Source organism: Furipterus horrens, unplaced genomic scaffold (assembly GCF_987537825.1).
Source record: "Furipterus horrens unplaced genomic scaffold, mFurHor1.1.pri manual_scaffold_17, whole genome shotgun sequence".
Lineage (NCBI taxonomy): Eukaryota > Metazoa > Chordata > Mammalia > Chiroptera > Furipteridae > Furipterus > Furipterus horrens.
The window spans coordinates 23,210,434-23,282,522 of record NW_028327187.1 but is presented as its reverse complement, the minus strand read 5'-3'; the positions used below and the strand labels follow the sequence as shown (position 1 = coordinate 23,282,522).

Genomic DNA, 72,089 nt, shown 5'->3' with positions numbered 1-72,089 from the left:
AGGCAAGAATCATTAATGGATGCTAAAATTAGTGGTCGAAGGTGTGATGAAGAACAGAATATTTACATAGTCTCAAAGAGTCATTACTCATAATCTTCATTAATTACAAAGGGGAAGATCATATCTTTATAGTGAGGAAACCTGGCAGACACTGCCTTTACTAATCCAAATTAACATCGATAATGAGACAAATCCATAGCATGTATCTCCTAATATTAACCCTTTTGAGTGCCATGCATAATTCAAAATTTGGATCAACATGAGAAAAAATATCAATATATAACCTGAGGTACAAAAAAAGAACAAGACATAAAATACAAATTGTTCCATTGTTATTTACATTTATAGCCATTGAAAAAAGAGCCACTGGGAGTGATGCTGGCCCTTTTGGGAAAATTTGTCAGCATCGCTCACAGCGACATTGGCACTTAAAGCGTTAAGTACTATGAAGGACACAACATCACTACTGTTGTATTTCTGGGCCAAAAATGGAATGCCTGAAATTTAATGACTACAGGCAAACCAAAATTCAGGGTAATTCTACAGAATAACTGGCCAGTGCCCTCTAAGAATGTTAAGATCACGACAGAGGGAGACTGAGGAACTTCCAGAATGAAGGAGATTTAAGGGAATTTAACATGTACCCCTGGATCGGGTCCTGGTCCAGGAAAAGAACATTAATGAGAAAGGTGGTGAAACTTAACACAGGAGTGCTATATTATTTAATGCTGTTACATCAGTGTTAATTTCCTCATTTCCATCATTATGCTGGGTGGAGTTATATTGAATTTTAACACTGGGGAAGGGTATACTGAAAACTTTGAGAGATAAAGCAAGAAGAAATAGGGAAGTAGGAGAATCAAGAGGCTGGTGTCCCAAAAGCCAAAGAAATTCATTTGAGAACAAAGTGATAAATATTATCAAATGTAATACAAAGGACAGTTACATAAGGGCAAAAATAGTATCCATTGGATTTGGCAATATAGCAGTGAATTGTGTTGTTTGTCAAAGCTGTTTTGATTCAATGGTGGGTACAGAAGACAAACTTCAGTGAGTTTGTTGAGAAAATTGGAGTGATAAAATAGATACAGCAAGTATTGATGGACTCCTTACCTCTGGGCCTGGAGAGGAAGAAGCATTGTAGATATAGGTAGAAGGACATTAAGGTGGTTCATGCCTGATTCGTTCCACCTCTTCATAAGTTAATGAGTTGAGTCTATTTTTCTAGAGTGAGGATGATGGGGTTGAATGGAGACAAATGTTCAGGACACTACTGAGGGGAATAAGAGGGGAAATGTACCGAGGACTTGTAAAGAATTATAGAAGGGTATTTAGGGCACAGTTAAGTTTCGGGAATCTGAGTCTACAGAGGAACCAATCTCCATGGCTGTGGGAATTTTCTCCAGCAGCATTCTGGAGCCTAGTAGGGATAGACAAAACAGGCTGTGGGGTGTGAGCCAGGGTGTGGTTTTGCGATCTTAGCAGAGCAGAATTAGAAGGATACAAAGGACTTCTGGCAGTTGGTGAGAGTAGTTCAGGTGGCATCCAAACAGAACTGGGAAGTAAAGGAAGCCAAGAGCAGGATGGTAGACTGGAGAGTTGGAGGTTTCCCATGACTCTGAAGCACAATTATGCTTGGCAGGGTGTCCAAAGAGAACTGGAGAGGAAGAAAATTGTGGTAAGAGATTGGGATATTGCAGTTTAAGAGCTGCCATCAGCAGCATCAGAAAGCATCTCCCACCCCACCCCTATACCATTGTAGAGGGGTGGCGCTATGCATTCCATTTTCCTTGGCCCAGGTCAGTTCCAATTTATGTCTGTTATCCTGGCATCTTATCCAATTTAGCATTTGTCCCAGATTTTTCATTTCCCATGAAGTGTTAAGTATTAATAGTTGCATAGAAACAAGCCAGGATGGGTCTGTTGAACCATCACTTTTTAATTCCTGCTTCTACCTTGGTCTCCTGTACTAGCTTGTGAGTTGCACATACAGAGAATCAAGTTCTCACTTGAACACAGAGTTAAACCTAACAAACAACCAGTGATAAGGCTTCTCCCTCTTCCTAATCTTTTCCATTACAATATAACTTAACACCTCCCTCTCAAGGACAGCACACTGGGCGTTCACTGATAAAGCAAGTATATACTCAGACACTTACCCTGGCTGGTTTGGCTCAGTGGATTGAGCGTCGGCCTGCGAGCTAAGTGTCGCTGGTTCGATCTTCCAGTCAGGGCACATCAGAGAAGGAAAACTCTGACTCCAAAAAACCTCCGCTGCCTTGCGGCATACCTCTTCAGGGGAAAGGCTAAGGGAGTAAACCCCGACAGAAAATCCGGAGCCGGAGTCCCTAAGGCGGTTTGACGTTGTAGTCAACACCGGCAACTCCTGCGGCGCACCTGAAGCCAAGCTGTATTGACTCCGTCTTTCCCTTGGATCCTTCAGCTGCGAAGAGAGGGGGGGTCTGCTGCATGGGCAACAGCAGACCCTCCATATCACCCTGCCCAGGCTCTGTAGCTTCAGCTTCACTGGAGAGGACACTCCAGATGTCGATTCAACACGGGAGGAGACAGATACCATGTCACTCCCGAGTCGGACTGCACAGCCATTCTCGGCGGTGCAGATAGACTCTTAAGAAGCTACACCATCGTCTCTCGAGACGGACGGCTGCCGAACCGAATTCAGACACTAGGAATTAGAGACAACAGACTGATTCTAGTCCAGGGTGGGTGGAGGGGAGGAGTATTCACCATTGTGTCCCTTGATGGACACTGGGTCTGCCAGCTGGGTTTGCCCCTGCCAAAGCTTGCAAGATACATGAGGGTGCCAGGCCATCAGTTGCTAGGCAAGTAGATGTAGGAAAATACATAAATTGATGTGTATGTAAAATGTATTCAGGAAATAGAGGCTGAGGAGTCCTGCCATAGAACTTACAGCAAGTAGTCTGAATGTTCTTGGTACAGTGGTTATGTCATTAATTATATGGTGCAAATCTGCAATCCTTTATTTTTTTAATTGCAACCCATCATTTCAACATGTGAGTTCAAAAACTGAAGTGCATAATTAATGAAAAATTAAACAACAAATTTGCCACTCAAAGAAATTGATCATGAATCTGTAACAAAAACAAAACATTTGTTGACATATATTATCTACATGCATGAGGATATTGGTATCACTGACCATACAAAAACCTGAAGACATAAATCTGTGGAGACTGAATCAGCATCCACCTCAAAGGTTTGTATTTGTTTTAAGAAGACTGTACACAGTGATGATGATTTAACAAAGTGCAGCTGAAAGAATATATATGCACATTGCTCTGTAAGTGACTTTTGTTTATGTCAAATGACTTTTTTTCAAAATTTATTTACTTATTTTTTAAGTATATTTTATTGATTGTGTTGTTTACTTACTCATTTTTTACTTCAAGTTTCCTTGTACACAACCAAGAGTGAAGCAATAGCTTTTAATACGTAGCTCTATTAGCAGAACTTCACAAACACAGTTAAATGATACTACTTTTATATTAACATTAGATGCTTGAAATAGAAAATCAGTTGTATTAGGGTTCTCCAGAGAAAACAGATGTATGTGTGTGTGTAGAGGGAGGGAGAGGGGCAAAAAGAGAGACAGAGAGAGAGAGAGAGAGAGAGAGAGAGAGAAATTGACTTATTTTAAGGAATTGGCTCACTCAATTGTGGAGGCTTGGCAAGTCCAAAATCTGATGGGGTAGGCTGGCAGGCTGGAGAATCAGGGAGTTGCAGTTGGAGTCCCAAGGCAGTGTTCCGGCAGAATTCCTTCTTCTTCAGGGGAGGTCAGCCTTTGTTCTACTCAGCCCTTCAAATGATTGGATGGGGCCCACCCATGTTATGGCAGATAATCTGCTTTACTCAAAGTCCACTGATTTAAATATTAATCTCATAAAAAAAAAAAAAAAAAAAAAACCCTTCACAGAAACATCCAGAATAATGTTTGATCAAATATCTGGGGACCATGGCCCAGCCAAGTTGACAAAATTAACCATCACATTAGTAGTTAATTCTAATCATGGTTCAATTTTTTAAAATCCAATTCAAGGAATAAAAGAAAAGCTTATGGAAATATATTCTGATGGAGGTGAAACATCTGTATTATTGAGAAAGCTACTGTAAATTCAGTTTTCAAATTTAACACTTAGGATAAGTATTTTTGTAATGATAATTTTTTAGAGAAATATAAATTTTGGTGGTGTACAGCACCAGGGTAAAAACAAGGTTCTTATTAAGTGCAGAAACATGCGGAGGAGAAATATACTCAGAATTGTTTCTGGTGCACAGGTAATTCCTCTTGAGTCCAAACAAGTAAACTATGAAATTGTTTCTAGAAAGTCAAGAGTGAGGAAGGGGAATTTTGGATTATACTCAATGCTTTCCTTATTTCTCCTTGCATGCAGATATTCTAGTACAGAACGATGATGTACCTACCATATCTGACAACCAAAGTAGATAATTTTAAAACAAAAAAAATGACAAAGTGGGGGCAGGGGCTGGGTGGAGAGGGCAAAGGGGGGAGGAAATGGGGGACATCTGTAATAGTGTCAACAATAAAAAATAAAATTTATTTTGTCTATATGATGATTTTTCTCTAATAATTAGTAACCGCCATTATTTTCTTGATTTTTGTCTTTAGTTTTAAAACAAAATTTTTAAAGAATGCATTACAATTTTAAATATATTTAGTAAAATATTTGATATATGAACCAGATTTTCACTTACTGAATGAAAGTATTATGTCTTGCAGGTTGCACTCTTTGCTGTTTTAAATTTTAACACAAAGGCCCCAAGTTGTCACACAGGATGACAGAATTGAAAAAATTGTATTCTTCTTTGTCTGTGTAATCACAGGGCTACATCACTGTTTATTTCAAATCTCTTTGAAAATAAAGAAGTACATGGTACCACAGGGGTTGGAGAAAAAAACTGCAAGCCAGAAGCAAGCTGGAAAGGTTCTGAAGTGCCGTGTACCTAATTTAGTAACAAATGTGGGTAGCTGAGACCGCATGTGTCACATGCCGAATGTATAACCGGAAGTCCTCTGAATTAACTTCTCAGTGGAACACATGTTTCATAGAAAGATAATAAAAATGTGCTGATATGAACTTCAAAGTCTATACCCCATAAAAATGCATTTTCTATGTTCACCAAAAGATATGTAAAGCATTTTTATAGTAGCAGTATTTGTAATAATCCAAACCTGGAAACTGCTCATATAGCCATCAACAGGGGAATGGATAAGAAGTCTTAGAGGCCAGGAGGATAAACAAGGTGAATAATTGTTTAAGGCAAAAATATGGAACACATAACATTGATATTATCATTTATTAAAGCAAGCACTGTGCTAGGCACTTTTGCATTCTTTTATTTAAGTCTCACCTGTGATGGGGATATTATCCTTATTTGACATATGAGGAAACTGAAGCACACAGAGGTGGATCCTGCCCAAGGTCATAACTCTAGTAAGTGATGTACTCAAAATTTGAACTCAGATCTCAGTTCAAAGCCCACATGTACCTTTTCCATCATAGTCAGTTGCTTCCCTGTGATACATAGGGAAGGCAGATAAACTAAGGAAGTATGGAGTTCACACACTCATGCATGGTAAAATTAATAACTGCTATATTTCTAGAGCATCTACTATAGTGTGTACTATGCTAGGTGCTTTACATAAATGATGTTTCATAATTCTCATAATAACCCTTGACAGCAAGAATTATTATTCTGACTTTTTAGATGAAGAGGCTGAGGCTCAGAGAAGTTCAATGACTTTCTCACTTTCACAAGTCTCTGCCACCCCATATCCCTCGGTGGCCTTAATGGAGGCCACTAACTATGTGCTGGGCACTGTGGTGGGTGTTGGAGCTATATAAGCAGTACAGTAGGAATGGAACAACTGTTATCTGCTTACCTGACATATTTGAGTGTAGGGAAAGATTTTTTTCCAGTTCCATATAGGGAATTGTGGAGTCAAAAATAAAGATCAGTAATATTGACAGTTCCCATTTATTGACTGTGCATTGTCCTAAGTACTGTACCATATATAAAAATTGTTTTAAAAAGGTGCTGTACAATATAAATTGTAAACAACAGGCCAAAATGGAGTCACTTTTGCTAAGCCACACCACATAATGAAAACTTAATAACTAACATGATTTCAGTTTCGGCCTCTCAGAAATGAAAATTTAAACCAGTCTGGAAATTCCTGGTCACTAGGGAAGTAAACTGCCCGATGAGACCCCCTACCTTCTCCTAAGTGATGGTAACTTTGCCTGAAATAATCCATTCCTAATTTCTTAGTCCAACTCTCTTTCTGCCTGTAAAAGCCTTCCATTTTATGTAACTCACTGGAGTGCTCCTCTAGTTGCTAGTGGAATGCTGCCTGTTTTATGAATCACTTAGAAAGCCAATTAGATCTTCCAATTTACTCAGTTGAATTTTGTTCTTCAACTATATACACATATACATATATATGAGGTCTGTTCAGAAGGTATCCAGCCATGTAATATGAAAAATAGACATTTATTGAAGAAGGTACAAAATATAAGAAACATTGTACATAGGACAACAATGTCTCACTCCGCTTCAAAGTAGGCACGTTGGGACCTCACACAGTTCTAGTCGCCATCAGCTGCCCTATCCTATTTTCCTGAATCTCATCAATGGTCTGAAATCTCTTCCCTTTCAGAGGTGATTTTAGTTTTGGGAAAAGCCAGAAGTTGCAGGGTGCTAAATCTGGGTTGTATGGGGGGCTGAGTCACCTGGGTGATTTGATGTCTCGGCAAAAAACTGCAGGAAACATGATGCATGAACAGGCATATTGTTGTGATGAAGCTACCAATCACCAGATGCACATATCTGAGGCCTCCTGAATCATCCCAATAGCTTCTGTGGAGGAATGTTCAAGCTTAATGCAAGATTTGATGCAGGTTCATTGCTCTACTCACTCAGTCATTTTGAATGTGACAGCCACACAGTACACACGCTCACTCACTGGTGTCTACTGCCCCCAGTGACTAGTACAGTGAAGTCTTCATTATTCATGCATGCTCATTCCAGTCCACTCTCCTTGACTGCCACGTTACACGGTTGTGGTGCAAACTGTTCTTGTTATATTAACAATGGCTGGACTTTTAGGGGACAGACCTCATATACGCATATACAGTACACATATATGCACACACCTGTGTATCACGTCCTTTAATCCTCACAGGAATCCTATTAACAGTCTCATTTTACTGGGAGAAAATACAGGCTTGGAGTCTGATTTGCACAAGGCCACAGAGCAGTTAAGCGTTTCCCTTATATTTGTGCCCTGATCTGGGGCTCTAGGTCTTGACTGTGATAACCAGGTAAAAGATTTTTGTGAAAACTGGGCCACAAGTGAGGAAAATGGAGTCTGCACTGCAGTTCAAGGTGTTGGAAAGGGGACGCCGGGCAAGTGGGGCCACGTGGTGACTGAACCCTGAAGAGGTGGAGCCATTAGAACCGTTAGGAAGAAACGCGGGCGGTGTGGTAGGTTTGGGAATTTGGGAGCCATCTAAATGTAAGACTGAAGGAAAGAGGGCTACAGGCTGCACGGGAGCCGTCTTCACTTCTTTCCCAAGAAAATTCCCACGGCCACCTCATGAATGTGGAAACCCGCAGGCGGAGGCTCGCAAGGAGCCCGGGGCGGGCGTGTGGGCGGAGCCTCAGGGGCGAAGGGGCGGGACTAAGGGGCGGGGCTTGCTCCTCTGCTCTAAGCTGTGGCGATTTACGTTGACAAGAGTGCTTCGCAAACCGCTCCATTTTCCCGCGCGGCGCCTCCTCCTGCTGCGCCTCCGCCCACTTCTCGCCTGGTGCCGGCTTCTTCTTCCTCAGACTGCCTTCAGTCGGCGTGCCTGCCGGCTCTGTTATGGCGACTCGCAGCCCCAGTGTTGTGGTGAGCAGCTTGGCCCTCCCAGACCCGGGGGAAGCCGCAGGGCCCGCAGTGCGGGCTTGGGTAGCTGTGGCCCGTGGAAGCCCGGGGACGGGGACGGCGGGCAGCCTCAGCTCCCCAGGTTCAGCTTTACGTCACACCAGGGCGGCTGGGGACGGAATGGTGTAGGCAGGAGTGGGTGCCGCCTCTGGGGAGTCCTGGGAAAACGTGTGGGAAGAGCGGTGGGGGGGGGAATGGCGTGTTGGCTGACTTGTGCCGCCTGCTAGAGCGCTGGTGGGGGGGGAGGGGCTGTGGGGCCAATTTAGGAATGAACTGGCGGGGGTGAGGGAGAGGCCCTTGTCTGTACATTTGCGGAATAGACGTGAGGGCCTCCAGGTACCTGTGTAGAGGGCCCAGACACAGAAACGGCCACATGGGAGGACACGTGGGGACCAGTGTTTTCATCTAGTTCTACAAATATAATGAATATTTGTGCCTCACTGGTTCCACACCGCAGCCTTAGTAGCGGTAACCATGCCTACATTTTTACACACGCAGGAAATAATGAAACGGTATTAGGTGATTTACTGGAGTAGAGGTGGCAGACCTCGAATTCAGATATGCTTGAAACAGTTACCCAATGCTCTTTGACGCTGCAGGGGACACAAAATGCTAGTCTGGTCCTTATCTTCAAGGACATTCATACCACAACCAGCCTTTCATGTTGTTTCCAACCTGACTGGTTCTTTTTCTTGTTTCTAGAATAAGCCAAGCTGCTCCCTCCCCTATCGCCTTTCTGATCATGCTTGCTGAAATAGCCAATCTGTCCCAACACTTAAATGCCTTATCCAACATAATCATCATTTTTATTATTTAAGGAGTTTCCTGATTACCTGTTGATTGTTTCCCACTAAAACATAAACTTTATAAGGGCAGGAATCACCACTGTAACCCCAGCTCATAGTACAGCATCTGGCATGTAAGAAGTTCTCAGTAATGATTTGTTGAATGAATAAATTAAATAATTAATCACTTGAGCCCTAAAAGAGAAAGGATTCTATTTCTTTTTAGGCATTGTGGCTTAAGGTAAAAGAGCACTGTTCCTAAAATGGAATCTGGCCTGGAATTCTGTTGTGTGGCCTCGGGCTTCACCTTTTTGGGTTTAAGTGTTATAGGGGAGGAAAAATATTTTTTTTCTTCCTCTCTTTTAAGTTCTCCTGGCTGGACTAATTAAATTAATGTGAGACAGTAACAGAAGAAAGTGACCAAGTTTATTACGTATGAACGTACAGGGGTCCCATAATAGTTGAGGCTTTTATGTGATCTTGATCTAAGGAGAAGGGGATAGTTGTAGTTTGGGACTTCGGAGTAGGAAGGCAGTTTGCAGGGAGATGGAAAAGTAAATGTTTGGTGAATAAATGTCCAGCCATCTTTAACAATGGGACACGCACTGATCAAAGGGGCCTTGTTAGGTTTCTGTGTTACACTTAGTTCATATTAAACTAGTTATCTATGATGATAGTTTCTCTCTATCTAAATTCTTTTAGGCAGTTTGGGGAAAGGTCAAAGTTTTTTCCTGAGGCTTTTGTTCCTTGAAAATAACCACTTTAATACCCCAAAAGGCATACTTTGGGGTGATAAACTCAGCTTCCCTTTGGTGTTCTTAGGTATAGTTGAAGAGTTAGCTACCTCATGGTGTTATTGAAAGGATTTTAAGATGGTTTATGTGACTCAACAACCTTTGTGTGTGAATCATAATAATAGCTACCATTGTATTTTACCTACATAAGCCTATTTAGGCCTTAAAACAACCCTGTAACAGTAGTATGATTATTACCATTTTACAGAAGAGGAATCTTTGAAGCCTCAGAAAGGTTAAGTAATTTAACATCAACATAGCATACGCACATCACACACTTAAGAGGAGCTCAGGTTCAAACCTAGGTCTTTTAAGAGCCCATGCACTTAAATGTTATGCTAGTTGTAGGTACTCAAAAAATGGTGGCAGCTGTTTTTATTCAGTTGCTGAGGAAGTTAGATGCTTTTAGCATGGGGTATGATGCCTGCCCCAGCATAGGGTAAATTATTATTGCTAGAACTAGCTATTGTTAATTTTTTGTTTTTGGTTTGCAAATTCCTGTTCCTTTTTAAATTTATTTCCCAGAAATTGTCTGCATGTTAGCAAAAACAAACACTTAAATAGTGCTTACTGTGTGCGGGTTACTGTTCTAAGCCCTTTATGTATAGTAACTGGTTTGATATTTAGAAAATAATTTATGGGGCTCAGAGAGGTTGAGTAACTTTCACAAGACTACCCAGCAATGTAAGGATTTGAATCTAAGTTATCTGACCTCAGAGTCTGCTCTTAACATCTCCACTTTTAAGTTAGTGACAATTGTGGGTAATTATTTAGTACTTACTATGTCTTAGGCATTGAGGCAAATATTTCGCAGACATTATTGAATGTAATTGTCTGAGAGTTACATAACAGGTACCTCATGAGGTAGATAAACACTTAATATGACTTTGGAGGCACAAATTGGTAAGGTAACTTGCCCAACATCACTTATATGAAATTGCCCTCCAGATATGCCTGATATAACCCATGCTGCTTGTAACTATCATTGAACTGCCAGGGTAAATTTGGACATACTTGAACTAAGAAGAAGCTTCTAGATTTTTGCAGATTAATGTGAAACATCAAATATACATTATTTGGATATTATATCTTCTAAATTTCAGGATTATAGTGCTAGAAATGTAATCCTCTACTAACTAGATTTAAATCTTACCCTTCTAATAATTTTCACAGAATTGACAAAATAGTGCTTTTTATTGGTCCACAACCCTATCATTTTAAACAACAGGGTTTAGACTGACAGTAGTCAGTGTAGACCAAAATTATTCTTTTTGACCAAGAAATGGAACAGATTACTTTTGAGGGTTTTCATTCTGCAAACTGAGCAATGCAGCACACACTCTAGATTCTTCTTAACTGTTTTACCTTTTTTGTATCTGGGTATTGCAGAAAGTCCATAGTAAGGAGGTGAGGAAAAAGACAAGGACCAACCACATCAGCAGAGAAGAGGGACCTTGAAATTTTCTGTGGTTCATTAGACAGTAACTGGGCCATGTCATTTTCCCCCATGTGAAGAGATGCTAAAGATGAGCTAGCATACCCTTCTTCCTTTCTGTAATTTTATATTGTGTGCATTCAATAAATTTTATATGCTCTAAAAATATTGACTACCATCATTAATATCAATATTTTTCTGCCAGTGGTGATAAAACTACTAACATTTAGAATAATTTGCTACTAATAAGGATTCAAACAGAAACATCAAATTATAATGAAACTACTATCTTCATCACTGTGCTTCTCATAATTGATAGGTATATATATTTTTGTCCAGAGTGAACATACTTATTATTCCATTGTGCACACTAATAAAAGGAAAGATCATAGTGTGGAATAAATTCATGTCCTTGCACATACAGTAATGAGCCCACTTACCTAGGAGCAGCTAATAATTTATCCCTGGGTTGAATAGGCAAGAGTGCTGATTTTAATTCTTATAATCCTTACATTGCTGTGAACGTTTTAATTCTTTAACCCTTAGATGGGAGGGCAAGCAGGTTATATATGTAATTTATTTGTAAGACTGATATAAACTTGGAAGATGTCACCTAAGAGTATTCACTGGAAGAAAACTTGAAATGCCCAAAACTCTCAGAGATCATCTGTGAATGGAGTTGATTGATGTTTTTCTAAATTTGACAAGAATCCTAAAAGTGTTTATGGCATCACTAATAATGGTTTGTGAAATGGTAAAAGAAAGCTATAATGAATAAATGAATGAATAAGAAAAATAACCATGAATGTTATTTTTTTTAGTGTAGACAATAGCAAAAAAAAGGTCACAAGAAGAGGTGATTTTTCAAGGCAAAAAATGTAAGGGGAAAGGTAACAGCACTGTCAGGCTACTAATGAATAAAAATATATTACTCTAAAAAATAAATAAAATTGGAAGATGAATATACTATTAGCTTAAATTATTTTCACATTTAGGAACATGTATACCACTAATTCATAATTTTGGTTTTATGTTACCCTGCATTATCACAGATTATCTGAAGGGGATGGCATATCATCTACTTTGGTGCTTTTTGAAAATTTTAAAATATCTGACTATAAAAGGTAAAACCATAAAAATATGCCACCTAGCAATTTCTGCCCATTCTAGTAGCTTGGAATTGTTGGTTACTAGGAATAAAATGAAATCTGTTTTATCTATTATTGTATATATTTTAATTCACATAGCTCATTTTAAGACTCATTTCCTGAATCTGTTTAGTTTTGTTTGGACCCAAACGCATTGTCATTTTTTGACCACAGAGAGTTTTTAAGAAATTCTAGTCACAGATGATAAATTGATGTTGCAAGTGTTGTCTTAGTTCAAGTTAAATTCCTTGCTTACTGTAATTTTAGATAATATATCTTTGTAATTAGAAATTTTATGTATAAACTACAAACATTTTCATGTACAAAAGCCATTATAAATGTGGCACACATAATAATTTAAGAATGTGGGATGTCAGTTTCACTGGAAAGTGAAATTATTTTGGTAATTTATGATAGCAAAAGTATTGACTTTGATTCTAGACAAAAGGTAGATATCAATGTTATATTTTTTAGTCTTTCATATTAATAAAAGTACCTGTCCGGATTTTATCATTAACAAGTATATTAAAATTTGAGAGCTGTGTTCTAAAGTTCTGAAGAAACGCATTCAGATTTCTGAAATGTCCGGGTAATGGTAAGTAAAGTCAGAGATATTAATAACCTATCCTTTGATTTCCAGTCAGCCAGAAATGGTGATAATGGGAAAGGTGGATCTGGAGAGAAACCGTATTTTCATTTGTTACCACTTGCGGCACCTCCAGAGCGCTCTCCACAAATATTTTGGGGTTGGGTCCTCCCACAAAGCAATCCAGGACCCTCTTTGTGATCTCTAGTCATTTTATGTTAAGCCGTTGTTATGGACTGAGTATTTGTCTCCCCCCCCCCCAATATCTTGAAGCCCTAACATCCTCAAGGTGATAGTATTTGGAGATGGGGCCTTTGGTAGTTAATTAGGGTTAGATATGTTCATGAAGTTGGGGCCCTTGTCTTTTAAGAAAAGAAAGAGCTTCCTTCCCTGTCCTCACCCTGCACTCCACTAGGAGAAGGTAGCTTCCAAGGTGGAAGGTAGCCACTTACAACCAAGAAAAGAGGCTTTAAAGTGAAACCTACTTTACTGGCACCTTGATCTTGGAATTCCCAGCCTCCAAAACTGTGAGAAATGAATTACTGTTGTTTAAGCCATCCAGTCTGCGATTAGCCCAAGCAGACTAATATAAGTTCTTTTAGAAGATGTCAGTGATAACCACATGGTTAGACATGTAATACCAAGTCACAAATAATAAAACAGATATGACTTACATTCATATAGAAAGTGAATACTGCTATTGCCTAGGTAACTTAGAAGGATGTACTAATTTAATGTCAGAGATATGCCAGTCTACTCAGTTTACAACCTAGGCAACAGAATGTAATGACTACTTTGAGTTAGGTATTGCTGTGGGAGGGAGTCACTGGTGCTGGGTGACCTTGGGTTCCCGGTTTATCTTTAGCATATATATAACTGCTTTTGATAATCAAAGGTTTGTGGGTTTGTCAAATTAGTTTCAAGTACAACTTACAAGCTTTATTGTGCCATATAGTTAGTCCTATATAGGTATGTATATATATGTATGTATGTGTACATGCATGCATGCCTTTTCCATTATCTTGCAAGCTCTTTGAGTACTGTAAATTCATAATCTTTGTATTATTCTTAAAATATTGCACAGTGCCTTAAGGTGGATAGTGAATGCATTTTGATATAATTGATTATATTGAAGTCCATTCCTATCAAAGCAGCCACTGGATTGTTAACTAATCCATATTAGGTGGTGTTAATATCAGGTATTAACCAATATCAGATGGGGCAAATAAAGGCCACCAAGTTTATTTCTCTCTAACTTGTAGAGATTGAGGTTGTTGGGCCTGTTTAATATGAAACTTTGGTGTTTGGGATGATTAAAACATGTCCTGTTTATTGGATTGTATGTTATGTTAGTTTTCTTTGGTCCAGGTGTAAGTAAGGCTTCTGAGTGAGTTTTAAGTTCCCACTTAAATTCCCATAGCACTTTAGCTGTATCTTTTCCTTAGCAGTTTAATACTCTATTTTATGGTTATTCATGAAATATACGTCATGTTTTTTACAATGCTGTAAGTTCTTTGATGGCAACTGTGTGTACAACATAGTAGGTACCCAAATATTTGAGTACTAGTAATAATACAGGTTCTGAATAAGACCCTCACCATTTAAAAATTAGTATTCTAATATTTGATCATTAACTGTGAAAGTAAAAGACTTGGATTTTTCATTAAATGTAAAATTGGTACCTTGTCATCATTGAAATAAGTTGCTCCTTTTATAACTTTGTATTTAAAACATCCACAAATAAACAATATTATAATGAACCCTCATGTACCCCATTGCCCAGTTCAGACAACTATATATCCATGGATAATCACATGTTTCTTAAATTAGAACCCCCATAAACATATCCCATTTATTTATAGTGAATTATAATGAAGTTGTGAATTCATGCCTAAAGTACTTCAAGTAATGCAAGTTTTATAAATTCTTATTTTTGCCTTTTGGGAAAGAGTTATAACAACATCTTTTTTTATGCTTGATCTCATAAGTCATCAATCATTTGACATTAAATGTGATATATAAGTCTAATAGTACTGATTGAAAATTTAAAAAAAATTGAATAGGAAATTAATTTGACATGTTCACAGAGATAAAATTCCTATTTGGGGGTATGTTCTTGCTGGTCTGTCTATATTAGACTCATGTCTGGGATGAACTCTGGGCAGAATACACATTGGCTTTGATGGAGACAAACAAGACTCTGGAAGTTCTTAGTCTGTTTACAAAACCTGTAGCTAGGCATGGAGCCATTTTCACAGAAGCAGTAGTCTTCACAAGTATGACATATTTCAGAGTCCTGGGTGGGTTCTGGTTTATGCTTGTGACAGAAGCAGTAAGTAACTGGAAACAAGAGGTGAGTAAGCTTCAGGAAAGCCATTTTGGCGCTCTGGATGTTACTGATTTTAAAGCACTATGAAATGGTGCATTTTCATTCATGTCACGTAGTAGCAGACATATTCTGATGAGCCTGAAATGAATGCTTATCCTTTCATCTGTAGGATCTAGCAATGTCTTTCTTCTTTTTCCAAAATCTGAACTAAATTTGAGTTTATAAAATTTATGAAAGTAGTAGTTGCTTGTTATAAAGTACTCTTGAAATGTTCCTGTAGGTGACAGAAATGTCCTGTATCCATTTTTGTAGTGAATGTTTTTTTGGGAGGGTCGTTATTTTGTTTTTGTTTTGTTTTTTTTTTTACATTTTTATTGCATTTTTTCCATTACCATTTATCCCCCTTATACCCCACTCCCCCCATGAATGTTTTTGAAATAAGCATGATATATTAGCACTTTGTCTTAGAGGTTCTGGCATGATTCCCACCCCCCCAATTTTTTCTGCTTAGGAAACTAATACATGTTTGTTTTAAAACAAATCAATACTGACTTTCAACTGCCCTCAGACCAGTTGCCAAGAGAGCACCTGTGCACTACATGCTGCTACCAGACCATGCCGATAGGCGCGTCCTGGTCTACCTGAATCCACAGCCAGCCTCCCGGCCATGTGTACAGACTGAAGTGGTGTGCAGGCACTACCAGCCTGACATCACTGTACCTACAGTTCCGCCAAAGTCTCAAGAACTCAAAACAGCTTTTTAGACTGAAAGTGAGAAAATATGAACCTCAGATGTCTCAATATAATTATGAATTCTATGAATAATATTATAAATCTTAAATATGTATATTTTAATTTACTGAAAGCCAAGCTGCTTGTCCTTAAGCAGCTAGTACAATGCTGACTGAAAGAGGAGGCGCTCAATAGATATTAACAGATACATTGAAATTTAATGATTGTTTCGCCAATATTTCTTGAAAACTGCCAGAACTCATAACATCAGCTTCTTGAATGTGATTTGGAAGATATTTAGTCTTGAATATCATGTGAGATAGAGTATTATAATTCTGGTTTATTTCTTTGAGTAAGCTTTAAATACAATGGTAAAAATGATAAATCCACTGTTATTTAAAAAGTGAATTTGACAGTGAAGAAAAAACCTATATTAAAGTGTAGGAAGTGGCAAGTTCCCACTTCTTATATTTGACCATTCTTTGGTATATTCCTCTATACCCACCCACCCTTCCTTCCTTCCCTCTCTCCCTCTGTCCCTCCTCCTCTTCCTTTTATACTTCGGATTACAGTTTTTTGTTTGCAGGTTTTGTTTTAATATATTTTAAAATTTTCCCACACTTTTTATATGTATGTGTAAAAACATAGTACCAAAAAAATGAATTATAAGAAAGACTACTGAATTTTTTAAATAGCAATATATACTCACTGAAGAAATGAAGAAAAATTGGAATATATGATGTAAGGGACTAAGTAAAATCTCTGTAACTCCCTTCCCCGAGATAATAGTTTTCAATATTTTGTTATATAATTTCTGTGTGTTTAGATGCATATGTAATATTTATAAAACTGTAATCATTGTACATTTTACCACGGCAAGTACTGCATCATTAATGTTATTAGTTTATATGCCAGCAACTGGGCATATCAGGACAACTAATATGTTTCTACTCAAACCATCTTGGAGTTTCTACAGTGAAGGCACCTCATGAGTGGATTATAAGAATCTTAGACTTCTAGGAGTTTGGGTTTTTAAGAAGTCACTTAGCTTTAATTTTTTTCCCATTGTGTGACGAGAGGGTATTTGGATTTGGGGTGGGGACCAGCAGTTTTTTTTGTTCAGAGTAATATTTTAATTTGATAGACTACGGTATAAAGATTTTTTTAAACTAAATTTTTTTTGTTTGTGCAATACAGTATCTTCGTTTTATTTTCATTTTTTTGTCTAGTAATTTGGCAATTTTGAAATAATTTTCAATATGAAATTTGTGCCCTTTTCGGGCAGCTCAGTTGGTTAGAGCATCATCTTGATATGCCAAGGCTGCAAGTTCAGTCCCCGTTCACTAAATTTTCAAACATACTCAAAGTGGAGAGAATATTATGACTTCCCATAGATTCATCACCCATGTTTAAAATATCAAGATTTGCCACGTTTTTCTTAGCTCTTTAAAGTTTTTTCTCTTTGTTCAAATAAAGGAAATTTCATATCATGTTACTTTACTTCTACAATCTTAACTCTTCATCTTTAATACATGGTTGATTTCTTTTTTCTTTTTATTATATTGATTATGCTATTACAGTTGTCCTGATTTTCCCCCTTGGCCCTCCTTCTACCCCCCCCCACGCTTTCAGGCAGTCTCCCCATCATTGTTTATGTCCATGGGTGCTGCATATAAGTTATTTGGCTACACCATATCCTATACTGTACTTTACATCCCCATGGCTATACTGTAACTACCTGTTTGTACTTCTTAATCCCCTCACTTCTTCACCCATTCCCCTACACCCCCCTCCCATCTGGTAACCATAAAAACTCTCCATATCTATGATTCTGTTTCTGTTCTTGTTTGTTTATTTGTTTTTTAGATTCAATTGTTCATAGGTTTGTACTTTTTTCCATTTTATTGATCATAGTTTTGATTTTATTTTTCCTAAATAAGTCCCTTGTAACATATCATATAATAATGGTTTAGTGATGACGAACTCCTTTAGTTTTTTTCTTCTCTAGGTAGCTCTTTACCTGCTCTTTGATTCTAAATGGCATCTTTGCCTGGTAGAACAATCTTGGCTGGTGGTCCCTGCTTTTCATGATTTTGAATATTTCTTTCCAGTCCCTTTTAGCCTACAAAGTTTCTTTTGAGAAATCAGCTGACAGTCTTACTCCTTTGTTGGTAACTCTGCTTTTCTCTTGATGCTTTTAAGATTCTTTCTTTGACCTTTGACATTTTAATTATGATGTGCCTTGGGGTGGGCCTCTTTGCATCCATCTTGTTTGGAACTCTCTGTGCTTCCTGGACTTGCATGTCTATTTCCTTCACCAAATTAGGGCAGTTCTCTTTCACTATTTTTTTCAAATAGATTTCCAATTCCTTGCACTTTCTCTTCTTCTGAAACCCCTATGATGCGAATGTTGGGCCTCTTCTTGAAGTTGTCCCAGAGGCTGCTTGTACTGTCCTCTTTTTTTAAAATTCTTTTCTCTTCTTGCTCTTCTGATTGATTGTTTTATGTTTCCTTATGTTCCATATCATTGATTTGATTCTTAACTTCACCCACTCTACTGTTGTTTCCATGTAAATTGTTCTTTATTTCCATTGTGTATTCTTTATTTCTGACTCCCATCTTTTTTACACTGCTGGGGTCCTCACTAATTTCCTGAGCATTCTTATAACCAGTGTTTTGAACTCTGCATCTGATAGATTGCTTATCACCATTTTATTTAGCTCTTTTTCTGGAGTTTTGATCTGTTCTTTAATTTGGGCCAGGTTCCTTTGTCTCCTCGTTTTGTCAGCCTCCCTGTGTTTGGTTTCTGTGTATTAGGTAGAGCTGCTTTGACTCCATACCTTGGTAGCATGGCCTAATGTAGTAGGTGTCCTGTAGGGTTCAGTGGCACAGCCTCCCCTGTCACCCAAGCTGCGTACTCTAGGTGTACCCTTCCTGTGGGCTGAGTATACCCTCCTCTTGTACTTTGAGCCTTGGTTGCTGTTGGCAGATCAATGGGAGGCATTTATCCAGATGTCATCTGCAAGGATAGGCTGTGACCACTTACCAGCAACCTCTGCCCTCTGTGGAGGATCTGCTGTGCATGGGCAGGGTAGTGGTGCTCTGACATGGTCTGTAGCTGTCCACTGGGTGCGCTGGCCCTGTGGTTTTCTAGATGGTGCAGGGCAAGGTCAGCCCCCACTTGTGCTTGCCTGGGGCACCCTGCCTGAGCTGTAAAGCAACCTGAGATGGCTGCTAGCTGTGCTGGACTTGGAGATTCCCAGGCGAAGCCAAGCTATGAATCTAGGCTGGCTGCTGCTAGTGCTGGGTCTGGGGCTCACTGTGGCCAGCTGTTGCTTGTTTAATAGGATTTAGGAAGTTGTGAAGCATGAGCCAAGACCAGCCATTCATATGGCAAAGCAGTTTGGGTGGGCCCATGAATTGGATGGGGTGGAGTCTCTGGGGATCTCCAAGGTGGGTCACACAGTATTAGCCAGGTTGATGGGGTCTCAAATATGGCACCAACTTGCTGGCTCTTTGAGGGGAGGGTTTAGAAAAGAGACAGTGGCCTCTGCTTGCCTTGATGCCAGACACTTCAGTTTCTCCCTGTATACCCACTGGTGCCTTTCAAGCTGCTATCCCAGTGCTGGAGCTCAGGGGGAGTGAGTCTGAGTAGGTGAGTCTGTGTGTGGGTTCTTTGAGAGGAACTGCCTGGGCCTCCGGCAGTTTTTGCAGCCAGAAGTTGTGGGGACTTATCTTCTTGGCACTGGCACCCTGGGCTGGGGGCCCTGGTGTGGGGCTTGGACTCTTCACTTTCGAGATAGCCCTCCCAAATTTTTATCCATCACACATGGGCGTGGGACCAGCCCGTTCTGCATGTGCATCCCTCCTTCCAGTCTTGATGGATGTGATTTCTTTAATTTTGTAGTTGTCAGACTTCCATTTATTTGATTTCTGATGGTTCTGAGTGATGGTTGTTCTGTATTTTAGTTGTAATTTTGGTGTGGTTGTATGAAGAGTTGAGCCATGTCTGCCTATATTGCATCTTGGTGGGAAGACTCATTGATTTCTTATATAACTATAATTCATTGTATCTACAGAGTTACTAAAATTTCTTTATATCTGATACCTAAATTTATCTTGATAAGCTAAGGATTTTAACATCTAAATCCAATGAAATATTTGTATCCTGTAATCCTTTCATTGAAACAGCCATATTTCTTTTTCAGATTAGTGATGATGAACCAGGTTACGACCTAGATTTATTCTGTATACCTAATCATTATGCTGAGGATTTGGAAAAGGTGTTTATTCCTCATGGACTAATTATGGACAGGTTAGTAAGATCTTAAAGTTTTTGTCATATTGATTTCAGGTGTCAGCAGTAGTTTTAAGTAATTGATATTTGATCATAACTGGACTAGCTTGTCAAATAATAGATGTTTTCTATTTTAAAAGCCCTCTTTACAGTAAGGGGAGGGCTTACTAATTACCCAAAATAAACCATGGTGTACTGGGAATCTGGAGGGAGCAGAATAAAGTAAACATTGAAAGGAGATTGGAAGAATGAACTCTAGTCACAGTCTTTGATTTCTCAACCCTGAACAGAGTAATCAGCTGAGGCTGAACCACATGAAGGCAAGGTCAGATTTTGATTATTATGCACATTTAGCTTGAAATTTTCCCCTTAAATGAATCGCAGGTAATAACTTGGTATTTAAATATTTGCCATGTGTGTCAGGTTATTTTTGGTTTTGATTTTAAAATTATAATTTTAGTACATGCTTATTGCGAAATATTCTAATAGTAGAGGCTATAAATAAGAGTAGAGTACTCTCAGCCTGTTGTGCATATTTCCTCCCTACCTACTGGCTATGCACATATACTATATGCAGATATACACATATATTTTAAACACATGGGTATGTACTATCATATAGGACTAAAATTTATTAGACATTTTTTCATATTAATATATCCAGAGCTATCCAATATATTTTAAAGGTGGCATAGCATTCCATTGTCTGGCTGTACCATAACCAATTTAACTAGTCCCCTATTGACGGTCATGCAAGATCTCTTCATTAATTTGCTTTTATAAACCATACTAGAAGGGAACACCCTTTTATACACCTTTGGGCGCTTGCTCAGCTTTGTCCACATGAAAATTCTGGGTCAAGGCGGAGGTGTTTATTGAATGTTTTGATATTGCCAAATTATTCTCCAGGAAGTTATGTTAATTTATACCCCCACTGGTATATGAGAGTTCTGTTTTCCTCACAATCTCTGGTAATATTGTATATTATCAAGGAAATTTCATTTAATCAGAATTTCCCAGTCTGATAAGTGAAAATGGCATATTTTAGACTGCATTTTAAAAATGTATTATAGATGTTATAATTTACCTGGCTTTTGAAGGTTTTTGAAATTTTTGTCTTTGCTTTATGAAGCAAGGTTATACTTTATGGGGGCAAAGGATGTATATTGTAGAAGTTTAATGCTTAAGGGATGTTTGTTATAAAGGTTACGTATATTTTTATTATAAATAAGTTTCTATTAAATTCCTAATTTTATTTCTGTAGGACCGAACGACTTGCTCGTGATGTGATGAAGGAGATGGGAGGCCATCACATTGTAGCTCTCTGTGTGCTCAAGGGGGGCTATAAATTCTTTGCTGACCTGCTGGATTACATCAAAGCACTGAACAGAAATAGTGATAGATCCATTCCTATGACTGTAGATTTTATCAGACTGAAAAGCTACTGTGTAAGTATAGTTAATATATGTTTATTCAATGAAAAAATTTAAAAAACAATGGCAACTATAGGTTTTTCTGTATGTTTTTGAAGCTTTGAAAACTATATTTAAATGTGCATTTCACTTGGTTGCAGTGAGATTTTCTAATATATTTACCAGTACTTTATATCCAAGCAAATATTGTCTTTTTCAGACTAGTCACATTAGAGGTTATATACTTATTTTAAAGGTTTTTTATTTTTATTTTTTGTTTCATCGTTTGGGTTTTTTAAAACCCCTTTTAGGAATTGCTATTGGGACTTGGGTGATAGTTTTTTGACTATATTTACTGGTGGAAGATGTCTTCTCTGGAGATAGATTGGTTTGTGCGGAAGTTGTTCTAGTTCTGATAAATAAGGTGGGTCAACAATTATTTTCTAGAAAGCTCCTAAGGAATGGGAGCATTGGCACATTGAAGAAACCACTTTTGATTCACAGGTACTCTGCCTGTGTTACATGATCTCAAATGCTTCTGAATATTGACACTGGAATGATCAAGATCAATGTGATCTTTACACATGAATTTCATCATTACAATTTCTTTAATCATGTGAATGTTTAATTTTTATTTCTTCATACTGTTGCTTTGTTTCTGGTTGAAAATAGCAGTGTAGTTCCTGTGAGTTACTGTTTTCCTTAAAAATGGGATTTCTTCTAGCTTCTTCAAAGGTTAGCATAAATGCTTAGCCTTTGCTGTTTCATGAATCAATATTGTAGTACATCTTTGTAGAAACTCACCTTATGTTTACATTTTCATTGAGAATAAGACCACTTATCTACATTTAACTTTCAACCTTCATTCTCTTTGTTAATCACTTTTATTTGACCCAAGTCTTTGACCTGGGTGATTAAACAGCCAGTTAACGATTATAGACAGTTTCCCTATCCCATTAAAACCATTTATAGCCCTGGCTGCTGTGCTCAGTGGATTGAGTGGCGGCCTGTGAGCCAGGTGTCGCTGGTTCGATTCCCAGTCAGGGCACATGACTAGGTTGCACGTCAGATCCCCAGTTGGGGGCACGAGTGAGAGACAACCACACAGTGATGCTTCTCTCCCTCTCTTTCTCCTTTCCCTTCTCTCTAAAAATAAATAAATAAACAAAAAAATAAATATTTTTTACAAACCATTTATGCTCATACATCATGACATTACTTCATATTTATAAGCTCCTTTTAACTTGTCGGTCTTGTTTGAATTAAAGACATGTTTAAATACAAAATTTGGATTTTTACTCAACATAAAAGTTATTTATTTATTTATTTTGCTGGTTTAAACTAAGATTTAATTTTAGACAGTATAGTTACCAACGGTATAGCTGCTCAGTTTTTAATATATTGTTGCTTAGAGTCAAAACATGTACTTACAGTCCATGGTATGATTTTTCTTTGATCTTCTTAAGCACCCCACCCACGCATACATAAAAATTAATCTTGTTGCTTTATGACTGATACTTCAGTCCTCTGGCAAATTGGACAGAATGTTCTTTCTTTGAAAAGCAAACTCATAAAAACAAGTTTTTAAACCAGTTTTTTGAAAGTATTTTATAGCTGTAAGAGCAATTTGAAGAAAAGGAACAATTTGACATTTTAATTCCATTCTCTACTTTTAGTTTTTTTTCTTATTAGTTTTAGATCTTAGAGGATTATTAAGCTCTTAAACATAAGCAAAACAGGTTTTAGTTTAATTTTCTCATAGAGGAAAATAATATCTGTTCTGTTTTATGTGAAATTCTGTCTGGATTTACTGCTAAGCAATAGAAATTAAGAAAAAAATTCAGGTGCTTTAATTTTTCAGTTTGTTGTGAAAGATATTCACATGTCCATATAAAAAACCAGGCAACTTAATTTGATAAAGTTGTAAAATGGAAATTTAATATTGCAGTGGCAGTAACATTGATGTTAGTATGGTTTTACATGCTGACCTTGACCAGTTTGAAATAGTGAATTAAACATTGACTGATCTTTACTAATCCTAAAGAAATGCTCCATGAGCTGTTAAATAATTACTGGAATGTATAAAGAGCCATTGGAATGTCAACACACCCAATTTAGTCTTTTTTCAGAATAAAAATTGCATTTTTCTGATTTAAAAAACACATTTATTATAAAAACATACAGCCACAAAAATTATAAAAGAGATAAGTCACCCTAAATTTCGCTACCACTTTTATTTCTAATATTCTAATGAATTTTTTCTTTGAATACACACATGTATATTATAGTTTACCTACTGTTTATTAAAGAAGCTAGGCAGGATTTTATTTGCTTAGTGCCTAGATGGGAAATTGGGGATTCCAAATATCATATTTATTAATGCTAAGATATCACTGATTTTAAAGCTTAGCACTGTTTTTTACTGTTAAGAAAAAAAGACAATACTTGTTGGTTATGGTAGTAAGTTGTGATCAGTTGTAGTGTGTCGATTTCAGAGGTATTATAATGTGAATCTGCATCTTAGTACAATGAAATGTTAGAACTATATATTCAGTGCCCTTTTCTATTCCTAAAGCTCTGTGCTTTTCAGAAAAATTAAACAATTGATATATATGGAAATGTATTTTCTCTATTGTGAGTTCAATTTTGTAGTAATTTTTTTTAAACTAGAATAGATTAATAAGAAATGATGAGGCTTCAGGAGGAAACGTTGTTAGATGAATACATTTTTTTGTGGAGATATTTTTGTGTGGGCCTTAAGAAAAGGGAAAATTAACCTGTTGTTGTTATTGTTTAACATTTTAAAAAATCTCCATGTACATTTGAGAACAATGATGTATAGAGGATTTAATTGCCTTTCCCAAGATCACACAGGTCTTTGCTTTGAACCCAGGCCCTTAACTCTGTGCAGAACTCAGAGTTTTATTTGGGAAAACTTTTAACTGAATTGGATCCTCTACTATGGGCTTCCTATTATTGTCATTCCCTACTATTCAGAAGTTTACATGCAAACAAAATTCATTTCACCAATTATGGAGTTTTTCACTCAGTTGCAGTCAAGCTGTGTAAAACTATAACTTTCAGTCTTGATCTTAGAAGTTGCTTGATTGGGCTATCTGTTTAATATATCAAAGATGCAAATTACTTTATTGTAATTTGTAAGAACATGGCTATTTGGGTTTGTTAAAGTAAATGCAGAAACTACTGTATTGCAGTTGTTTCTTTTTTTAAAGGTTTTATTTATTTATTTTTAGAGAGAGGGGAATGGAGGGGGAGGAAGAAGGAGAGGAATATTTATTGCTTACCTTTCGAACGGCCTGGACCAGGGACCAAACCAATGACCCAGGCATGTACCCTGACTGGGAATCAGACAAGTGACCTTTTGCTTTGTGGGATTATGCCCAACTACCTGAGCCACACAAGTCAAGACTATTGCAGTAGTTTCTTAATGTGTCTCTTAGAAGATATCAGTAGCTTTCAGTCTGACCTTTTTCTCTGTATTTAGTCAATTGCTTTTGAGGTATGCTTTCTTCTCCAGAACAGTTGAAGTTAAAGATATGCATCTCTTTAAATTTGACACTAGATAATGTAAAGCTTATCTTCTATAAATTTATGTCTATCTGTATGTATATGAAGCTAGTGAAGTGACTTATACCTTTCTCCTACTTTTTGTTTAGTTTATTTAAATTGGCAGGAATAGTGATATATACTATCTGTGGTATAAGGAAACTTTAACAGAACTAGAGTCAGAGTAGACTTTTTAGCCCTTTCCTATGGATTTTTACTTTGATGTGGTCCTTGTTCGGCAACAGAAGTTTTATATAAGCACCCTGATTCTTACAACATAAAGGCAGAATTCAAGTTTGGTCCTGTGAAACTACAGATTTTGTGATAAATTAAGGAAATAGATTGATTCACTTAGTAAGCATGTATTGATCATCTGTTGTATGCAAGGTACTATCTTGGGCCATGAAAAGTGGTTCTGTTGAATACATTTATTATATCAGATCCTAGTCCCAAATCAGACATGGAATGAAAAGCATAAAGATAGGATGCAATAACTTCTGAAAGTTTGAAAATGGTATACTTGAAAATGCTAGGTATTAAATATCAGTAATATTCAATCTTTTCTGGTGTTATGTTATTGCTAGGTGGTAACTTTGATTTAATTAGAGCAGTGCTCACAAATAGAACTTTCTGTAATGATACAAATAATCTATACTTGCTGTCCAATACAGAGTCACTAGCCACATGTGGTGGCTGTTGAGCACTTGAAATATGTCTTTTACAACTCCATTCTAGGGTCCTGAAAGAATGATCTGAAGTTCACTGCAAAAAGCAAGCTCTGCATAGTGATAAGCCACTAAATGTTAAGGCCAGACTTTCTGGGACCCCAGCCTTGGTAATTGGCCTCTCTACATCTTCTCCTTATGGCCTCAATCTCTTTGTTCCAGTCATTATTTTGCCAGCTCATTTATTATGTATTTTTACACAGCTTTCTCTCTTTTCCTATACCAGGCTGCAGTTCTTTTTTACTACTTAGGGGTTTTCAAAATTTCTAGTTATAAACAAATAGAAATACAGTATTCTCTCACTTATCGCGGGTATTACATTCTAGACACACACCCCCATGAAGTAGGAACCTTACATTTATTCTACACTCTTAAACCTACGTAACTTTAACAACGTAGGTATACAGTACCGCAAAATCCCACAATAGAGCGAAAAATCCACGATAAATAATTAAATACAATATTTTTAAAAATTCCACAATACAGTGAGGCCACGATCAGTGAACCGCGATATAGAGAGGGGCTACTGTAAACACAGTTCCTTTCTGTTTTCTTTCTCATTTTTTCACCTGGACTCAAGAAAGATAGACAAAATGGAAACACAAGTGCTAAGGGTATGAGTTTGTAACCCAGATTGCTTCTCTGGGAATTTTATGTAGTTCACAGTGACACTCTGAGTTAAGGACAGATTGGGTTCTCTGGCTGGGAGGAAAGAGGAGGAGTGATGATAAGAGAAGAAAGGGGAACTTGGGGCAGGGGAGAAGGTATTTCCCCTCTACTGTGTCAGTCCTATTATCTCAAGATGAGGCACAAAAGGAACACTCAGTAATGTAATGAAGCAGGGGTACAGTGGGAAGTTGTTCCAGACAGGACGGGATGGAGAGAGGGAAATTCTTCTGGTGGGGTAATTGGATGCCATTTATATGTAATTTGAGCACTTATTACCTGTGTTCTAGCACACTGGATTGCAACATTTTTCTTAAATGAATCTTCTTTATTAGCCTACATTAGAAGATGGCTATGTTTCCATGAAAAAAAAGCCTCAGAAGAGAATTGGTTCAAGCTAAAAACCTTAGGGCAAACAGGAATATAGAGATTTGGAAAGCTAGTGAAGCAGCCGTGTCTTGTATGCTTTGAGTTCTCTTGTCTCTTTCCCTGTCACCATAGCCTTTGGGTCACATGGTTTTTCATGTCTCCATACTTTTTAGTTCTCAGATCTTGAATCCTTTTCTCTGTGAAAGAGAATCCATTGAAGTTGGGCTGTAATACCAAATTTCTACAGAAGATGTCACTATTTTAACTTGATTTACAGTGTAAATCATTTCCTTTGAGTCACTCTTATTGAAAGCTTCAGGTTTTGTACAGTTTTTTTCTATTAATCAATTCTCTGTATTTGAAACTCTAGGTTTTAAGTTAGTTAGCATAAAGGGTATGCATAACTTCCTTAAAATTAGAAGTAATATGAAATATTTTTTAATATCAGAAGTCATACTTATATCTTCTGTTTAGTTTGCAACACTTAACAGTATTGGCACATTGCTCTACTACTAGTGGTTTTTAATTATCATTGTTCCATGTCAGTTTGAATAGATTATCAGATTCTTTTCAATAGGTACATGGTATTTACTTTATGTGGATGGACTTAATTTAAACATTCTCTGTTAAAAGACATGTTGGTGGTCTCCAGTATTTTTTTTTAATTATTATTTGTTTGTTTGTTTATTTATTTATTTTTAGAGAGAGGGAAAAGGAGAAAGACAGGGAGAGAAACATCACTGTGTGGTTGCCTCTCACTCGCGCCCCCAACTGGGGACCTGACGTGCAACCTAGTCATGTGCCCTGACTGGGAATCGAACAAGTGACACTTGGCTCACAGGCCAATGCTCAATCCACTGAGTCACAGCAGCTAGGGCTTCCAGTATTTCTTTTTTATAAACCGTTGATACAGTGAACTTCCTTGTATGTACCTTTGCATACTTGTGTTTTTATGGCATCAATTTCTGGAAGTGGATTGCTGGGGCAAATGGCACGTATATTTACAATTTTAATAGGTATAGGTATATTGTTTTCAAAAGAAGTTGTACCAATATAAATTGGTACTCTCACCAACAAGAGGGCTTTTTTTTCTCTCTCACTTTTGCCCACATAATATCATCAGGCTTAAGTTTTGCCAGTGTGAATGGGTGAACAGTAGAATCACATTGTTTTAGCATTTGTTTCTCAGATAGATATAATTTTATATGTTATGGCCTTCTCTTCTGTGAATTGCCTGTTTGTGTTTGTTCTTCATTTTCCTATTGGGTTCTTATTGTTGGAGCCCAATGTATAATAGAAATATTTGTTATAAATCTTTTCTTTCAGCTTGGGTGCATATCATGCCTAGGTTTTTACTCCTTCTAAGAATGTGAAAATACTCTGTTTTCTTCCATTCTGCTTATGGCTTTATTTTTTACATTTAGATTTTAATCCATCTGGAATTTATTTTTGTGTATGCTGTGAGGTAGGGATCATACTTTACTTTTTTCCCAAGTGGATAACTAGTTGATCAAACATCATTTATTAAATAATTAATCTTCTACTTACTGACTTGAAATACCATCTTTATCATATACTAAATCCTCATATATTTCTGGATCTGTTTCTGGGCTCTATTTTGTTCCTTGATTTCTTTGTCTGTTATTGTGCTGGTACAGCATCGTTGTTATTGCTGTAGCTTTGATATGGTTTGCTCTCTGGTAGGGCAACTCCAAGCTCTTTTGTTCACCTGCTCTTTCACTTCAGTTTTCTGTCTTGAATCCAGTCCAGCCACATTGTGATCATTATCATCACCCACTGCAGTGGGTGTGGAGCATTCTCCTTTGAAACTCCTGTAAGAGTTTCTTCTGGATTCTGTGATACCAGAAAACTGGGAGCCTGAGAGGTATGCCTTAAAGGACTACTGATCAGACTTCATTTCCCAGACTCTGCTAAAGATGACCTGGACCTGGGCTAGACTTTTCAGGGCAATAATCTTTGGAGTTGGGTGTGAGATAGACCAGACCCTTCGACCTACTTGACTTATGGGAATGGTCTAGGGCCAGAACCAGACACCTGCCATGCTAATAACTTCTCTTGTGGTTCAGAAATTACTGTGACTGGAGGGGGGTGGCTGCTATAATACGGCCCACTTGAAAATGGGTGAACCCTATTTTTACGACTCCTAAAGCCTCAAGTAATGGTTAATTAGGACTTTTTAATTTTTACTAATCTCTAGTTGAAAGTTACCTAGTCATTCATTTCTAGAAACATAATTCTTATAATGTGTTCATAATGCTATTAGATAGCTAACTTCTTAAATCTTCTAGTTCCCATTTGATAATATGAAATGTGTGTGTACACACAAGAATGTACATATATATTTATATCCTTTTTTTTAAATAGAATGATCAGTCGACAGGGGACATAAAAGTAATTGGTGGAGATGATCTCTCAGCTTTAACTGGAAAGGTATGTATCTTGAAGGGGAAGAAAAGAGCCCTTTATGCCAAGAGTCAATTAGTAACACTGTCAATCAATCACTAAGAGGCAATTTACAGAGCTACTTATGCACATAAATGAGGACTATTTAACCATAAGAAGCAATCTAGGTTAGGTATCTTTCTTTAGGTCATATAGCAGAAAGGCAGTGGAATCCAACGTTAAATTTAAAAGTCCATGTTGCCAAGTATTGCTGTCTGCCTCTGTGGGGATCTAATTTGGGATCCTTCAAAAATATATATATGGGGAGAAAGACAGTCTTCTTTATAAAAATAGACTGACATAATTTCTTAAAAGATAGAGAAGCAGTATAATGTAATGGCTAAAAGTGTGAGTTCTGGAGCTGGACAGCTTTGATTCAAAGCCTGGCTCAGTATTTCCTAACATATGACCTTGGGCAGTTTATTTAACGTCTGTCTGCCATGTGTAAGGTGGGGATGATAATGGCATTCACCTCATAGAGTTAAGAGAATTATGTGAAACAGTGCATGTAGAGTTCTTACAACAGTTTCTGGTAGTTAGGACACCCAGTAAATTCAAACGTACAATTATTGTAAGAAATCTCAAAAAAGAGTTTTCTTTAAAAAAACAACATCAGAATTCTTCCAGTACAGACAATTGGCTGATATAAAGATGTCTGAGTATTTTTCTTCTGGTACAATGAAATGTTTTTTGAGTAACCAATGATAAATGATAGAATGCTATGTCTTTAAGCTGCCAGTTTTTTTAAACTTATAGACACTGTGCCAAATATAAAGGCATAATTTTAAAGTTTGAGAAGAATTAGGTGAGGTGGATGTTATTATTCCCATTTTACAGATCAGTAAAGTAAGACTCAGCCAGGTTGAAGAACATGTTCAAACTCACACTGCCAGTAAGTGGTAGAGCTTGTTTTTGAATCTTGGTCTGTCAGTCTCCAGACCTGGCTTTCTCATTTTAATGTTCACAGCTTATTTGACTGAGTATCTACAGTAGTCCCTCTCTATATTGCAGTTCACTTATCGTGGCCTCACTGTATCACGGGATTTTTAAAAATGTATTTAATTATTTATCGTGTATTTTCGCTATATCGGGGGATTTTGCGGTACTGTATACGTATGTTGTTAAAGTTACGTAGGTTTAAGAGTGTAGAATAAATGTAAAGTTCCTACTTTGTGGGAGGGTCTAGAACGTAATACCCGTGATAAGTGAGGGAACATTGTATAAGGAAATTTCAGCATGCAGCACTTGTGTCAAATTCTATGATCCCCTGTCAGAGTCATGCTAAACTAATGTTGTCCTCCTTAACATCTGTGGAAAACTTTTAAAGGAGAAATTATAATCTATTCATTTTTCCCCTCCCTGTCCATTCTATACACCACTGCCAGACCTATCTTCCTTCCCTTTCAGCATGCTTTGCCCATATTTTGAAACCCTTAGTCTTACAGTCAGTTTTTAGTGTTGTAGGGGGCCTAGACTTCTCCTTCAGTGATTTTGACCTTGCCTTTCCCACCTAATGGCTCTGTTCCACTATGTAGCTCTGTGATCTTAAAAGATCTCTGTTTCTAAAATAACTTTCTTTTCATGTTAGTTACAGTAAAGCATATGTATTGTGGGGAAAAAAATCAAGACATAAATTGGATGAAGTTATTTCTTGCTGGTTAGATTTTGGGTTATTTAGACTTTATATGTATCTTTTTGGGACACTGTGTGCGTGCAGATATGTATGTACATAAATGCCTCCCCTTTGAAATTAATGGATGAGAATAAGTGAAAATACCTCTTGAAATCTCTATTTACTGCTTGGCTATTTTTGTGACTTCAGGCAAGTCACTGCTCTCTGAGCTTCAATTTTTTAAAATTTATTAAGTAATGATGTAGCTATTTGATATAAAATAAGTTCTCAATAATGGTAGCAATTCTCATTCTTCTATTTCTTAAAAATAGTATTGATGTCTCTGCACTTTGATTTGTATAAACTGTCTCATACCACCAAAAGGCTATGATTATGACTTAAGGTTCTGCAGCTACTTAGTATTAGAGCCAATACTAGAATCTAGTTTTTCTGTCTCCTAATTCAGTGTTTTCAAACTATAACATCATCCCATGGTGCACATTGCTGCAGCAGTGAGCCACAGTTACTGATAGGAAAATGCCATCCTTCAGACGTGCTAGCTAGGGTAGAGAAAGTGTTGAGAAAGAATCACATAGGTGGTGAAACAATTATTGGTGTGTTAATTATTACATTCAGTTTTACTAAAGATTTAGATTGCAGTATCTTTTTTGAAAGATGTTAGTTGTGATATGAAGAAAGTAAATTATATATGAACTGTGGTAGTAATATGTATATTGTAAAGTACATGCAAAATTATAGTTTATGTAAATTGAGACTTTTAGAAAGTTCTACTTTTTCTTTCTTGCAATGCAATGGATCTTGTATGCCCTACTTTGGTAACTACTGACTTAGAAGAATGTATAGAACATTAAAATCCTGATGCTATACGTATGTGACAGAGAAATGAGAATGGAAATAAACAATATAGTATAGATCTTACACCAGTGATTATAACCAGTATGTGAAGTGCTACTTCATTCCTTTAACTAATATAAGAACAAATAGGACTCCTCTCTACCTTGGCAGTAATTCAATGGTATTTTCTCTAAGAGTTCTTCCAGCTATAAAATTCTGAGAGGTAGAAATTGGGGTGAGCGTTTATGGTGGGAGGAAGCAAAGATTGGTATCTTTCTTTAGTTTAGTCTAAGAATATGAATACATCCAGAAAATACAGGACAGTTTCAGTCTAATGAGTAAATGGGTTTTGAATTGGATTCCATTTGGTAAGTTAAACGCATCGTTTGGAATTATTTTCTAAATTATAGTTATTGAATTTTAGAGTCAAAACACATATTCAAATCCTTCATCTTACATGTGGGAAACTGAGGCTCAGAGAAGTTTTATGACTCGTCCAAGATTATACTTCTGTTTAAGTAATAAAAACTTTAAAAATGAACATATGGGTCAAATTTTATTTTAAAAAATTCCATTGCAGTGAAAATTTCATATTAAAGAGTTCCAAATCCCAACAGATGGAATTTGTTATGTTGTGATGTGAGTTATAATTAGAAACACTGTCTGATTCATTGTACTGATTTTCATTTCTCTTTTTCTTCTAGAATGTCTTGATTGTTGAAGTAAGTTCCCCATACTTTTAACATAGTGTTCATAATTTTCTAACTTAGTATGCACAGTCATAGAAGTGAGCTAGAAAAAAAATTCCTCTTATTCAATTTTAATGATGAGTTTGTGTTATAAGAGTGAGATTGGTTTTTTTGTCAAAAATACTCTGTAGTTTATTTGTACTGGATAATGGAAAAAAGTTTTGGAACATTCCTTATCCCTCTTTTTGGCTTGAAATTTTTCTTTCTTTTAAAGTTAATGTTTATTATTCACATGCATGTTTTTAATGCTTCTGTTCCATATATGTATCCATGTATTTTGATTTAAAAATTGATGTAGTGCCACACTATACATATTCTCTCCTGAAACTTGTTAGTCACTCAAAATTGGTTTTGAGGTTATTTGTGTTGACACATACAGAGTCAGTTGGCCTTAAAATGCCACATAGCATTGCAGTGTACGAATCAACCAACTTATACCCTACAAATAGCGAGTTTGCTTACAGTTTTTCCTACTACAACAGGGCTGCTAACAGCCTCCTTTTCATTTCCTGGCGTACATTTGTGTGAATTCCTTTTAGATATCAACACTTAGAAGTAGAATGACTGGGTTGTAGAATTTGTGCATTTTCAATTATACTATTATTGCCAAATGATTCATCAAAGTGGTATATACTTTATACTCCCACTGATGGAATAAGTTCTCATTCTTTTATGTAAAATGGTTTAAGGCTTAAGAGCAACAGTAACCTCAAATTAATTTTTTGCTTTTAAGGTTTTTAGAAACTATAGCTTGTAGATTATAAAATAAACAAATGACACTCTTCAGAGGTTTTGTGTACATGACTATCCCTGGGAATGAGTTGCTTTCTTAAAATGTACCTTCATTAATTTCACTTCAGATTGGTTCTTTTTTTTCTGGGGTAATGCTGTCTAAGAAATTACCACAAAATTAGCAGCTTAAAACAACACATATTTATTATCTCAGTTTCCGTGGGTCAGGAGCCCAAGTACAGGTTAGCTGGGTCCTCTGCTCTGGGTCTCATCACGCTGAATCAAGACTGGGGCTCCAATCTCACTTGTGATTTATGTTCCTCTTCCAAATTCATTCAGGTTGTTGGCAGAATTTAGTTCTTGTGGTTGCATGACTGAGGGCCCCATTTTCTTGCTGGTTGATGGCCAGGAGTTGCTCTCATCTCCTAAAGGCCATCCTCATGTCACACCACATGGCCCTCTCACATGGAAGCTGATGTCTTCAAAATCAGCAGAAGAATCTCTCTTCAGTCTATTACAATTATGTCTCACAATATAACCTAATCATCACAGGAGTGACCATCACATCTTTTTCACAATTTTCTTCATACTCAGCAAGAGGGGATTATTCCTGGTGTGTACACCAGGGGGCAGAAGTGTCTTGGAAGCTATCAGAATTCTGTCTGCCACAGCCCAGAAATCGACATTTTTCACAAGTCTCTAGCCCTGGTGTTTCTAATGATTCATAGACCCCACTTTGTGAAACGCTGCTTTATACCATTTGTAGAGTATTTTCACTGAAGAGCATTAGGGATATGGTTTAAGAAATATTTTCCCAATTACAGATGGGTTTGTTTTGAACAAATATATTTAAATAATATATATTTAATTACTACACATTATATTATAACTAATATATAATAAATATGTATTAAGTGATATAATATATATAATTTTCTATAAAAATATATGTTTAAATGTTATATACTTAATATATATAGGTATTTTAAATATATAAAATACATTTAAATAAATATACAGTAGTCCCTCTCTGTATCGTGGGTTACTTATCGCGGCCTCACTGTATCGTGGGATTTAAAAAAATATTATATTTAATTATTTATCGCGGATTTTTCGCTATATCGCAGGATTTTGCGGTACTGTGTACCTATGTTGTTAAAGTTACGTAGGTTTAAGAGTGTAGAATATGTCTAGGAATATAAGTAGTGTTTATAAAAGTGTGAAAAAGGTTAATACGGGAGTGGGAAAGGTTAATCAGAGACTGGGAACAGTTTATAAGTGTGTAGGAAGGGTTTATAAAGCCTTTATATATATATTTATTTATATATATATATATATATATATATATATAAATACTAAAATAAATGTAAGGTTCCTACTTCACAGATTTTCACCTATCGTGGGGGGGTCCAGAATGTAATACCCACGATAAGTGAGGAATACCGTATATTTAAATTAGTTGCTATTGACCTATTGGTGCCTACAAAATCCAGTCTGGAGGACCAGCATTGCTCCTGCTTGCAGAGAGCCAGATGATTTACAAATTCTAGAATATCTATTGTATGAATTGTAATGAGGAATACTGCACTGAAAAAAATGGCATTATTCCAGTTTTACATGAGGTTTGAGTATCTTGTGTTCATATAATAACTCTGAATTAAGTTATGATGGTATTATTTACCATTTAAATGTCTTTTTTTTTAAGGATATAATTGACACTGGCAAAACAATGCAAACCTTGCTTTCCTTGGTCAAGCAGCATAATCCGAAGATGGTGAAGGTCGCAAGGTATACTTATAACATTTTGTCATGGGATATTTTTTCATTTGCAAGAGGATGAAGTAATTGCTCCTTTGTAAGGGTAAATGTTCTCAATAGTTGCTTTATCTTCAAAAAGTAATGTAATCTTAAATAAAACTTAGTAGTATCCTTTGTAAATGATTGTGTATTTCTCTGATGCACAGTGATCTTGAGATTATTTTCATCTGCTTAGTGATCATTTGTATATCTTCTCTGGAATGGTTATCCATTTAAAGTATTGAAATTGCTTACAAAACGAGTTATAATCATGCCTTACAGATGGAGCTTTATTAAACATTCAGATCTATAGGCATATGAAGTGCTGAGGTCCCTGAACCCTTAGTACAGCTTGCACTGAGTTTGATGATACCTTTTCTGGAGTGTTCCTCAGTGAGTGAAGGTAGAGGGACAGGTTTTGCTGTGAGTAGTTTCGTTTTTTCTTTCTAAATGGAAAGTATTTAATTACTGGAAGGGAATCTTGAAGAACTTGATTAGATGATCCCTTGCAGGCTAAGACTTAGGCCAGTGGTGCTCAACTTCAGCTGCATATTGGAATTTCCTGAAAGTTCTAAAAAATCTGTTTGTGTCCCATCCCCAGTGATTCTGATGTCATTGGTCAGGGGTGTGGCCTGGGTATCTTGAGTGTTGTTTTGTTTTGTTTTTTAAAGTTCTCAGGTGATTCTCTTGTGCATTTAAGGTTGAGAATCAGTCTTAGGTCATTTCCAGCTCTTTAAATATATCAAGGAAGGTATGAAATCGTAAGTTTTACTGGGACTGCTTTTAACACATAGCAAGGCTTTCAAAGCACCATCTACAGCTTTCTTTAATGGCTAAAAATTTTAGCAGGTATAAATACTGCTTCCTTTAGCACGCTAGTTACTTTTTGACCTAAAGTTCCTCTTTGTAAGCAAAATATTAAAACTCTTGAAAGGTGGTGCTCACCTCTCCCACACCCTTTGTGGCTTAGTGATTGTATTTCCAGGGATTCTGGACTGGAAGCTCTTTTCTTTGCTCATTGGCACTCCCCACCTATTTATGCTCCTGACTAGCCGTCCTTCGATGAGTGCGTGGGTGCGTGGGTAGTCAGATGCAGTTCTCAGAACAGTCCATCATGTTCCAGGTGGAGATCAATCAAGGGCCTCATCTGGTGTGTGAACTCATTGCTGCTCCTGCCCAGTGATCCCTGTGATTCATTTAGCCCTCTGTTTCATAGTCTTTCTTTGGGTATGTTAAAACTGACCATGGCATAGTAAATGCAGATGAAGCCATGTTTTAGAGCATATAGATGTTCTCTTTTGTAATGATCTATAGTGTCTAAATATGTCACATATCACATTTTTTAAATTAACAGCTTGCTGGTAAAAAGGACCCCTCGAAGTGTTGGATATAGACCAGACTGTAAGTGAATCAGTTTTTGTCAATCATTTAACCATCATCTTTAACACAAACAAGTTTTATAAATGAAATGATTTAGAGTTACTTTAGAGAATATATGTAGTGAAGGCACATTTGATTTTAAAGTGATGTTTTCTATATCTAAGTGATGAATTATGATTCTTTTTAGTTGTTGGATTTGAAATTCCAGACAAGTTTGTTGTAGGATATGCCCTTGACTATAATGAATACTTCAGGGATTTGAATGTAAGTAAAACTTATTTTTCTCACTCTCATTTTTCAGAACCCATATAAAAATTTATGAAAGAGAATTGTTTTCTTTCCAGCACCTCATAATTCGAACAGACTGATGGTTCCCGTTAGTCACATAAAGATGTAGTCAAGTAAAGACATCCTTAGAGCTGGAACTTGGCCAGGCTAGGGTGACACTTCTTGCTGGCTGAAATAGTTGAACAGCTTTAATATACACTAACTGTCCCATTATTATTTCAGATGATAGATGTGGTCATAAGTAAGAAATAAATGAACTAGTTTAAGTCTTTTATTTCTCTGCCCTTCAAATACCTGCCTCCTACTCTGGAGGCAGAAGTCCCAAGAATGCATTTATAAACAGATGAAGAAGATTAGGAAGGCTGCACAGACTTCTGTTCGTTTAGTAAAAAAAAAAACAAAAGCCCTGCAGCATAATACTATTCATATAAGATATGCAGAATTCTGTTCTTGCCTTTTATTTCAGAATATACTTTTCTAATGTGAATTTCTGGATTTTTATTTTTTAGCATGTTTGTGTTATTAGTGAAACTGGAAAAGCAAAATACAAAGCCTAAGATGAGAGTTCAAGTTGAGTTTGGAAACATCTGGAATCCTATTGAAATCACCAGTAAAGTTATCAAATGTTCTAGTTCTGTGGCCAGCTGCTTAGTAGAACTTATTGCATGTATCTTCTATAAATTTTATCTGTTTTGTATTTTAGAAGTGTCAGTTGCTGCATTCCTGAACTCTTTATTTGCACTATGAGCCTAAAGACTATCAATTCCCTTTGGGTGGATTGTTATTTGAGTTGTGAATGAAAAATCTCTTAAACCACACCACTATTGAATGAAAATATTGAAATTGTATCTGTAAAAAACATTTAAAGAGAAGATATATTAGTTTTTAATTGGTATTTTAATTTTTATATATTCAGGAAAGTACAGAAGTAATTGAATATTGTTAATTATACCACTGTGTGTTTAGAAAAGTGAAAAGTAGTCAGGTTTTGTATCGATTACAGCATCTAAGAGATATTGTTATATCAGATAACCCATATGTCCTGGGATTATTTTAGTAGTGTTTCAGTGTTACTAACTGCATTTTCCCGCTTGTTCAGGTTATTTTCAGTGACTCTTTGTCAACAACAGTTCCTTTTAAATCAATGAATTCCAAAAATACTTTACCAACTTTTGAATTCTTCAGTGTAAAAATCCTTAAAATAAAGGCTGTCTCTTTAAAAGAAACTATGCATACCTATCATTTCTCTACAGATTAACCTAGTATAGTTTTCTTTTGGTTATTTTTTCCTTGTCTGTTAAGTTTTAGTAGCTAGTTTAATTGTAATCTTTACCAAGTTTGTGAATAATGATTATCTGGTAGAATGGATTGGCAGAGATAGCAAAATTCTTACCTGCTTCAGAGACATTAAATTTCAGACATATGGTATACCTTATTACATTTTACTATGCTAAAATAACGACTTTCTCTTGGAATGTTTTCGAAATTGTTTAGATTGCAGTCTCATCTGCATTGCAACTATTTGTTTCCAGACAGGTACTATTACCTTCTTTGTATAGATAATACTTTATTGACTATAAAGAACAACAACAACAAAGCGTTTTGTTTCCTGGAAGCAGGAAGAAAAGTTTTAAACAGAAAAAAACAAACAAACCCTATTAATTGCTTCTTTGTTCCAGGTAAGGTGTGAACTAGCAACCTTGTGAGCCATCTAGCTATATTTATGCCTTTAAAAGTTTGCTGTAATTCCAAGCAGCAAAGTAGGGAACGTTAGGTAATAATTTTATTATAGTACTAGAACTTTCTAGTTTATAAAACTTTTTCATTTCTGTTATTTTATTTTCATAACCCTGTGAAGTTGAGGTTGGTGTTACCATATGTGAGTCCACTATCCAGGATAACTCCTGATTCCTCCCCACCCCTACTCCAATATGTTACCTCACTGAGGTAGCTTATAACTGCAGCCTTTCTGCCACTGCTGATCCTCCTTATGCATCTCTTTTCAGTTGCACTTAACCATTTCATTAGGTTGAACCATATGAAACTACCATTTTTTTTAGGTAAAATAGTTGGCTCTTGGCAATTTTGAGTGGTGTAACCTAGTAATATGGGGTATAATTTACATTTGTATTTATTGCTCACTGTCTCTCCCCTCCGCATCTTAAAATGTAAGCTCCACAAGGAAGTCAAGAATTTTTACCTGTCTTGTTCACTGATGTATGTTTTCCTAGTGCCTTGAAGATAATAGGAGTTCAGATTGTTGTTGAATGAATGAATAGTTAAGAGCTTGGGGTTAGGCTGTCCTGATCTTGGCTTGTATAGCTATATGACATTGAATTATTTAACTTTGGAACTACTTTACTCAACTGACTAATGGGAATAATGCTGTCTCATTCACAGGCTTATTGTAAGAAATAACTAGATGTGATAGCACAGATAAAATAGGACACTGTCCTGAGACATACCAAGTGCTCCTTAAACATTAGTTGCTGCTTTAAAAAAATGAATGTTTTGAGAAGTTAGGTGCATGGCTAGTAAGAGGCAAAGATTTAACCCAAAATCTGACTGATTCTTGCTATAATATGAAGAAGCCGAACTGTTTCTGTTTCCGATTCACCCAAAGTCTTTAGTTTGTGGTTAAGTAATGTTTTAGCTGGTTGGCAAACCCAATAAGAAACCTGGTTAACAGCTAGAAGGAACCTCCTGAAGCTCATGTACATTTCTGATAAGAATATTCCTCAGACCTTCTTTAACCTTTTTTTTTTGGCATACAATTCTAGTAATTTTATTTGTTTAACCAATTTTCAACAGATTATACATAGTCCATTTATAATATGGTGGAAGGGTGTTGCTGATAGGAGCAGCAGTAATTTTTAGGATAACAGTCTGTCAAAGGTAGAAAAAAAAGTATTAACAAGACAAAAGCTGTAGCCTCCTGGGGCCATTTAGTCATTTAGTATAGGAGCAAATGGTCATAGATGTCATACCTCAGTAATCCCTAAGGGCTGCACTTTCATTACAGCCCTGTATAATTAGGGACATTCATAAGGAAAAGAAAATGAAATTTCATTTGCTTGATTATAGGAAATAGGCAAGCATGGAATCTGTTTTAGAAATATGAGTATTATCACCCAGGGGAGTGTTGGTGCTTAAAGAAGAGGTAGTGACCTGGAAAATTCATATGTGTTGAACCCATTATGTTTTCCCATATTGTGAATACTTAGAATATTATTTCTGTATCATAGCTATAAATATAGGTGGGTCTCCATTTTAATTCCATGTATAAAAGATTTATAGATAATCTGGCTACTGCTCTAGTTTATTAGCTTAGAAGGTTAATCAATTAATGTCCTTCCCTATATTTCAGATTTTAGAAATGTACTGAGTACCCTCTGTGGACCAGGTACTGGGGAAGACGGGGCAAGGTTCCTGGTTCATGAAGATTTCATTATAGTTGGGCAAAAGGACAGTAAACAAGATAATTTCAAATAGTGGCAAGCTGTGAAGAACCTAAAACAGCAATGTGCTGGGGTGGGGATGAGGTGTAGGCATCATATGTTAAATAAGATGGTTAGGGAAGGTCTTGGTTGAGCTTTGACTGAATGGAAAATAAACCAGCCACATACATGAAGGGCTAGGTGTAGACAGTTCTTGCAGTAGGAACAGCAAATGCAAAAGGTGCTGAAATGGTGACTGTTAACCTAAAAATAAAGGCAATTCAAAGTGAAAAGCAACAAGCATTTGTTTAAGATCAAAGAATAGCTATTTAGGAAGCATTGATTCAGGCAGAAGCCCAAATAGGAGACAAAGACAATGGATATTCATGAGAAAGGAAAGAGGGACAATTATATCAATAGAAGGAAGTTATTTCTATAGATAAGGACAACATAAACATAGTGATGTTAATTCTGAACAATGTTTTTAAGTATATTTTATTGATTATGCTGTTACAGTTGTCTCAATTTTTCCCCCTTTGCCCCCCTCCACCTGGTTACTCCCTTTCCCTCCAGTAATCCCCCCTTAGTTCATGTCCATGTGTCGTGCCTATAAGTTTTTTGGCTTCTGCCTTTCCCATACTATTCTTAACATCCCCCTGTCTATTTTGTATCTACCAACCAATTATGCTCCTTGAACCCTGCACCATTTCTCCCTCTCTCTGCCCTCCCCTCCCAGCTGATAACCCTCCAAATAATTTCCATATCTATGATCCTGCTCCTGTTCTGGTTGTTTGCTTAGTTTGTGTTTGTTTTTATTTTTTAGATTCGGTTGTTGATAGTCGTGAGTTTGTTGTCATTTTAATGTTCATAGTTTTTATCTTTTTTTTTTTTTAAAGATAAGTCCCTTTAACATTTCATGTAATAATGGCTTGGTGGTGATGAATTCATTAGCTTTATCTTGTTTGGGAAACCTCTTGTCAGCTCCTTCTTGCCTGCAAAATTTCTTTTGAGAAATCATCTGATAGTCTTTTTTTGTCTTTATTTATTTACTTAATTGTTTCTCTATTACAGTGGTCCCATTTCCCCCCTTTGCTCTCCCCTGCCCCAACCACCTCCCTCCTCTCCCACAGTCAATCCCCATTTAGTTGTCCTTGTCCACAGATCATTTATACTAGTTCCTTGACTAGAGCAACTTTCCCTTCTTGATAGTCTTATGGAAACTCTTTTGTAGGTAACTCTCTGCTTTTCTCTTGCTGCTTTTAAGATTCTCTCTTTATCTTTAATCTTTGGCATTTTAATTATGATGTGTCTTGGTGTGGTCCTCTGTGGGTCTAGCTTGTTTGGGACTCTGTTTCCTGGACTTTTATGTCTATTTCCTTTGCCAAATTAGGGAAGTTTTCCTTCATTATTTTTTCAAATAAGTTTTCAATTTCTTGCTCTTCCTCTTCTCCTTCTGGCACCCCTAAGATTTGGATGTTGGTATGTTTCAAGTTGTTCCAGACATTCCTGACCCTCTCCTCAGTTTTCTCAGTTCCTCTTTCTTCTTTCTATTCTGGTTGAATGTTTATTTTTTCCTTTTGTTCTAAATTATTGATTTGAATTCTGGCTCCCTTCCCTTTACTGTTGATTCCTTGTATGTTTTTCTTTATTTCACTTTGTGTAACCTTCATTTCTTCCTTTATTTTTTTGCCATACTCTATGAGTTCTCTGAGCATCCTTATCACCATGTTTTGAACTCTGCGTCTGACTGATTGGCTCTCTGCATTTTTAGTTCTTTTTTCTGGGGCTTTGTTCTGTTCTTTCATTTGGGCCATATTTCTTTGCTCCCTGAATTTGGCAGCCTCCCTGTTTGCTTCTATGTGTTAGGTAGAGCTGCTTTCACTCCCTGTCTTAGAAATGTGGCCTATGTAACAATGGCACCTATAAATTGTGTGGAGCGGAGCCTCAGGTAATTGCCAGGATGGGGCCACTTGCTGTACTGATTTGTGGCTCTCTTTGTGGTGGTGGGGGGCTCCAAAAGGGGACAGTGCCTCTCCCTGGATTCTGGTGATTTGCCCAACAGTTGCCCCATTTCCAGTCATGTCACCCACTTCCCGCATGCGATTGGTGCCCTTTTAGCTACTGCCCTGTGGTCTGCACATGTTCTAAGACCATGTGGGCCCTTTGAGCAGTGAAAATATGGCTGTTTCTTCTGCCACCACGTGCAGGCCCTTTAAGCAGTGAAAATCCAGCAGTGTCTTCTGCCACCCCAACCCCTACTGGTTTTTACAGCCAGAGGTATTGGGGGCTTACCTTCCTGGTGCTGGAATCCTGGGCTGCATGGTCTACCCTGGGGTTGGTATTGCTTGCTCCCAGAGTACCCCTCTCAATTTTTATCCACCACACATGGATGTGGGATGGTCTGTTCTACCACACCACCCCTCTTCCCACTCTCTGTGACTCCATCCCTCCTACCCAATTAAATCATTGGTTGTAGGACTTCAATACAGCTTGATTTTCTGACAGTTCTGGTTATTGTTTTTGAGATCTGGTTGTAGTTCTTTCTGTTGTGAGAAGGTGAAACATGTCTATCTACACCTCTATCCTGACCAGAAGTCTAAACAATGTTTTTAATTTTCAATCCGGTGGTCATTGGTCCTTTAGTCATACCTGCTTTCTGCTTACCTTTGTAAATAGTTGCTTTATGCCCAGTTTTAAGGTTATTTTTCCCTGTTCTAACATTCCAAAGATTTGAGGATAAGATGTGCAAGGCAGTTCCTCTGGGATGGCAGTCCTGGCTCCATTTTAGTGATCCTTTTATAATTTTTCATTTTTATTTACTGATTTTAGAGAGAGAGAGAGAAGATGGGAGAGGGAGATCAATTTGTTGTTCCACTTATTTATGCATTCATTGGTTGATTATTGTATGTGCCCTGACTGGGAATCAAACTGGCAACCTTAGCATATCCAGATGACGCTCTTAACCAACTGAGTTACATGACCAGGGCCTTCCTTTTATTATTTTTTGACATGACAAAATATCTGAGGTGTTGGAGGGAAAGAAGGAAGACCACTTTATGCAATTAAGGAGAGTGATAGGGCCTGAGATTGGAGGGGAAGGCCAGGGCCAAACCATGGACAACCTGGCAGGCTATGGCAAGGTGTATGGATTTTCTGCATTCTGCAATGGGAAGTCACTGAGACTTTTAATGTAGGGAGTGAGGAGATTGGGTACGTGCAGGGTGATACACTAAGTGAAATAAGTCGATAGAAAAAGTCAAGAACCACATTATTTCACTCATGTGTGATAGAAAACTGAAAGCAACAAGTGAACAAACAAGACAGAAAAACCTCATGGGCACAGAGAACAGTATGGTGGTTACCAGAGGGAAAGCAGGGGTGGGGAGATAGTAATGGGTAAACGGGGTCAAATATGGTGACAGAAGGAGGTTTGACTTTGGGTTGTGAACACACAATGCAATATATAGGTGATGTGTTACAGAACTGTATAATTAAAAGCTAAATAATTTTATTAACTAATGTCACCCCAATAAATTTAATAAAAAATTAAAAGTTAAATTTAAGTAAAAATAAAACCAGAATTATGGAAATAAATTTACTAAAATTGAATTTAAAAAGTAAGCTAGGGAATGAAAAGATTTTATTTGCATTTTTAAAGGCACAGGAACCACTAAACTATTCTACAAGTAGGTACAGGGGCTTCAGGAATAAAACTGGCAACGCCAGTGTTAACCACTATTTGATACTTTTAATGTGTGTCAGATGCTGTGCTAAGTGCTTTATATACATTATTTTTATTGATTTGCAACACATTTCGCAGAAGAGACTATTTTAGAGGTTCAGTGGCCAAATTAGTGGAGGGAAGGCTGCCATGGACAAATTGGCCAGCATTTCTTCTCTGGATTATTGCAGTAGCCTCTGACCAGATCTCCAGTTCCATCCTTGCCCCCCTTCCCCTGACTCACTCTCTCTCTCTCTCTCTCTCTCACACACACACACATATACACAGAGTCTTAACATAGCAGCCAAAGTGATCCTAACTAAAACATTAGTCAGAATGAGTCACTCTTTGGCTCCCCATTTTGGAGTGAAAGCCAAAGTCCTTACAATGCTGGATAATCTACTCTTCCCCACCTCAGTGCTTCAAGCACCCTGGCTGCCACTGGACCACAAGCATGCTGAGAAAGCTCCAGAATCACTCCCCTTGTGTGTGCACCACCACCTTAGCTATTAGCTAGAGCACTCAGACTGCTGCTGGGGCCTCCTAACTGCTCTCCCTGCCTCTACTCTTGCCCTGGCACTGCAAGTTAGAATTTTTTAAAATCATTCTTTGTTTCTTCTCTTTTTTTGGATGGTGATATTTGAAAAATATATTTCATATTATATCAGTTGCTTGTTTAACACTTGAAAACTATCATTTGGCCCATCTGTAAACTAGCCACTGTCCAAAAGTCTAAATGTATCCTTCTCTGCCTTGCTCACTTTAATCACACTGCTGTTCTTTCAGTTCTTCAAGCCTGCCATTCATCTCCCCCTTCCCTTAGGGCCTCTGTAATTGCTGTTCCTTCTGCCTATCACTCGATTCCCCCAGATCAACCTGGCTGGCTCACATATCACCTTGGTGGACCTTTCTCTGATCTGTCTCAAAGTTACTCTCCATTACATTACCTCTGTTTTAGTTTCCTTATGGTCCTTAGCACTGTCAAGTGGTCAAGCAGTCCCTAAATGGCAGCTACTACAGTTCCTAGGTTAGACTTGCTACTTTGCCATAGATTCTGCAGAGAAGGAAAGAACCCAAGTGAATACAGATAGTTTATTACTTAGACAGTATAAGTAAGATCATGATGTTAGCTTCCTTCATCCCCAATCCCACAGGATGACACCAAACTAGAAAGGACAGATGATGCAAGTGGTGAGTTGCCATATTGTGGAAGATCTGGCTCCATATTCCAGCTAAATGATTTTATAGCCTGCAGCTTTACCCTAAGTGGGGAGGCAAATTTGAAAGTCTCATGCCTCACCAGCACCAGGGAGGCAGGTGAGAAATTGCCTTGTGGTGACCCCTACAAGATTGGGAGGTGAGTGACAAATGGCTTTGGGACAGCTCCTCACAAAGCTGCTTACATTGTCATGTTCCTGGGAGGGTCACAGGGTGTTTCTCTGAGACTTGGCTCAGACCGCAGTTGACCTTGTCTGTGTGGCCTATATGGATACATCCATGGCAGAGCTGTTCCCTTATAAGCACCCGCCAAATTGATCTTTTCCTTTATTTCTCTACTTACTTCCTATCTCCCCTAGTAGACCATCAACTCCATGAGGGCAGGACCTTGCTAGTCTTGTTTACTGCTATATTCCCAGCACCTGGAAGAGTGCCTGGCAAATTATAGTACTCAATAAATATTTGTTGGATAAACGATAGTTTAAAAGCAAATAAGATATTTTGAAATCACATCTGAATTACCTACAATTAGAAACAAAACTTACATTTTTAGGTTGAGGATCAAAACCCCTATTTATTAATAATAGCATTTATTGAATTATTATCATATGCAATGGAACTGTACTATGCACTTTCAAATTTTTATGATAACCCCAGTGAGGTGGTTTTTTTTTTTTTTTTTTTTTTTTTTTTAATTCCAGTATTACACAGGAGGAAATTCAGGCCAAGAGAAGTTGAATAATTTGCCCAGGATCACAGAGCTAGAAAGTGGTGGGTGAGGAATTTCAACCAGGCAATCTTATTCCAGAACCTGCCCTCTTATTTCATTGCCACTTAACCTTTAGTTCCCAGCTCTTGTGTGGAAACTAATACACTGACAGCATAGAGGAAAATATTAAGCTCTTTGAAGGTAATACTTCCAAATGACTTGTACATTAAACAGCTTTTTGAGGTCACAGATAATTTTTAAGAATGTAAACTGTGTTCCTCTGGCATTAGGAAGCATTTTCGAAGATAATTACAAAGTTCCTCCAATGTGATCTTTAAATTTTTCTGCCGACTTATTTGTATGATCCTGTGGGCAACTTCAGACAAAATATCTTTCTGGCATGAAGGATTGTATGTGCTCTTTGCCATTTTTAATGTGAATTTTATAAATACTTCAAACCACTTGAAAGAGAAATAATTTTCTAATGGTTTTTCATTATTATTTGTAACTTCAAGCACTGATAAAAACTGCCAAATTGTTTCAAGTTTTCTCTTTAAACAGTATGGGTGTGCTTCGTAATTAGCTTCCTCATTATGATTCATGACTGAAATGACTTTCAAACTTGGTAGTTTTTCAATAGAACTTCCTTTCCTAACCTTTTTTTCTATTCCTTTCATTTTGACAATATTTTGAGGTCTCTGAACATAGATCAAAGGTTCAGTTATACTGCACATGGCTTCCTCTGGAGCACTTCCCCCACATCTTCCCATAGTTCCTGTGTCCTCTTGTCATGCCTCCACCCTTTTTCAAGCACCTCCCTATTTCCTGGCACCATAAGGTTCACCTTGTATTTACCCTATTCTGGTCCATAAACAGCCATGACTCCAAGGAGCCATGGTTCCTCCATTGAAGAAGCATGTAAGAAACCAGGATCTGGAGTTAAGTGTGCTTATCATTGGGGCGTTTGCTTCTAGGTCCTCCCAGTGGACAGAGCTATGCAATATAATCAAGCATGATAACACATGCATGCACACATATATCTATTTCTGTCTGTCTGTATACATACAAAAATAAATGATTTTCCACTTTAATCCACACGAGATTCTCAGTAGTCTTCCTCTTTTCCTTATTTAAATTTTGTTGTTGTTGTTGATTCTAGAGAGAGAGGAAGGGAGGGAGAAAGAGAGGGAGGGAAACGTCGATGTGAGAGAGAAACATCAATCAGTTGCCTCTTGCATGTGCCCCAACTGGAGACAACCCGCAACCCAGGCGTGTGCTCTGATCTTTTGGTTTGCAGGATGATGCCCAACCAATTGAGCCACACTGGTCAGGACACTTTTTTCCTTTTTTTAAAGCTTTTTTTTTTTTTTCTTTGATAGAAAGAACGTGGCTCAATTCACTTATTTGTTCACCCTAGTATCATAAAGTAGTTACATATGCCTATAACAGATTTACCAACTAGAGTCTAGTATTTGTGGATAAATCTTTTTGTTATAAGCCTTATTAGTCATTTTCTTGCCCATCCGTTTCAGTGTGGCTGTGTTATTCCTCTGTAATTCAGTTTGATTTATTTGTTAGTGTTTGTATTTCATTTAAACTCCTGGCTTCCATTTCCTAGTTGTAATTAATTAGTTATTATGGTGAAACATACTAAAAGAGCTGTATAAAAAAAGGTCTTCTCTGAGATATTTTGTCCACTCCCCATTCCCACTATCCTGTTTGTACTACTACTTTCCACTTTTTTCCCACCCACCCTGTGAGCATCATCTTTCTTGTTTTTAATGGCAGTTACATCTTTATCGAGTACATACTATGGATAGGCAACTTGCATATATTGCTGCATTCAGAGTTTACAACAACCCCTTGAGGTAGGTACTATTAACTACCTTCATTTCAGTAGATGAGGGAGCTGAGCCCCAGAGAGTGTGAGGAACTTGTCCCAGGTGACATATCTGGAACATGACCATACTCAAAGTGGGATCTGACACAGGGCCTGTGTTCAAACCACCCCTTTCTTAAAATTATCTGGTTCTTCTTCAATCTGGCTATTCCTGAAGCCCAGCCCTTCCAAGACACCTTTCTGAATGCATTATTTTAGCTGTTGGGACCCTTGTTCTAGTTATTCAGGTGTGATTAAATAAGATCCACAAGGGGCCACCTGGCCTTTGGTTGGAACCTGGGGAAGATGTCACCTTCAGTTGATTCTGCCCTCCCCATTATAAAACTGTATGTACATGTGGTACTTGTGAATTTGGAGACATGACAATTTCTTTAAAGTGTCATAGAGCCTTCAAAAAAAAACAATTTTCTAGCCCTGGCTGCTGTGGCTCAGTAGATTAAGCATCGACCTGTGAACCAAGTGTCGCTGGTTTGATTCCCAGTCAGGGCACATGACTAGGTTGCACATCAGGTCCCCAGTTGGGGGTGCGAGTGAGAGGCAACCACACAGTGATGTTTCTCTCCCTCTCTTTCTCCTTTCCCCTCTCTCTAAAAACAAACAAACAAACAATTTTTTTAAAAAAAGAAAACAATTGTCTGGAGTCACATCGATCAAAGGAACAACCACATTCATCATTATTACTATTTAATTCAATAATTAATTATAAGGCTTTCCTGCATCACAGGCTCTGTGCTAGGTGCTTGGAGGATAAGATGAATAAAAATCATTTCTGCTCTCCAGGGTCTTAAGGTCTAGTACGGAAGAATGGTTAAGTATACAAATGATTATATGCAAGACAAGGCTTCCTTCAGTGCTAGAAGAGCAGGGCACAACTAATGCACTGGGAATCCAGAGAGGAAATTCAGAAGGGGAAGGAAAAGGTGGGAGAGGAAAAGCTGGGAGAAGCTTCAGAAAGAAAGGGCATTTAAAATGGGACTTTGGAGAATAGGAAAGTTCCGCACAGGTAGATATAGAGGAAGGCAGGCAGGGGGGGAAAGTTTCAGCCTAAAGGTCTGCTTAGGCAGAAGCATAAGTGAAGAAAAAAATCACAGGGCAGTGTGGGAAATTATGAATCATCTATTTTTGGTGTGGCAGAGGATGTAGAGGGGACTGATTAGAGAAAAAGCCAAACAGGTAGATTGGGGTCATCTTAAGGGCCTTTGTATCAGTTAAGATGTTTTAGGCTTCCCGTGAGTTTTCCCAGCTCAAACTGGCTTAAACAATAAGGGTTATTGACTACGTAACTGGAAAGTCCAGAGGCAGCCCAGGCCTGATCAGTTTGCTCCTCTGCTTCATGATCACACCAAGGACTCACGTGGTTTCCATCCTACTACTATGCTGTTCATAGTGCCAGTTTCATCCTAAAGCAGGTCCTTCTTGTGGTCAGGTGAGGGCTGCCAACAGTCATCCAGCTTCCTAAAAAGAGGCTTTCCATGTATATTCTCTCTTAAAAGTGGTGAAAATTCTCTAAGTCTCATTAGCCTGAATAGGCTCAAATATCCATTTCTTAACCAGTAACTGGCAATTGAGGGTGGGATTGTCCTTCACCCAATCAGACCCACTTTGGGAGCTCAGATTAGAGTTAATTTCCTTTGGTATACATTGAACAAAATCTGGATTCAATGAAGAAGGAAGAAGCAGAGAATTGGTGCAGTGGAGGCACCAACAATAACCTCTGGTCTCAAGTGTCATGAAACTAAAGTATTGTACTAGTTAAGTAAAAAATGGGAAACATGAAAATTCTTAGATTTAATAAACCCAAAATATTCCCATTTCATTGCATCTAAGGTGCTTTCAAATTGTCTACAGGACAGACAACTTGGTTTCTTCAGCAAATAAATTATAAGGATAAAAGACCTTGGCTAGGTAGCTGAATTGGTTAGGTTGTCATCCTGATATACCAAGGCTGCGGGTTGGATCCCAGTCATGCCACATGCAAGAATCAAGCAGTGAGTACATAAATAAGTGGAACAAGAAATCTCTCAAATCAATTAAAAAATTGCAGTACAAGAAAAAGAGATGTGAAGGAGGAACCTATAGATTAAAAGAGATTCCAAGAAATATCAACCTGTAGTGATATATAAACCTCATTTGCATACCAACTCAAATAAACAACCTTTAAAACACACACTTTAAAAAAAACTTTAAGTATATTTTATTATGTTGTTACAGTAGTGCCAATTTTTTTCCCTTTGCTCCCCTCCGTCCAGTACCCCCCTTTCCTCCAGCAATCCCACCCCACTTAGTACATGTGCATGGGTCGTGCATATAAGTTCTTTGGCTTCACCCTTTCCTATATTATTCTTACTTTCCCCCTGTCTATTTTGTACCAACCAATTATGCTTCTTAATCCCTGCATCATTTTCCCATTTCTCCCCCTTCCCCTTCCCAGCTGATAACCCTCCAAATGATCTTCATACCTATGACTCTCTTCCTATTCTGGTTTGCTCAGTGGATTTTGTTTTTATTTCTTAGATTCAGTTGTTGATAGTTGTGAGTTTGTTGTCGTTTTAATGTTCATAATTTTGATCTTTTTCTTAACTAAGTCCCTTTGACACTTCATATAATAATGGCTCGGTGATAATGAACTCTTTTAGCTTTACCTTGTCTGGGAAGCACTTTATCTGCCCTTCCATTCTAAATGATAGCTTTGCTGGATAGAGTAATCTTGGCTGTAGGTCCTTGCTTTTCATCACTTTGAATGCTTCTTGCCAGTTCCTTCTTGCCTGCAAAGTTTCTTTTGAGAAATCAGTTGATAGATAGTCTTATAGGCACCCCTTTGTAGGTAACTGTCTGCTTTTCTCTTGCTGCTTTTAAGATTCTCTTTTGGACTTCCGGCCAAGATGGAGGCTTAGACTGACATGCTCAGTCTCCCTCTACAACTAGAAAGGAATACAACTACATCAAAACAAAAGATAACTAGAAATTCCATTAAATAAAACTACACGGAAGCCCAACGTACGAAGTTATAAACCAGCGGCGCTCGTCAGACATGTAGGAAGAGCGAAAGTGGGTGGTGCTGTCTACAGTAGCACCAGAGACAGCGGCAAGGAGAGCAATCCCGCTGCAGTCGAGCCCCAGCAGCTCGCGACCCCAATGCTGGGAAAGGCAGCCCCCGCATTGCCTCGGACGATGAGGCCCAGAGGGCAGGAGGACAGATCCCAGTCTCCCAGTGGAGAATAACGGCAGGAATCCATCTTGGACCCCCGCCCCCACACAAAGTGCCACAGTGCCGAGAAAAAGATTACGGATTGCCGCCGGCTGCCAGGTTGTGACAAGTACACGGGCTCCGCCCCCTATAGCCTGCCCAAGAAGCAAAGCAAAACACAAATCTGTCAAAATGAGGCAGACAACTATAGAAATCCCAGTGACGCAGCTCACTAGGCAGCAGATGAAGAATCTGACAGATGAACAAATAAGAAACCTTTCAGAGGCTCAATTCAGAACTATAGTTATTAGGTGGTTTACAGAATTAACAAAAGTTTTGGAACAAGACGAGAAAGGATTGAAAGACACTCATACTGAAAAGAATGAAACACATACGAGACAAGTGGTGAGGAAATAAAATCCAGAGATCAAATTAACAAACCGGAACATAGGGAAGGAACAAACAGTCAACCAGTGCGGAAAGAGGAAACAGAAAACAAGGAAGGTGAAGAGAGGATCAGAAACCTCTGGGAGAGCTATAAGAGATTGTACATACGGATTATAGGATTGCCAGAGGGCGAAGAAGAAGAACTAGAAATAGAAAAATTATGTGAAAAAGTAATGAAGCAGAACTTCCTGAACTTGGGGAAGGAAATAGATTTACAGGTCCAGGAAGCGCAGAGAGTTCCAGAAAAACTGGACCCAGGGAGAACCCCTCCAAGACACATTATAATCAAATCATCAAAAATTAAAGATAAAGAGAGAATCTTAAAAGCAGCAAGAGAGAAGAAAAGCATCATGTACAAAGGGATCCCAATTAGACTATCAGTTGATTTCTCAAAGGAGACCCTGCAGGCAAGAAGGGACTGGCAAGAAATATTCAAAGTAATGAAAATCCAAAATCTACGGCCATGAATACTCTATCCAGTGAAATTGTCATTCAGAATAGAAGGGCAGAGAAAGTGCTTCCAGGACAAAATAAAATTGAAAGAGTTCATTAGATCCAAACCACTATTATATAAGATGTTAAAGAGACTGGTTTAGAAAAAGGAGGATCAAAACTATGAACATTAAAATGAAAACTGCATCACAAGAAACAACAACAGAAGCTAGGGAATTGAAACAAAGGCAAACTAAGTAGGCAACGAGAGTGGAAAAAGAACTACAGGTATGGGGAACATATTGGGGGGAGGTCAGCAGGGATGGGGATGGGGGAGAGGGAGGGAGATAGTACAGGAATAAAGCATAGTAGGAGGGAATGGAATAGACAGTAAGAGGTTGAGAAGAACTATATGCACAACCAATGGACATGGACTAAAAGGGGGGGACAACTGGAGGGAGGGGGGCCACCGGGTGGAGGGAAGCAGAGGGAAGGGAAATTGGGACAACTGTAACAGTATAATCAATAAAACATTTTAAAAAAAGATTATTTATCTTTCACCTTTGGCATTTTAATTATGATGTGCCTTGGTGTGGTTCTCTTGGGGTCTAGCTTGTTTGGGACTCTGTGCTCCTCATTTTTTTCAATTCTTGTTTCCTCATTCTGTACTGGCTGACTGTTTTTTTCTTCCTTATGTTCCAAATCATTTATTTGAACCTCGGTTTCCTTTTCTTCACCTTTGGTTTTGTGTGGATTTTTCTTTGTTTCATTTAGCATAGCCTTCACTTCTTCCCTTATGCATTTTTCATACTTAAGAATTTCTTATCTGTCAAGCCTGTGAGCATCTTTATCACCAGTGTTTTGAACTATACATCTGTTAGGTTGGCTATCTACTCGTCACTTAGTTCTCCCACTGGAAACTTAATCTAATCCGTTCCCTCTTTTGGGCCATACTTCTATGTCTCCTAATCTTGACAGGCTCCTGTGTGTGTTTGCCTCTGTGTCTTAGGTAGAGCTGTCACACTTGTTACATTTGAAGGAGGTGGAGACTTAGGTATTCGTCAGTTTGGGCAACCTGTTTCACCACTTTATGGGGCTGTATGTGTGTGGGAAGTCTGAAAGGGATCAATACTGCTTGCTCAGCACTTGCCACTTTTCCAGGCACTTCTCATACTTCTGTATGGGACTGGCGCCTCTCTAGCTGTTGCTCTGGCCATCGTTCCCAGGGTGGGTGGGTCTGTAGAGGTTCTAGGACCATGTGGGCCCTTTAAACAAGCAGACTCCACTGAGAGACTGGCAGTTTCTTCCTCTGCCCCAACCCCCTCTGGTTTGCACAGTCAGAAGCATTGAGGCTTGATTTTCCCCGTTGCTGAGACCCTGAGCTGCATGATCTGGTCAAGAGCTGGGAACAGTCCCCACATGTCCATCATGCTTTTTAAAATGTGTGATTGCGCTTTCTGCTGGCCTGCCACTGCTGCCGCCATTGCCACCACGACACCGCATCCTCTCTGCTCCTCCTATCTGTCTGGATGAGTATTTTTTCTTTATATCTTTGTTTGCTGGACTTCCATGCAGCTCCATTTTCTGGAACTTCTGGTTGTCTCTAGTTTTGAGGTAGTTGTATTCCTTCTTAGTTGTCTAGGCCTCCATCTTGGCTGGAAGTTCTAAAACACACACTTTTGATACTTGTGAGACAATTTGAAATTTAAAGAGTGATTTGATAAATATATCGTGGTTATGTTTTTTAAAGTCCTACCTTTTAGAAAGACATACTAAATTATTTGTAGACGAAAATGACTGATGTTTGGAATTTGTTTCAAAATAATACAGGAATGGGGGGAAATAGGTGGGGATATGGCTGCAAAGTTGGGCATGAGCTGATAAAGTGATGCTGGGTGGTATATTCTGCCTTTTTATATGTTTGAAATTTTCCATAATAAGTTTTTTTAAGAAAAGATGAAAAACAAGGTATCAGGGTAAGCCTAATTGAGAAGGTGACATTTGCTGTGGGATTCTCAGCATGTACCAGGCCCCTGCCACCATGTAGCAAAAAAAAAAAAAAAGAAAAAAAGAAACCAAAAATTCTTTTCTAACCCTTCCATTAAGAAGGCCTGAGGGGGAAGATGGCGGAGGAGTGAGGAGAGGCTGCGGTTTCAGGCTCCCGAGACCTTTCTGCAGTTTGGGCTAACTGCAGACAGAACATCTCAGTGAGCAGTTGGACACTGGCAGGAGTCAAGCCAAGGCACTGCTGGATTAGAGAAAATCCATCTGGGAACAACCTGTTTAGTGAGGATAGTGGAGGAAAAGGAGACAAAATGGGATTCCTGACTGGGGAGGCTGCCAGAGCTGTGGCTGGAAGTACACAAAGACTTGATGGCAACCACAGGCTACACGGGAGAGGAGTTGGGAGGAGAGTGGATCTCTGCCCGCTGGCAGAGACGGGACTCGACCAAGTGGCATTGGCGCCGAAGGAAAGGAGACAGCGTGCTGCCGGGCAAGTGAGAACATAATTCTCCTTTATATTTTTCTCTAGTGGATAGTGGAGAGGGGAGGAAAGTTTGGGGGTGGTAGGCCATTATTGAGGAGCGCAGGCGCAGTGGTGCGCTAATCCACCCCCCACCCTCTCCTTGGGTCACGGGGGCGCGCATAGGGAAGTGCCCTCATTCACTGGCCCAGGTGCGCAGGGCTGGGCGTCCAGGTGCCCCTCGGACACATGCCAACAGACATAAAATCAGTGACCCAACGGGCGCAGGGAGGGCCCACTGGACACGCAGAAGACTGTGCGCAGTCGCCCCTGGCCAGCCCAGTGGGCGCCAGGCCAAAGTACCAGGCTGGAATCTGGAGCACAGAGCGCTTGCCCAGGCTCTGCGCGTGCCCGCTCAGGAGGTCCGGAAAGGTGGGCAGCTGCAGCGTGGGAACAGCGGGCAGCAGCGACTCACAGACACTCACATCTACTGAGCACAGGTGTCTGCGGCCCTGCCCTAAGAGGCGAAAGACCAACTCCCGGAACACGGCGCTGCAGGCCTGAGGCTAGCTCCCCAGCCGCTTGGATACACACCGGCACTCGAGCCAAAAAACACCTCAAGGGCTTTTCCGGAGCGCGGTGCGGCCGGCTTTCTTGGAGCGCGGCATGGCAGGCCCGAGCTTAGTTCCCCGGACACCTTGGGCGCCCACCGGTGCTCCAGCCAAAAAAACACCTGGAGGGCTTTCCCGGAGCGCGGCGCAGCCTCCTTTCTAGGAGCGCGGCGCTGCAGGCCTGAGCTTAGTTCCCCAGCCGCCTTGGGCGCGCACTGATGCTTGAGTGAAAAAAACACCTCGCCAACTTCCCCAGAGCGTGGCGTGGCCTGCTTTCCTGGAGCGTGGCGTGGCAGACCTGAGGTGGGCTCTTGGCTGCCTTGCATTGCGCCTTGCCGGCAACCTCACGCACACCACTGCTGCAAGGAATAGGAATCTCTGACCCATCACATTAGACCAGCTGTGGACGCAGAAAAAGAAGACGACACAAGAAGGCTGAACTGAGTAAAAACATTCCTTTTTTTTTTCTTTTTCCCTTTTCCCTTTTTCTTTTCTTCCTGAAAGAGGAGGGGAGGAGGGAGGAGGGGAAGGAAGGAGGAAAAAACAAACTATATCTCTAATCTGTTTTATATAATCTTTCCTTCTTATCCCTCTTCTTCAATTGTTGTTTATTTGTTTGTGGGCCTAGTTTAGCCTCCCTTTCACTCTAAATAAATAGACTATAACTACTATATAAATCCAATACTATATAATTCCACTTTCCTACTATATTCTGCACTCTTCCCCCTTTTTTTTCTATAGTTATTAGCATACAACGTAAATATTACCTACTGTCTTGCACAGTCTCAACTATTATTAACCTATTATCCCCTCTCTCAAAAATCATATTTTTCCTTCACTAAAACAACTCTTATCTATTCTTCCTAAAGTGTAAAAGCTCTAATCTCTCTACATTTATATTAATACTGGCTCGTTGGCTGATGATAGCAGGATAGAGGGTGGGGGATATTTTTGAGGCTGCGGGTCTCCTGCTGGGACTGTGTGTTTATGTTTTTAACAGCATCTCCACAAAAGAATTCGAGATAAAGTGGATAGAGTGACTCTCAATCAACAAGCCAGAAGGAATATCCTAACAAAAAAATCTGAAATATAACCAGACAGCATAAACAAACGATATAAAAGGTACCCCAAGAACATCAGGTTCAGGAGATCAAAGAGACTGCACCACTGAAACCCCCAGATCTACCACAAAAAAAATCTCATACCACAAAGCTGGGAAGGCAAAGCAGACAAATCCAAATAACAAAAACAAACAAGAAGAATCCAACATGGTAAGACGCAGAAACAACCTCTCAATGAAAAAAAAAGAGGAATCCCCAGAAAGAGGTAGATGGAATAGACATAGCCCAAATGTCAGACATGGAATTCAAAACTATGATGATGAAGAAGCTCAATATGCTCAAAAACCTCAAAAGCAACTATGACAACCTCCAAGGAAGTTACCAACAGCTCCAAGAAAATTACAGGGAACTTACAGAGAACTACACCAGCATAAAAAAAGACAGAAAATATCAACAAGAACCAGGAAGAAATGAAGAATGCAATCTCTGAACTGAAAAACACAGTAGAATCAGTCAAAAGCAGACTAAACGAAGCAGAGGATCGGATTAGTGACTTAGAGGATAATGTAGGTAATAATTCTCAAATGATACAGCAAAATGAAAAATGATTGAAAAAATATGAACAAGATGTAAAGGAATTACAGGATAGCATTAAAAAAATAATATCAAGATCATAGGAATAAGAGAGGGAGAAGAAAAGGAGCATGGAATTGAAAAACTGATAGGAGAAACAGTGACAGAAAATTTTCCGAACCTGATGAGAGGAAAAGTTATGCAAGTCCAAGAAGCACTGAGAGTTCTAATAAAGAGGAACCCCCAAAACCCACTCCAAGGCACATCATAGTTAAAATGGCAACATTCCAAGACAAAGAGAGAATCCTAAAAGCAGCAAAAGAAAAACAGCAAATAACTTACAAGGGAGCTCCAATTAGGCTATCGACCGATTTCTCAACAGAAACATTACAAGCCAGAAGGGAATGGTAAAAAATATTTCAAGCAATGAAAAACAAAGGCCTACAACCAAGAATACTCTACCCAGCAAGGCTCTCATTCAAAATAGAAGGTGAAATAAGGAGTTTGTCAGACAAAGGAAGACTAAAAGAATACATCTCCACCAAACCAGCATTGCAAGAGATGCTAAAGGGAATATTCTAAGAAAAAGGAAGAGAAAAAACAAAAAAAAAGAGTAGAGGAACAGAGATACAAAAGGGAAATGAATAAACACATGTCAATAATAATGTTAAATGTAAATGGATTAAATGCTCCCATTAAAAGACATAGGGTAATGGAATGGATAAGAAAACAGGACCCACATATTTGCTGTCTACAGGAAACACACCTCAAAACAAAAGATTTACATAGACTGAAAGTAAAGGGATATAAAAAAATATTTCAAGCAAACGGACCTGAAAAAAAAGCTGGGGTAGCAGTCCTCATATCAGACAAAACAGATTTCAAAGCAAGGGCAATAAAAAGAGACAAAGAAGGACATTTCATAATACTTAAAAGAACAATTCATCAAGAAGATATAACACTGATAAACATATATGCACCTAACATAGGAGCACCCAAATACATAAAGCAAATACTAGAAGACCACAAGAAGGATATTAACAACAACACACTCATAGTAGGGGACTTCAACACTCCATTATCAACAATAGATAGATCATCCAAGCAAAGAAACACCAAGGATATACAGGTATTGAACAACACACTAAACCATATGGACCTAACTGATATATATAGAATTTTCCACCCCAAAGAAGCAAAATATACATTCTTTTCAAAGGCACATGGGACATTTTCAAAGATAGACCACATAATAGGACACAAAACAAGCCTCAACAAATTCAAGAAAATTGAAATCATATCAATCATCTTTTCAGACCACAATGCCTTGAAACTAAAAATCAACCTCCGGGAGAAAAATCAAAGACACCCAAACTCATGGAGAATGAATAACACACTCTTAAATAACGAATGGGTTAACAATGACATCAAAGAGGAAATCAAGAAATTTCTAGAAACTAATGACAATGAACACTCAACAGCCCAAAACCTATGGGACACAGCAAAAACAGTCCTAAGAGGGAATTTCATAGCAATACAGGCATATCTGAAAAGGCTAGAAGAATCTCAAATAAAAAACCTAACCATAAAGCTACAAGAACTAGAACAGCAACAACAAACAAAGCCTAGGGCAAAATGAAGGAAGGAAATCATCAAGATCAAAGCAGAATTAAACGACGTAGAAACTAAATGAACAATCCAAAAAATCAACAAAACTAGGAGCTGGTTCTTTGAAAAAATAAACAAAATTGACAAGCCTCTAGCCAGACTCATTAAGAAAAAAAGAGAGAAGACCCAAATAAGCAAAATCAGAAATGAAAGAGGAGAAATCACGACTGATACCTCAGAAATCAAACAATTATAAGAAATTACTACAAACAACTATATGGCAATAAATTTGACAACCTAGTTGAAATGGACAGATTTCGAGAAACATATAACGTTCTAAAACTGAATCAAGAAGAAGTAGAAAGTCTCAACAGACCAATAACAAAGAAGGAAATTGAAACAGTAATCCAAAATCTCCCTGCACACAAAAGCCCTGGACCGAATGGCTTCACAGGCGAATTTTACAAAACATTTAGGGAAGAACTAACTCCTATCCTCCTCAAACTATTCCAAAAAATCCAAGAAGAGGGAAAAATCCCAAACTCCTTCTATGAAACCAGTATTACCCTAATCCCAAAACCAGGTCAAGACAGAGCAAAGAAAGAAAACTACAGGCCAATATCACTGATGAACATAGATGCTAAAATCCTCAATAAAATTTTGGCAAACAGGATCCAACAATACATCAAAAAGATCATACACCATGATCAAGTGGGATTCATCCCAGGGATGCAAGGATGGTTTAATATTCACAAATCAATAAATATAATACATCTCCTAAACAAAATGAAAGACAAAAATCACATGATCATATCTATCGATGCAGAAAAAGCATTTGATAAAGTACAACACCCATTTATGTTGAAAACACTCAGCAAAATGTGAATAGAGGGAACATACCTTAACATCATTAAGGCTATATATGAGAAGCCTGAAGCCAACATCATACTCAATGGACAAAAACTGAAAGCATTCCCCCTGAAATCAGGAACTAGACAAGGCTGTCCACTCTCCCCACTTCTATTCAACATAGTGTTGGAAGTCCTAGCCACAGCAATCAGACAAGACAAAGAAATAAAAGGCATCCAAATTGGGAAAGAAGAAGTAAAACTATCACTATTTGCAGACGACATGATAGTATACCTAGAAAACCCTATAAAATCCACTAAAAGACTACTTGATATAATAAGTGAATTTGGCAAAATAGCAGGGTACAAAATAAATATACAGAAATCTAAGCCATTTCTGTACACCAACAATAAAATATCAGAGACAGAGGCAAAAAAGAAAATACCATTTACTATAGCAACAAGAAAAATAAAGTACCTAGGAATAAACTTAACCAAAGAGATGAAAGACCTGTACACTGAAAATTATGCAACATTGAAGAAAGAAATTAAGGAAGATACAAATAAATGGAGGCAAATACCATGTTCTTGGATGGGAAGAATCAACATCATCAAAATGGCCATACTACCCAAAGCAATTTACAGATTCAATGCAATCCCTATTAAAATGCCAATGACATATTTCACTGACCTAGAACAAATCCTCCAAAAATTCATATGGAACCAAAAAAAGACCCCGAATAGCAAAAGCAATCTTGAAACAGAAGAACACAGCAGGAGGAATCACGATACCAGATATCAAACAATACTACAAAGCCACTGTGATCAAAACAGCCTGGTACTGGCATAAGAACAGACATATAGATCAGTGGAACAGAATTGAAAGCCCAGAAATAAACCCAGGCCTCTATGGTCAACTAATCTTTGATAAAGGAGGAAGGAACATAAAATGGAGTGAGAAGAGCCTCTTTAACAAATGGTGCTGGGAGAACTGGACAGGGACGTGCAAAAAAATGAAACTAGACCACCAACTTACACCACACACGAGAATAAACTCAAGATGGATTAAAGACTTAAATGTAAGCCGTGATACCATAAAAGTCCTAGAGGAAAACATAGGCAGGAAAATTTCAGATATCTCACGTAACAATTTCTTCACGGATACATCTCCTATGGCAAGAGAAATAAAGGAAAAAAATATACAAATGGGACTGCATCAAACTAAAAAGTTTCTGCTCATCAAAAGAAAACATCAGCAAGATGAAAAGGAAACCAACCATATGGGAAAACGTATTTGCCAATGATATTACAGACAGGGGACTGATCTCCAAAATATATAAAGAGCTTATACAACTCAACATCAAGAAAACAAACAACCCAATTAAAAAATGGGCAAAGGACCTGAACAAACACTTCTCTGAAGAGGACATACAGAAGGTCCATAGGCATATGAAAAAATGCTCAACATCATTGGCCATCAGAGAGATGCAAGTAAAAACCACAATGAGATACCACCTTACACCTGTCAGAATGGCCATCATCAACAAATCAACAAACAACAAATGCTGGCGAGGATGTGGAGAACGGGAACCCTACTGCACTGTTGGTGGGAATGCAGACTGGTGCAGCCACTATGGAAAACAGTATGGAATTACCTCAAAAAACTAAAAATGGAACTGCCATTTGAACCAGTGATTCCACTGCTAGGATTATACCCGAAAAATCCTAAAACCCTAATTCAAAAATACTTATGCACCCCTATGTTCATAGCAGCCCTGTTTACAATAGCTAAGTGCTGGAAACAGCCTAGGTGCCCGTCTGTGGATGAGTGGATGAAAAAACTGTGGTACATCTACACAATGGAATACTATGTAGCAGAAAGAAAGAAGGAACTCCTGCCATTTGTGACAACATGGATGGAACTAGAGAGAATTATGCTTAGTGAAATAAGCCAGGCAAAGAAAGCAAAATACCATATGATATCACCCAATACAGGAAACTAAAGAGCAACACAAACAAACGAACTAAATAGGCAAAGACTAGAATAGTAGTTAGTAGGGGGGAGGGGGGAGGGAGAGAAGGAGGATAAGTAAGGGAAGGGTCAGGTCAAGGAACGTATATGAATGACTCATGGACATGGACAACGGGGAGGGATATAATAGTGGGAGAAGGGATGGGCTGGGAGGGTGGAGCAATGGGGAAAAAATGGGACAACTGTAATTGAATAACCAAAAAATAAAATTAAATAAAAAAAAAAGAATGCCTAAATGTAAGCCAAGACACCATAAAAGTCCTAGAGGAAAACATAGACAGTAAAATTTCATATATCCCACATAGCAGTATTTTCTTTAATATATTTCCTAGAGCAAGGGAAATAAAGGAAAGGATAAACAAATGGGACTACATCAAACTAGAGTTTCTGCTCAGCGAAAGAAAACATCAAGATGAAAAGGGAACCAACTGTGTGGGAGAACATATTTGCCAATGATACCTCAGACAAGGGTTTGATCTCCAAAATTATATATAGAGAACTTACATGAGTCAACACCAAGAAGACAGACAATCCAATTAAAAAATGGGCAAAGGACCTGAACAGACACTTCTCCGAGGAGGGCATACAGAGGGCCTATAGGAACATGAAAGAATGCTCAACATCATTAGCCATCAGAGAGATGAAAATAAAACCAGAATGAGATACAACCTCACACCAGTCAGAATGGCCATCATCAACAAATCAACAAACAACAAGTGCTGGCGAGGATGTGGAGAAACAGGAACCCTACTGCACTGTTGGTGGGAATGCAGACTGGTGCAGCCACTATGGAAAACAGTGGAATTTTCTCAAAAAACTAAAAATGGAAATGCCTTTCGATCCAGTAATTCCATTGCTAGGATTATACCCAAAGAATCCTGAAACACCATTTCAAAAGAAGCTATGCACCCCTATGTTCATAGCATCACTACTTACAATAGCCAAGTGCTGGAAGCAAACTAAGTGCCAATCAGTGGATGAGTGGATCAAAAAACTGGTACATTTACAGAATGGAATACTACATAACAGAAAGAAAACTCCTACCTTTTGCTACAGTATGGATGGAACTTGCTAAGTGAAATAAGCCAGGAGGCAAAAGGTAAATACCACATGATCTCACCTAATACAGGAAACTAATGAACAAAACAAACAAAGGAGCAAAATAGAACCAGAGGCATGTAAACAAGGAACTGACTGACAGTGACCAGAGGGGAGTGGGGAGAGGGAAAAGAGGGAAAAGAAGGGGAAGGGTCTATTCAAGGAATTAATATAAATGACCCATTGACATGGACAACTAAATGGCGATTGAATGTGGGAGTGGGGGAGGTGAGTGGAGCAGGGGAGAGCAAAGGGGGACAATGGGAAACTGGAATATAAAAACAAACAAATAAAATATTGTGTGTGCAAAAAAAAAAAAAAATGTAGAAAAACTCCCCTTCCTTTGAATGCAGTCTGGCTTTACAGACTAACTTGACCAATAAGCTGCAGCAGTAGTGACATTCCAAGACTTCTGAGGCTAAATCATAGGAAGGCTTATTGCTTTGTTGGCTCTCTTGGAACACTCTGGAAGTCCTAAGCTACCATGTGGGAAGTTTGACTACCCAGAGTCTGTCATTCTGGTGGCTATGCTCCAGTAAACAGTCCCTGTTAACTCAGTCTTCTACTTATTATCACCAAGGCTTCCGACTTGAGTGGAGCCCACTTGGACCTTCCAGACTGGACCATCTGCTACATGAAATAGAAGAATCATCCAGCTGACCCACAGAATCATGAGACATAATTAATGGTTGATATTTTAAGTCACTAACTTTTGAGGTAGTTTTTCAGTAATAGGAGGCCAGAACAGAGGTATATGTACGTATGTGAGAACTTGTTTTTTTAAGCAAGGAATAATAAACACAAAAGTCAGGGTAGTGTTTGGGGGGAGAGGGAGGTGCAGGTAGGAAGAGGCAGGAAGATGAGACGGGGGAGAACACAGGTAGTCAAAGGTATCTATAATGGCCTAGTTCTGATATTGAATATTGTGATGGGTTCTGAAATGTGCATTTTAATTTTATGTCCACATTAAATTTATGCTGTTATAGGTGCTGAATATTACATAATCAGAACAACTTATAAAAGAGCTCAAGCAAGCATAGGAAAATGTTAAAATTTTGTTAAAACTGCATGCTGGTTACATGGGCATCTGCATTATGGTTCTCTATGTTTGAAATATAATAAAATAATTTTAAAATAATGAATAGGACTTTTACTAGGAGAAAAAGAAAAAACACATAATATGTGTATACTTAAATGTAGACAATGCATGAGAAGATGAATCTCTAAAATTTTAATGAGTATTATTTCAGGGAGGTTCTTATACTTTTTTATTGTGGTCACGTACATAACAAAATTTACTATTTAACCATTTTTAATGTACAATCCAATTGCATTAAGTACATTCACACAGTTGTACAACCATCAGCTCCATCCGTCTGTAGATCTTTTTCATCTTCCAAAACTGAAACTCCTTAGCCATTAAAAAACAATTTCCTAGTAACCCTTCAGCCCCTGGCAACCACCAGTCTACTTTCTGTCCCTATAAATTTCACTATGCTAGGCAATTCATACAAGTTGAATCATACAAAATTTGACCTTCTGTGACTGCCTTATTTCACTTAGCATAATGTTTGAAAGGTTCATCCTTATGTAGCATGTATCAGAATCTCTTTCCTTTCTAAGACTGAATAATATTCCATTATATGGATAATGCCACATTTTGTTTAGTCATTTATCCATTGATGGACATTTGGTGTTATGGACTGAATTGTCCTCCCCCAAATTTATATGTTGGAACCCTAACCCCCAATATGGCTGTATTTGGAGACAGGACCTTTGAAGAAGTAAGTTTAAATGAAATCATAAGGATGGGGCCCTACTCCAATAGGACTGGTATGCTTACAAGAAGAGAAAGACACACCAAAGATGTGTGAAAAGGCCTAATGAGGACACAGCAAGAAGGCGGCCATGTACAAGAGATGTCTCAGGAGAAACCAACCATGCTTGCACCTTGATCTTGGACTTCTAGTCTCCAGAACTGTGATTGTGTTATTTAAGCCACCCAGTCTGTAGTATTTTATTAGGGCACGTAGAATCATACAGCACTTTGTTTGCTTCCACCTTTTGGCTATTGTGAATATTGCTGCTATGGCCATAGATAAACAAATATCTGTTTGAGTCCCTGCTTTCAATTCTTTTGGGTATATAGTCATAAGTGAAAATTCTGGCTCATATAATTCTAAGTTTAAAGTTTTGAGGTACTGCCATACTGTTTTCCACGCCGACTGCACCATTTTATATTCCCACTAGCAGTGTACAAGGGTTCCAATATTTCCACATCCTCACCAACACTTGTTATTATTTGTTTTATTGGTATCTCATGGTGGCTTTAATTCATATTTCCTTAATGATTAGCGATGTTGAGCAAATTTACATGTGCTCGATGGCTATTTGTTTATCTTTTCTGGAGAAATGTCTATTCAAGTCCTTAGTCCATTATTAAATATGGTTGGTTCACCCTTGAACACACACACACACATTTTCAGAGAAAAATGAAACTACTGTAGTTAAAACAAAGAAAGAAGACAGTAATTTTTTAAATGAAGCTAATGCTCTCTGACCTTTTTCTCTTTTCAATTATTTTTCAATCGTTCTGATTATATCAAGAAGAAATCCCCAATTTGTGCTCCTATGGTTTTTAATGCTCTCTGATTTCTAAAAATGTGGAAAATATAGCAAGCTAGGAAGTAAGTCATCCAAACACAGTCATAAATACAGTGTTTTTTAACCCTAATTGTAGTCATAATTTATATATGATCACAAAATTTTTTCTGCTTAGCTTGTGTGTTACACATTTTCAGGCTATTGCCCAAGAAGCCAACATGTATCTACTGACAGAATTGGAATCCTGTGTTCATCTTCAGTTCTAGAGTCTGAGGAAGACCCTTAATATCTCTGAACCCAGTTTCTACTGGGGGTCCATTTCCAACATGGGGTAGGTAGTCAATAAATGAAAGTTTGATGCTTCAGACATGAAGTGTGAGAGATGCAATATTGACTCTAAATAGGCTCTATAATAGTTCAGAATGCATATTGTTAACCCTAGAGCAAATGCTAAAACAAATTACAAAAAGAGGTGTAGCTCAGAAGACAATAGAGGAAATAACATGTGTTACTAAAAAATATTGCATTAACCTTAAAGAAGGGAGGGCATTCCCAAATGTTAGTAAATTAACACACTTTTAAATAACCCACGTATCAAAGGAGAAATTATGTGATAAATTAGACTTGCAAACAATAAAATGCTGTGTTTATGCTTCTCTTTCCTGATTTTACAATTTTAAATATTTCCATAGACTATCTACTATTAAAGATGATGACTACACTTTTATACACACACATTTAAGCTCCCTCTGTCCTGTCGATGACATTTTGACAAATTTTGATTAATTCATATTAGTTGTCATCATTATAACTGTAAATATTGTCCACTGCTGAGTGAGGTAGATATGATTACATATCCTTTATGTAAAATATTTTGTTTCTCTTGCCTCTCCTTGAGTGTCTTCAAATCCTTGGCTAAGTTTATTCATAATATCTAATAACTTTGTAAGACAATTTTAACCCTTTTTTTTTCATAGGGGAAACACATTAGCTGATCTATCAGTTTCACTTCTTGAGGTCTTCCATCCCTTGCTCTAATCTCTACTGGTAGCTCTCAAGGTTTAAGGCACTGGTTTCATTCTGGCATCCTTCTTTGACTATCATCTTGGGAATTTCCTTTGTATCTCTCAGGTGTTGTATTCCCTATTTGATGGGTCCCATATCTTCCTCTTAATTGGTTTACCCTAACATTTTGGTTTCTCCCCCCCCCCAAAAAAATCTTGTATACCATTTTATAGTTTTCAGTTTCCTGTCACAATTGTAAAACTTGGCGTTTTCTACTTGAAAAAATAAACAATACTGCTTCACAATCATGCTTGAAAATTCTGATATTTGGAGCTCTGCACTTATTTCTATGGGCTGTTGTTTCTACTCTTTCTTGCTCATTATGTCTTACATCTTATGTGTTTGATCATCTTGATTATGTGTTGCACAGTAGATTTTAATTTAAAGAAATAATTGAAGCCTGGGACATTGTTATACTCCTCCAGAGAAGATTTTGGTTTATTTTCCCCAGATGCCTATGGCTACTAGCTATCTGAAAGAAACTTAATACAATTTTAGGGTACTACATTTTCTAGGTCACTCAGATGAATGGAAGGCAGGCTGAAATGAGTGTGAGAGCTAGTTTATTTCCAAGCCATCCTTTCTCCTAGGGCACAGCTCTTTAGGATAACAGCCCAAGGAAGGCAATGGTTTACCAGAGTCTTTGTTCTCAGCTGACTCTGGACTCTTGACTTTTGTTCCCTGCTGGGAGGCCAGTAGAAGCACTGGATCTCTCTGCTTTCTCCTCCTGATTGGAAAATTCTCCCTGAGCTAAAGTGACCTGAATACCTGAACTCATCTCTCTGGGTTTTTGTCCTCTCTTGGATATTGGCTCACTGTTTTCTCACTGTCTTCTTACATATTTTATGCTTTTAAAGATATTTTTAAATTACTTTGTCCACCTTCTTTGATGTCTTCAGCAAGGGTGTTGGCCAAAATTACCTAGTCTGCCATTTACGGAAGCTGAAGTCTCTCTTCCTTATTTTGGTGGCTCACATCCTCCAGTAGCTTCCTGAGAAAGGGTGCATAAGAAGTAATTTTTGAGACTTTGCATGTCTGAAAATGTTTACATTCTATCCTCACACTTAATTGTTGTTTTGACTGGATATACAATAGTATTCGAGTTTGGATACTAATTTTCTTACAGGATATTGAAGGGATTGCTTCCTTGTCTTCTGACTGCCAGTATTTGTCTTGAAAAATCCTAAGCCATTCTGATTTTTGATCCTCTGCATGTACAGTATTCCCTCACTTACCGCGGGTATTACGTTCTAGACCCCACCGCAATAGGTGAAAATCCACGAAGTAGGAACCTTACATTTATTTTAGTATTTATATATGTATTAAGGCTTTATAAACCCTTCCCACACACTTATAAACCATTCCTAGTCCCTTATTAACCTTTCCCACTCCCTTATTAACCTTTTCCACACTTTTATAAACACTATTTATGTTCTTAAACATATTCTACACTCTTAAACCTACGTCACTTTGACAACATACATATACAGTACCTCAAAATCCCGCAATATAGCAAAAGGTCTGCGATAAATAATTAAATATAGTATTTTTAAAAATCCCACAATACAGTGAGGCCACGATAAGTAAACCACGATATAGAGAGGGACTACTGTAATCAACATTTTCCTCCCAGAAACTCATAGAATCTTCTCTTTACCCTGGTGTTTGAAATTTTTATTATGAGGTACTTTTTCTATGGGCTTTTTTTCATTCACTATGCTGGGCATGCAGTTTAGTTTTCCAAACTGGAGATTCCTGTCCTTTAGCTCTGGGCACTTTCAAATATTATTTCTTTTATAGTATTCTTTCCACGTATTTTTTTTCTTTCTGGAGTACCTATTATTTTTCAATCCCCTAATATCCTTTCTTACCCATTTTCCTAATATCCTTTCTTTTTTATCCTATTTTCCTTCCTTTTGCCTTTTTATTTTACTCTGTGAGAGATGTCTTAATCTTTTAATTTCCAAGAACTTTTTTTTGTTCTTTATTTTTTAAATTATATTTTTATTTTTCAACTACAGTTGACATACAATATAATATTAGTTTCAAGTGTACACTCCAGTGATTAGACATTGTGTAACTTATTAAGTGATCATCCTGATAAATACCATGCCCATCTGACATCATGCATAGTTATTACAGTGTTATTGACTATATTCCCTGTGCTGTACTTCACATCCCTATCACCATTCTCTTACTATCAATTTGTACTTCTCAATCCCTTTACCTTTTTCACCCATCCCTCAACCCCCTCCATCTGTCATTCGTCAAAATGTTCTCTGTATCTATTAGTCTGTTTCTGTTATTCTTGTTCATTTATTTTGTTTTTTAGGTTCAATTGTTGATAGAGATATATTTATTTCCATTTTCTTGTTCATATTTTTTATCTTTTCTTCTCCTTTTCCTCCCCCTCCCTCTCCTCCTCCTCCTTCCTCTTCTTCATTTCATGTAATACTGATTTGGTTGTGAACTCCTTTGGCTTTTTCTTCTCTGGAATGCTTTTTATATGCCCTTCCATTCTAAATGATAGCTTTGCTGGGTAGAGTAACCTAGGTTGTAGGTCCTTGCTTTTCATCACTGGATATTTCTTACCAATCCCTTCTATCCTGCAACATTTATGTTGAAAAATCAGTTGACAGTCTTATGGGAACTACCCTGTAGGTAACTCTGCTTTTCTCTTGCTGCATTTAAGAGTCTCTCTCTTTATCTTTAAGCTTTTACATTTTAATCATAATGTGTCTTATTGTGGGCCTCTTTGGGTTCACCTTGTTTGGGACTCTCTGCACTTCGTGGACTTGTATGTCTCTTTCCTTCACCAGGTTAGGAAAATTTCAGTCAATATTTCTTGAACTAGGTTTTCAATTACTTGTTCTTTCTCTTCCTTCTGGTACCCCTATGATGTGGATGTTGTTACACCTAATGTTATCTCACAGGTTGCTTAAGCTATTCTCATATTTTAAAATTAGTTTTTCTTTTTGCTTTTCCAATTTGATGTTCTCTGGTACCTTGCCTTCCAAATAGTTTATTTGCTTCTCTGCTTCATCTAATCTACTGTTGATTCCCTCTAATGTGCTCTTATTTCAATTATAGTAGTCTTCATTTCTGATTGGTTTATTTTTATATTTTTCTATATACATTGTTATGTTTTCTAGCTCTTTGCTGAAGTTCTCACTAAGTTCATCTACTCTTCCCCTAAGGTGATTGAACATCTTTATAGCCAGTGTTTTGACTATAGATTGCTTGTCTAATAGATTGCTTGTCTCCATTTTGTTTAGTTATTTTTCTGGAGTTTTATTCTATTCTTTTGTTTGGGACATGTTTTTTTGTCTCCTCATTTTGGCATCCTCGCTTTGTTTGTTTCTATGTATTAGGTAGAGCTGCTACATATGCTGGGCTTGGTAGAGTAGACTAATATGGTAGGTATCCTGTTGGGTCCAGTGGCATAGCCTCCCTATTCACCTGAGCTGGGGACTCCAGGTATATCCCACCCCACCCCACTCCATGTGGGCTGTGTACACCCTCATGTTGTAGTTGAGCCTTGATTGCTGTTGGCATGTCAATGGGAGAGATTGACCCCCAGGCCAATCAGCTGCAAGGACTGGTTTCGACCACTGTGGAGTATTAGCTGTACAGGGGCCCACCCCATGGAATAGGACTTCAGCAGGACTTTGGTGCCTGCTGAGTCTTCCCCTTGAGTTTATTGCTTGTGGAGGTGGTTGGGTGGTGCTTCATTGTGGTCTGAAGCTGTCCACAGGGTGCAGTGGCTCTGGGGCCTCCCAGAATATGCAGGCCAAGGTCAGCTACCACCTGTGTTCTGCCTGGGGCCAGCAAAAATGAGCTATACTACAATCTGCAGTTGCCTGCCACTTGTACTAGGCTTGGAGGCACCCAGGAAAGGCCAAGCTGAAAACCAAGGCCAGTTGCCTCTAGTGCTGGGCCTGGTGCCACTTAGCAAATTATGGGGCACACAGAGACTAGATGCTGATTGTTTGAGAGATTTTAGGGAAGACTGAAGGGTGAGCCAAGACAAGTCATTTATATGGAAAAGCCACTGGGATCATCTTGTGTGGACCCACAAGGGTCTGGGTCTGAGGGAATCAGCAGGACAGAGTGAACAGTGATAGCCAAGTTGATGGCTATTCAGATATGGCACCCACCTGCCAGCTCTGTGGGGGCAGGGCTCATCAAAGGAGCAATGGCCTCTGCCTGCACCTCTGTCTGGGAGGAAGCTGCCCCTCCAGATTTCACCCTGATGCCAGACAACTAAGTTTTTTTTTCCCCATATGTCTCTGGTACCTTTTGAGCTCCTGCTCCAGTGCTAGAACTCAGAGGGAGTGAGTCCAAGTAAGTCCGTGAATGGGCCCTTTAAGAGAATCTGCCTTGGACTCCAACCACTCTCCATCTCACTCAACCACAATCCCCACTCATTTTTACAGCGAGAAGTTATAGAGACTTCTCTTACTGGCACTGGGATCCTGGACTGGGGGACCTGGTATGAGGCTGGGATTCCTTGCTCTTCAGAGGGGACCTCTGCAGTGGAGATACCTGTCTCGATTTTTATCCACCACACATGAGGGTGGGACCAGCCTGTTCTGCATCTCAGCCTGTCCTACCAGTCTGGATGCTGCTTCTTCTTTATATCCTTAGTTGTAGGACTTTCCTTCAGCTAGATTTCAGGTGATTCTGAATGATGGTTGTTCTATAGTTATAATTTTGATGTGGTTGTAGAGGAGGCAGGTACCAAATTTACCTACACTGCTATCTTGACTGGAAGCCTTTTTCTTGTTCTTTCAATGTTCCTTTTTTTATTCTTGATAAATGCATCAATTATTTTATGTCTCTGAGAATACTGTTGGTCTTTTAAAGTTATTTTCTTCTGTGTGCATTATTTCCTTTTCATTTGAGTTTCTTCTTTTGTTTGTTTGTTTTAATCTTAGAGGCTTTTTACTAATCTCTTGGCCAAAGCCAGGACTAGGGTGAGGCAAACAGGATACCCAGGGAGGCACTTAGTTTTTAGGTTGATGCAAGTGCAGGGTCAGCACCTTAGAATGAGTGTGTCCTTAAATTTTGCACCCTGACCACCTCACTTACTTTAGTCTTAGTCTTGAGTATTGATCCATATTTAGGGCTGAGGCACTATAATGCTGACTCTGTGACATGAGCGGGGCCTGTGCACTGCTTTACTCTAGAATGATTAGAGCAGGATACAGACATTACATTATAGCCTCTCCTCATGGAGAGTCTCTCAATTTGGGTTTCCTCAAAAGTAAAAACTGAAAAAAGTATTTGAGAGCTGGTAGTTTGGGAGTTGATCCTGGGGATTTGGAGTGAGGTAGCTGAGAGAGTGACACAGGGGAAAAAGCCAATATAAAAGTGCATTATTGAAGTAACCCCTGTGGTAAACCTGATCCTCCTTAAAATCATTCAGAGGCCACTCAAAATTGACCAGTGAAGAACAGAAAGCTAGAGCATTTCAACACCAGCTCCCATCTCATCATCAGTTAAGAGTTAACCCTGGGGTGTAAATTGACCTCATTTACAAGGCCACTCTCAAAAGTGACCCAGGTAGGCTCTTAACAATGTTATTCCATTCAGGCTGATAAAATACCACAGATTGAGTGGCTTTTCAACAGCAGAAATTTATTCCTCACATTTCTGGAGGCTAGAAGTCCAAGATCACGGCACTAGAAGATTTGGTGTCTGGTGATGACTCACTTCCTGGTTCACAGACTGCTGTTTTTTGCTGTGTCCTCACATGGCAGAAGGGACAAGGGATCTTTCTGGAGGCTGATTCATGAGGACACTAGTTGTATTTATGAAGGCTCCACCCTCTTTACTAAGGTCCCATCTTCTAATACCATCACCTTAGGGGTTAAGTTTCAACCTATGAATTTGCAGTGGCCGGGGTGGGGGCAGTGGGGGACACAAACGTTTAGACCATAGCATACAGCACCAGATACAGCCTTGAAACTGAAACTTGAGAGATCTAATGTTTCCTGAAGGTCAAATGTTGCCAGCATGAGGTCAGTCTGATCCTGTATAAAATGGTGCACTTATGCAAGCTGAAATCAAAGGTCGCTCAAAGGAAAGGGACAAGAGATACCAGAGATATCTACTACACAGAGTAAAATCAAATCTCCTGTCTGGGAGATATAAACCTGGTTGCCAGTATTCTAGGTGTTCAGTGGGAAGAGGAGTCTGGGTGTGAAGGTGGTGGAGTTAATTGTTTTGATTTGGGTTTGGCAAATAACTCTCATCAGCTGTGTTGTGTTATTAAGAACATATATTCTATAATTCACTCCCATCCCATACTGATGCCTGCTTTAACCCTTTTGGGCTCAGGCACCTAATGCCAGGAAGCAT

The 72,089-nt window shown here is 38.2% G+C and overlaps 1 protein-coding gene across 2 annotated transcripts; it reads left to right on the top strand.

The window, feature by feature from the left end:
* Positions 1–20,053: 20,053 nt before the first annotated feature.
* HPRT1 (hypoxanthine phosphoribosyltransferase 1) lies at positions 20,054–37,931 on the top strand. 2 transcript variants are annotated; one of them, XM_090263932.1, is made up of 8 exons: positions 20,054–20,114; positions 21,361–21,544; positions 29,221–29,286; positions 32,470–32,487; positions 34,952–35,034; positions 36,398–36,444; positions 36,611–36,687; positions 37,221–37,931. In XM_090263932.1, the coding sequence occupies exons 1-8, from the start codon at positions 20,107–20,109 to the stop codon at positions 37,266–37,268; spliced, it is 531 nt and encodes a 176-aa protein (XP_090120058.1). In that variant the 5' UTR covers positions 20,054–20,106; the 3' UTR covers positions 37,269–37,931. The 2 variants fall into 2 exon arrangements, with proteins under 2 accessions (XP_090120058.1, XP_090120059.1); XM_090263933.1 differs by lacking the exon at positions 32,470–32,487.
* The last annotated feature ends 34,158 nt before the right edge of the window (positions 37,932–72,089 follow it).

Bases quoted from the DNA above. Each gene is read 5' to 3' on its own strand.
- HPRT1 (XM_090263932.1), top strand. The intron at 21,545-29,220 runs GTAAGTATAGTT...TTTTTTAAATAG, and splicing joins TCAGACTGAAAAGCTACTGT to AATGATCAGTCGACAGGGGA. The intron at 35,035-36,397 runs GTATACTTATAA...TTAAATTAACAG, and splicing joins AAGATGGTGAAGGTCGCAAG to CTTGCTGGTAAAAAGGACCC.